This window comes from Schistocerca gregaria, chromosome 5, assembly GCF_023897955.1.
Source record: "Schistocerca gregaria isolate iqSchGreg1 chromosome 5, iqSchGreg1.2, whole genome shotgun sequence".
NCBI lineage: Eukaryota > Metazoa > Arthropoda > Insecta > Orthoptera > Acrididae > Schistocerca > Schistocerca gregaria.
The window spans coordinates 655990949-656063037 of NC_064924.1; the positions used below are offsets into that span (position 1 = coordinate 655990949).

Consider the following 72089-nt stretch of genomic DNA (forward strand, 5'->3'; position numbering starts at 1 on the left):
CCACCATGGTTTCTTTTCCTCAACCAAATCACATTGTAACAAGTGTCTTGCGTAGCAGCCATTTTGATGTTGTTCTACTGCTACTGTTGGAATTGTTCTAAACTTTGCACGCGTGCAGTAGGAACATCAAACTTGACGCACTGAATAGGGCGGATCCTATAATACTAACAGCTGTAAAAATATTAGTGCATTGCTTATTGAACGACCCTCGTAGAGGCCTTTCGATTAGTAACCTCTAATCAAATAAATTCAACAAGAATATATTAATTCCAATCCCAAAGAAATCAGGTGTTGACAGGTGTGAAAATTACCGAACAATCAGTTTAATAAGCCACAGCTGCAAAATACTAACGCGAATTCTTTACAGACGAATGGAAAAACTGGTAGTAGCCGACCTCGGAGAAGATCAGTTTGGATTCCGTAGAAATGTTGGAACACGTGAGGCAGTACTGACCCTACGGCTTATCTTAAAAGAAAGATTAAGGAAAGGCAAACCTACGTTTCTAGCATTTGTTGACTTGGAGAAAGCTTTTGAAAATGTTGATTGGAATACTCTCTTTCAAATTATGAAGGTGGCAGGGCTAAAATACAGGGAGCAAAACCCTATTTACAATTTGTACAGAAAGCAGATGGCAGTTATAAGAGTCGAGTAGCATGAAAGGGAAGCAGCGATTGGGAAGGGCGTGAGACAGGGTTGTAGCCTACCTCCGATGTTATTCAATCTGTATATTGAGCAAGCAATAAAGGAAACAAAAGAAAAATTCGGAGTAGGTATTAAAATCCATGGAGAAGAAATAAAAACTTTTAGGTTCGCCGATGACATTGTAATTCTGTCAGAGACAGCAAAGGACTTGGAAGAGCAGTTGAACGGAATAGACAGTGTCTTGAAAGGAGGGTATAAGATGAACATTAACAAAGGCAAAACGAGGATAATGGAATGCAGTCGAATTAAGTCGGGTGATGTTGAGGGAATTAGATTAGGAAATGAGACACGTAAAGTAGTTTTGGTATTTGGGGAGCAAAATAACGGATGATGGTCGAAGTAGAGAGGATATAAAATGTAGACTGGCAATGGCAAGGAAAGCGTTTCTGAAGAAGAAAAATTTGTTAACATCGAGTATAGATTTAAATGTCAGGAAGTCATTTCTGAAAGTATTTGTATGGAGTGTAGCCATGCAAGGAAGTGAAACGTGGATGATAAATAGTTTAGACAAGAAGAGAATAGAAGCTTTCGAAATGTGGTGCTACAGAAGAATGCTGAAGATTAGATGGGTAGATCACATAACTAATGAGGATGTATTGAATAGAACTGGGGGGGAAGAGGAGCTTTTGGCACAACTAGACTAGAAGAAGAGATCGGTTGGTAGGACATTTTCTGAGACATCGAGGGATCACCAGTTTAGTATTGAAGGGCAGTGTGGAGGGTAAAAATCGTAGAGGGAGACCAAGAGATGAATACACTAAGCAGATTCAGAAGGATGTAGGTTGCAGTAGGTACTGGTAGATGAAGGAGCTTGCACAGGATAGAGTAGCATGGAGAGCTGCATCAAACCAGTCTCAGGACTGAAGACCACAACAACAACAATCAAACCCGTTGAAAAATCTTAAATCTAGTGTGGTTAGCAAAAACTGATGTCAGTAGCCGACGATGGAAATCATTAGGTAGTCTGAGTGTATTGCTAACAACCAAATTGTAGTTAAAAAATACTCCTTTGACAAGAAATTTATTAATAAGGACTGGAAAGACTCCAAGTAAAATATAACCAACTTACCTTTGAAATCGACGGAAGCTGACGCAACGCATTAAAATTTTTTCCAGGTAGTGGAGTTGAACCCGTGTCTCCTGATTACTTTTTTTCTGAATTTTATTTTTATTTTTATTATTGTTATGTTATTATTTTTTTTTGTTTTTGTTTAGTTTTGTTGTGTCATTGATCAGAGGCCTTCTGCGCCCCGCTGGTAATATGTTGAGTCACGTCTTCTCAAAATTGATGCGTTCTGTTCAATTGTTCAGAAATGTTCATTGGTTCAAGCAGGAAACGTTCTTCTCTCTTGGCTTAACACATTCCAGCTGCGAGGCGGGTCGTGGAAAGCACTCCCAAGGAAGTTCGAGAAAAATTGTCTGTATTTTGGGTGACGGACAACGATATAATGACGGTCATTGAGGTATGTCCAAAAATCGAGTACAGAGTCTACAGTTTGTCCAAATAGGTAGTGAATGGCATGTCCGCGAATCCAATTCACAGCATTGGTCTTTGTCCGAGGAAAATATTCACGATCCGGAAATAATAATGAAAGGGGAGTAATCCGATCCGGAATGTCCCGCGTTAGAAAAGCAACAATAAGACGAATCAAGTGCCAAACCTCCTCCGCCGGTCCGCAAACAAACCGATGTTCATCATTGTCTGGGACTCCACACGTGGAACAGAGAGATGATTGGGCGAGGTGGATACGATGAAGGCGAGATTGGTTGATTTGCTTACCACTGACAGTTAGGTACCAGACAGATTGAACATTCGTGTCAAGGTAACGGGCGAAAACCGCGCGCCATACATGACGCCAGTCTACCTGGGGGAACTTTTGTTCAATCGGGTTAGGTGGACGACCTAATTGGAGGACATTGTACACTGCCTTTGTCTTGAGTAAAAGCTGTCTTGGTAAGGTGAGGCGTAGATAACTGAGTTCAAGAAAGAAGTATCGTATATAATGTAACTGGACCGGAACGTCCGAGATCATCACTGGGGCTGACAGTGAGACCGGCGTATATGCCGTCAGGAGGAGACCAGTGAGGCTCGTTGGGCATCGTGTCCATACCGTCATCTGGGAGCTGACAAATAGGGCGAGAGCTCTATCCGGCACGTGAAACAGACCTATCCCACCTCGTTCACGGGGAAGAGTAAGGGTTGCATAGTTAACTTTGAATAACAGCCCAGAGCTGACGAAAGATGCCATCGCTGCCAACATGCGAGGTGCCACAGTAAGCGGGAAAGGTAGAACTTGTGCTACATGAGGAACTCGGGATGCGATATATATATTGACATATCGAGCTCGTTGGAGAATATCTAGGGATCGAAGGCGATGGTCCATAAGACCCGCTCTGATCATTAAAAGGAGGCGTCTGCAGTTGATGGCGGCTGAACGCCGGAGATCAGATGAAAAGTCTATTCCTAAACAGCGAATGGTATCAACGGTGGTGAGAGGTGTAATACACACCACAGGGAGTCCCGTGCCAATGAACATAACTTGTGACTTACGTACGTTTAAAGAACTACCCGACGCCTCACCATAAGTCGCTACCCACGTCAAAACAGCTCGAACCTCGTCGGCATTACGTAAACAGATGACTACATCGTCAGCATAGGCCGTGCAACAGAATCGGTATCGATCTATGGACAACCCTACCAAACGTTGTCTGAGCCCACATAGCAAGGATTCCAAGGAAAAGGCGTACAAAATCGCTGATAGAGGGCAACCTTGACGTACGGATCGACCTATTTTTACCGGAGGAGTGAGTCTGCCATTGTACATAATCCTGGAAGAGGCACCCCGCAGAAGGCGCATCACTACCGTGATAACGGCAACTGGGAAACCCATATGGTGGAGAACGGCCGTAAGGAACGAATGGTCAACCCTATCAAAAGCTTGACTAAAGTCCAAAGACGCAAGTGCCCCAGAGAGGCGTTGTGCCTGGGTAACGGCGATCATATCCCTGTAGCGGCATAAAGCCGTGCGGATATTATTATCCCCTCCCAAAGATGCTTGGTCTGGCGACACAACATATCGGGCAACGGTTTTAAGTCGTGCCGCCAAAAGGCGAGTGAAGATTTTCATATCACTGTTAAGGAGGGTGAGGGGCCGATAATCACTGATATTGTTGCCACCATGCGGTTTATGTACAGGAATAATAATTCCTTCCATGAAAAAGTCCGGCACAGGTACTTCCGGAGACATCAGTTCCCGACATATGGAGGTGAAGGTGGACTCTAACAAATCACGGAAGGTGCGATAAAATTCGAGGGGAAGACCGTCGGGTCCTGGGGAGCGATTGATGGTTCCTGCTCGGATCGCATCGCGGACTTCATCATCAGTCACCTCTGACACCAAGTCAATCGCCGCATCTCCTGGGAGACCACCGAAGTTGAGCTGTGAGACTTCCTCGATCAACTCTGGGGAATGTGGAATTGCGGCGTAGAGCTGCTGGTAGTGGGCGTGAAGCACATTCCCTATTGCAGATTGGGTTACGTAGCGACGCCCATCTTGGTCTGTTAGGATGGGAATAAATTTTCGGCGACGATGTTGGCGTTCTTGGATGATATGATACATAGATGGATGTTCATGAGGCATGCGATCAGCAGTACGAGATCGTACTATCGCTCCTTCCAAATGCCTTCGCATGAGATTGGAGATTTGGGCCTTAGCATGGTTTATCCTTGTATGACGCTCAGGGGAGGCTGGTATCGTGGAGCATTCTCGTAGGATCCTGTAGTAAAAGTCCATAGTGCTCTTTCTCCAGGCGACAACATCTTTGCCATATCGGATCAAAGTTTTTCGAAGAGCAGGTTTTGCACACTGGATCCACCAGGATATGGTAGACGGATACGTGAGACGGCGTCTATTACATGTGATCCAAGTGTCTTCTATTAGAAGTCGACAGTCAGGTGAATTAAGAAGTGCCGTGTTCAGTTTCCATAAACCACGTCCGTGCCATACTGCCTGTCTTGTGAGAACAACGTCACAGAAGTAAGCCTCATGATCTGAGAAAGCAACAGGCCAGATTTCAGCCTGTCGTGTGTTTTGAATTAGGGATCGCGAGATGTAGATGCGATCCAGTCGGCTAGAGGAGTGCGCAGTGTAGTACGTAAAGCCCAAACGATCACCGTGAACATGTCTCCACGTGTCGACAAATTGTAGCCGCGTCACGACTGTTTCCAGAGCTGCGCATGGTGAGTGACGCGGCAATTGATCCTGAGGTCGCTGGGTGCAATTGAAGTCTCCACCCATGACCCAGTCATCGTGTGGTCCCATAAAAAGTGGTGTAACTTCATCTGCAAAGAAGGCATTGCGTTCACGACGGTAGCTGGAGCCCGACGGCGCATAAATGTTGACGATGCGTACACCAAAGAGAGTAAGGGCCATACCTCTGCCGTTGGGGAGGTATAGGACATCTTCGGCAGGAAGACCTTCTCGTAAGATGATGGCAACACCACTACCGGTGTCCGAAGCGGGAGAAAGATGCGCCGTGAAGCCATGTGGTGGTGAAAAATCGGCGACATGCACTTCCTGAAAAAGCGCAATATCAATTTCCGCATCATAAATCATATCGCGGAGCGGCGCTAGTTTGTGGGGCGCACGAATGGTCGCGAGGTTAATCGTTGCGACACGATAATGCTGGTGTTGGAGTCCCACAGGCACAGGTGGGGCTGCTTCTTCAGGAGCGAGAGGTCGTCGATCTTGCCGGTCCGCGGAAGAGGTTGCTATTGTGGAGAGTTTGCGGGCGCGGGCGCAACCGATGGGGGCGCCCCATCATCAGCACCGTCCACCCCAGTCCCTTCGATCTCCACGTCGTCTGCCCAGGAGACTGATACTGCGGTAGGGTACCGACTGTGTACATCATCCATGTGGAGAGGAGACGTATTTTTCGGCTCAGCATATAGACTTTCTTCAACGTCGACTTGTGGGGGCGACGGCGCCAGTAAGGAGGGGTGGTCGTTGCCAGTGGTCGCCTGTGGCGGGTCGTTCGCATCAGACGTTTAGACATCATAGAGCGGTTTATCATCCATCTTCGGTTCTGCATCTCTGGCATCCATCCGGAGAATGGATTCATCAGGGGGTGTACGGCTACGTTTCTTTCTCTTTCGTGTCGACCCTTGTTTTCGAACAGGTCGTTCCGAGTCTGATTGCGGGTGGCCTTCGTCTGACTCCGGACCAGTCTGAAGGAAAGCAGAAGTAGGTACCACTCCCGGATCAACGTCCATCTCAGCAGCATTTTCAGTCACAGTGCTGCGATGATGTGGAAGGTCAGGATCTGGCGTCTGTGGCACCTCAGAAGGAATCTCAGTAGCGGTTGCATCTGCCTGATCAGACGACGTCAACAGAGCAGGAAGACCCTGTGTAGAGGTGCTACCTTCCTGGGCAGCCTTGGCATATGTGACCGGGATCTAAGTGATCACCGCTGGGGACGCTTCCTCGCCGACCGGCGTTTGGATCAGGCGGCGTCGCATGCAGGCGGATCTGACGTGGCCTTCTTGTCCACAACCCGCACATGTTCGGGGTTGGCCGTCGTACATGACAATGGCTCGCACACCGCCAATTGTCAGGTATGATGGTATATGTTTTTTCAGTTCAATTTTTACCTGACGCACACCATTAAGGACATGGTAGGTCGTGAAGGTTTGCCATTTTTCCTCTACGTAACCGATGACGTTACCGTATGGTTGTAACGCAGAGACAACTGCGTCCTTCGGCACTTCAAATGGTAGTTCAAACACCCTAATCGTGCGTTGACCGTACTCTGCGAGTTCAAGTGTTACTGCTCCGACGTGACCATCAGAGTATTTGAACTTAAGTCCATTGGTATGGCGGCGAATAACATCTTCACACACCTCGGTGTTTGTCATTTTAATATGAACGACACTACTCGTGATCGAAAAATGGATTCCGATAACGTGGTTAGGATCTAAACGAACTTCTTCACGTAGGAAGGTTTCAACTTCATGTGCACGAGGTCGCGCATGTTCAGCTGGGAAGGAAACTTTAAGGGTCGCACGGCGGTAAGCGCTCGACATGTTGCTCGCGGTGGACGGACACAAGCCTTAAAGCTACGACGCGGAAGTAAACAAACCTGCAGCGGAGCACGGGGCCGGCGCGCGGGGCCGTCCGCACGCTGCCACGGCTGAGAGCCGACTCTTAAAAAAATGGGTCAAGCGCTGATAACTCAGCGGTGCCTCAACCTTATATGTGTTCCATCCTTGTCTAGGGGAGTGCTAACCGTCTCTCCTTTCATACAACACGTTACTAGGCAGATGTGCTAACCAGTACATCATCGTTGCTTCACGGCCAGCACCCCTGTTCCGATTGCTGTAGTCCATTGCCCCACCTAACACAAAATTCACTTCACATCTTCAACCCATTTAACAATTTTTTCATATTTCCTTGAAGTTAGTACCGCCATTAGACTGTTGTTTATTTACAGTGTTACATTTACAGTTACACAGTCATTATTTCGGTTTCAAAGTGCCATTAACAAGTGTTTTAAGTGTTATAAATTTACTAAGATGGCATACTGTGAGACTAATAGTGGATTTTAATACCATAGAATGCCATCTTAGGCAATCTATAACACTTAAAACACTTGATAATGGCACTTTGAAGCCGGAATCATGATTGTGTAAGTGTAAATGTAACACTGTAAATAAACAACAGTCTAAGGGCAGTACTGTCTTTAAAGAAAGAAGTTCAACCCATTTGCCCCTCCTTGGATCGTCAGTATTAGTGAGGCCCGTCGACACAGGAATAGCACCCAAGCTTTGTATGTAATGCGGAAATCCTGCTTGTACCTCAAGCAAAGGTGATCTACTGATCAGACGGAATTGCATTTTTCTGGGGACATATGAATCTCAATTTTATCTTCGACAAGGATAGAAAGTGAAGCAATGGATTAAACTTTGTGCGATGACCGGGACTTGAAGCTGGGTCTCCTACTTACTAAGCTGATGTGCTAACCAAGAATTTTAATTTATTGCCTCAGCTGCTATCCTTTCCGAAGATAAAGCTGAGACTCATATGTCTACATGAAAACGTAGTTTCATCAGATCAATACAAGCGATATAGCTTAAGATGCAAAGCACCAGTCTTCACGAGTAGGGCTCTTAAAATAAAAATTTTGAGAGGAATATATCTATGAAGTGCAATATTTCCACAACTTCATTCTCATTACGTTTTAGCTGCGTTGTAAAGCGTGACAGAGAGGAGGCTCTACAGCTTTATGGGCGGCGCTGGCACTCGTCGTTGCTTTGCTGGCTCCCTTGAGGCAGCCCTTTGTGATGAGAGAAAATAATGAGAGACAACTCGCTCGCAGCTGGACTACGTATAACAACAGTATGCCCCGAACCTGACGGTAATATACGGGGCCTCTTCCAAGAAGCGCCGAGAGGCATGACGCAGCACTCTTCAGTTGCCGGTACTCCGCGCGGACGATCGCTGGGATCCCGCGGCGCCGGCGGACATTATTTCGTACATCCGTCACACTGCCGGTGCCCGAGCGGACGTCTCAACTATCCATTCATTCGAGTAGAGTCCCGCGCTAGCTGCTCGTCATGACTCCTACAGTGCTGTCCTCGGCAAGTGAAAGTGGCTTGCTCCGATCGGTGGTACGATGTGTCAAACGCGATACACTGTCTGCATGCTAAGTGTCCTCTACAGTTTACGTTTTATGAAAACTCCTGTGAAACTTGCTGGCATAATAAAACTGTGCGCCGAACCGAGACTCGAACTCGGGACCTTTGCCTTTCGCGGGCAATTGCTCTACCGTCTGAGGTACCCAAGCACGACTCACGACTTCAATTCTGCTGTGACCTCCTCGTCGTGCTTGGGTAGCTCAGATGGGAGAGCAATTGCCAGCGAAAGGCAAAGGTGCCGAGTTCGAGTCTCAGTCCGGCACACAGTTTTAATCTACCAGGAAGTTTCATATCAGCGCACACTCCGCTGCAGAGTGAAAATCACATTCTGAAAATTTCTCTGGTCAACTCTGTTTTCTTTTTGGGAATTCCGTACCGCAACCGCTAAAAAAAGGAACGCTTATAGGATCACTTTGTTGCCCGTCTGTTAAGACCCCTTTATCTCAGGGACGGATAGAAGTTTCAAATAGAAGTTTATGCCAAATACTGTGGTCTAAGGTCTCTTGGCGGAATAAAAAGTTTAAACTTCTAAGTGAGCGTAATCCAAACATACGACCGTTTATGTCACACATTATGGTACTCGCAAACTCACTCATCAGAACGGATAGCTGTACCTCAGGGCGCGAATCTCACTCGCAACTGTCCGTTTTTAGAAATATTGTCAAGTCATGCTCATAATAACTTACTAGTACGATGTCAGCAAGAAAAGACCTCTGACGGAAAGAGAGAACTTATTTTTGGATAAAAAAGGAACTTCGTTAAAACTAAGTCTCATTGTAGTCAGTGCACTCAGTCTGAAGTATTTCCACTGAGAAGATTCCATCCACGAAGTCTGATTCTGGAATGACGGAAAAGACCCGTCTACAGCTGCCTATCTACTTTGTAGCAAATTTCCTATATGTGCGTATAGACGGGACTCAAAGGATATCAAATTTGGTGAATGAAGGATATGACAACAATTGGTAACTCATGGACTTCAGATTTGTCAGTTAGAAGGCTTCCTTGTGAGCAGGCAGATTCTTGAGCGTGTTCTGAGATCGAGTAAAATAAATTCACTTGAGGGAGAAGTTTCTGTCTATAACCACTACGGATTTAGAAAGCATCGCTCGTAGCGAAACTCAGCCTGCTCTTTTCTCGTATGGTATCCTGCGAACCAGGGATGAACGGCAACATACAAAATGGATGCTCTTAGGTTTCCGGAAAGCGTTTGACATGTTGCCACACTGCAGGCTATTAACAAAGATCTGAGCATACGGGTTAGGTTTCCAGATACGTGAGTAGCTCAGAGACTTCTTAAGTAATAGAAACCAGTTCGCTGTCCTAAACGGCGAGTGTTGATCAGAAACCGTGAGGATTGTCCCAAGGAATAACGATAGGGCCACTCTTGTCCTCTCTATTAATAAACGATGTGACTGACTGGGTGAGCAGCCGTCAGCGACTGTGTGTTGATGGTTCTATACTGTACGGGAAAGTGTAATCTTTGAGTGACTGTAGGGGGATACAAGATAACTTGAACAGAATTTCTATTTGAATACTTAAAAAGTGCAACAGGTCTACTAAAGATACTGCTTACACCACGCTTGCCCTCCCTCTTCTGAAATAATTTGTGCGGTGTGTATCCGCATTAGGAAGGTGGGACTGACGGATGACATCGATAAAGTTGAAAGAGGGGCAGCTCGTTTTGTATTAACGCGAAATAGGGGAGTGTGCCACGGACATGATACGTGAATTGGGGTGGCAGTGATTAAAACAAAGGAGTTTATTTTTTGTTGCAGTAAGATATTCTTGTGAAGTTACCAACTTTGTCCTCGTATTGTGAAAGTATTTACATATTGAGAAATGATGATCATAATAAAATCAGGCCAATGCTCATTTTTCCGGCGCTCCGTTCGAGAATGGAACGGCAGAGACATACGAGTGGTATTCGGAAAATAAGATCCAATCGGTTGCGAAATGGAAACCACTGTGAAAATCAAATACGTTTTATTTGAAACACTTAGCTACACCTTCCAGCTACTTCTGTACTTGCTGCTCCGACTTAGACATCTGTCGTAGCGTTGAACCACCTTTCCAGTACCCTCGTCATAGAACGTAGCCGCCTGTCCACTTCGGCAATTCCCTACTCTGTGCCAGAATGTTGTCTCCGTAGCCAGCGTTTCATGTGAGCAGAGATGAAACTCGGGACGAGCCAACTATGCACTGCACTGTTGTTGACCAAACACTGCCCATAGAAAGCGCTGCAGGAGCATCTTCATTGCCCCTGAAAAGTACGGATGAGACCTGTCGTGAAGAAGGAAACGCATAAACACATGAGAGTTATGTGGGCTGCATGATGTTAGGCGAAATCTACCACCAGGCCCTCATACTTGGCGGCAGATAGTACTGTTCTGGGCATCTTTACCTGTTCACTGTGCACTCAGAATTGAAAAGAGCGACGTGATGCGATCGAGGTGTATACTAGAGATACTGCCCAACACATCTGTACGAAGAGTCATCGGATTTTCCATGCGGTTTCCACTAGGCGCCCGATCGGATCTTACTTTCCGAATAACCCTCGTAACCTGAAGGTGATTCGATGTAAGTTCTGCCAGGCACTTAACTGTGAACTGTAGAGTAATCTGTAGATGTAGAACGTTGCAAAGCGATATGAAATGGAACCAGCACGTAAGAGACGGTTCCAGGGAATGCGAATAGTCAATTCCGGTGTATTGGGAGTATTTCAGAAAACTTTAGCTCATCTTTAAACGAAACCGCGTTCAGAATACACGTGCAACCCATTCTTGAGTAGTATTACAGTGTTTGGGATACGACCAAGTCGGATTAAAGGACAAAATCGTAACAATCCAGAGGAAAGCTGCTAGGTCTGTAATCAGTATGTTCGATCAACTCGCGAATATTACGCAAATGCTCAACGGACTCTAACAATAATTCCTGGCGGGAAGGCGACGTTGTTTTCGCGAAATACTTCCGAGAAAGTTGTAAGACTGCCATTTTGTAACAGACTGCAGAAAGGTTCTGCTACTATCAATGTACATCTCGCTTAAGGTACTCGAACGTAAGATAAGAGAATTTGGGCCTCGCACGGAGGCATTTAGAAAGGCTTTTATTCCCCTCGGTGAATCTGCGAGTGGAGCAGTGTGGGAAGGGACTAGCAGTGGCATAAGATATCCTCCGATATGCACCCTCTGGCGGCTTGCGCAGGATGTATTTTCACTACTGGCCATTAAAATTGCTACACCAAGAAGAAATGCAGATGGTATGAAGGGCATTCATTGGAAAAATATATTATACTAGAGCTGACAGTGATAACATTTTCATGCAATCTGGGTTCATAGATACTGAGAAATCAGTACTCAGAACAACCACCTATGGCCGTAATAACGGCCTTGATACGTCTGGGCATTGTGTCAAACAGAGCTTGGATGGCGTGTACAGGTACAGCTGCCCATGCAGCTTCAACACGATACCACAGTTCATCAAGAGTAGTGACTGGCGTATTGTGACGAGCCAGTTGCTCGGCCACCATTGACCAGACGTTTTCAATTGGTGAGAGATCTGGAGAAAGTGCTGGCCAGGTCAGCAGTCGAACATTTTCTGTATCAAGAAAGCCCCGTACAGGACCTGCAACATGCGGTCGTGCATTATCCTGCTGAAATGTAGGGTTTTGCAGGGATCGAATGAAGGGTAGACCCAAGGGTCGTATAACACATCTGAAATGTAACATCCACTGTTCAAAGTGCCGTCAGTACGAACAAGAGGTGACCGAGACGTGTAACCAATGACACCCCATACCATCACGCCAGGTGATACGCCAGTATGGCGATGACGAATTCACGTTTACAATGTGCGTTCCCCGCGGTGTCGCCAAACACGGATGCGACCATCATGATGCTGTAAACAGAACCTGGATTCATCCGAAAAAATGACGTTTTGCCATTCGTGCATCCAGGCTCGTCGTTGAGTACACCATCGCAAGCGCTCCTGTCTGTGATAGAGCGTCATGGGTAATCACAGCCATGGTCTCCGAGCTGATAGTCCATTCTGCTGCAAACGTCGTCGAACTGCTTGTGAAGATGGTTGTTTCTTGCAAACGTCCTCATCTGTTAACTCAGGGATCGAGACGTGGCTGCACGATCCGTTACAGCCATGCGGATAAGATGCCTGTCATCTCGAGTGCTAGTGATACGAGGCCGTTGTGATCCAGCACAGCGTTCCGTATTACCTTCCTGAACCCATCGATTCCATATTCTGCTAACAGCCATTGGATCTCGACCAACGCAAGCACCAATGTTGCGAAATGATAAACCGCAATCGCGATAGGCTACAATCCGACCTTTATCAAAGTCGGAAACGTGATGGTACGCATTTCTCCTCCTTACACGAGGCATCACAACGACGTTTCACCAGGCAACGCCGGTCAACTGCTGTTTGTGTATGAGAAATCGGTTGGAAACTTTCCTCATGTCAGCACGTTGTAGGTGTCGCCACTGGGGCCAACCTTGTGTGAGTGCTCTGAAAAGCTAATCATTTGCATACCACAGCATCTTCCTCCTGTCGCTTAAATTTCGCGTCTGTAGACATAAACTTCGTGGTGTAGCAATAATGGCCAGTGGTGTAGATGGCTAGTCATAGTACCCATAGATGCGGTCGGTAGATGCTACCGTTTAGAAAACTGCAATGAAAGTACCACCTGAAGAAACAACCCGCCTGCCAGAATGCCTACTGCCGTGCAGGGTCACGGAACCGAGCCCGCAGAGACATCTACCGATGCCTTCGGTAGTCCACGGCCCCCGCGAATTCCCTCACTAAGTGGCGGAATCCTGTTTAGGTATACAGCAGACCCTGCGGTAATGGCGCAGCGGCACCTGCCCGGGAGCTGTCGCAGTTTCGGGTCACCAGCCACCTGCGGCCCTGTCGCGCCGGATTACACGCTCTAAACCGATTACCCGAAAACCCACGCGCCGCGTCCACAGTCCACACGCTGCTACCTGTACCGACTCGGCGGCCGCGCTGTCCTCGCCGGGGTCGCGTATCCGTCTGTGTCGCGCCGCCCGCCAACTGCCATTTCTCCCGCATTCCTTTCCCCATTACTGGTCAGACGGAAATTACCGAGGCAAACGCGGACTTACTTTTAGGGACTCATTCGCACTTGTGCGCCCATTTTTAAACGCGTTAGTTTATGCGACTCATTTGTCTGACGGTCGGAGTCGTTTGTGATTCCCTCGCGCCGTCTGCGCACAGATTACAGCCGCCGTCGTTTGCCGGGCGCAACAGTGTATAAACTAAACAGGTCCCGCCTCAAAGCCGGATGGCCAGAATCCGTCGTTTGGCGTCAGCTCTGCCAATTAGGGACGTCACGCAATGCTGTAATGCTGTAGCGTCGTCCAGTCGCTTTCTCTCTATAGAAAGCTTTATTTTTTTTTAAATCGGGAAATATCAATGGTTGACATAAATAAGGTGTTATCCGTCATTAATTTCATTTATTTACTTGCTGTACTGAAGATGGCGGGGGTAAAATACAGGGATTGAAAGGCTGTTTACAATTTGTACAGGAATCAGATGGCATTTATAAGAGTCGAGGGGCATGAAAGGGAAGCAGTGGTTGAGAAGGGAGTGAAACAGGATTTTAGCCTATCTCCGATGTTATTCAATCTGTATATTGAGCAATGAATTAACGAAAACAAAAGAAAAATTTGGCATAGAAATTAAAGTCCACCGAGAACAAAAGAAAAAAAATTAAGGTTTGCCGATGACATTGTAATACTGTCAGAGACAGCAAAGGACCTGGAAGAACAGTTGAAGGGAATGGACAGTGTCTTGAAAGGATGGTATAAGATGAACTTCAACAAAAGCAGAACGAGGATAATGGAATGTAGTGGAATTAAATCAGATGATGCTGACAGAATTAGATTAAGAAATGAGACACTTAAAGTAGTAAATCAGTTTTGCTATTCTGGAAGCAAAATAACTGATCATGGTCGAAGCCTTTTCTGAAAGTATTTGTACGGAATGTAGCCATGTATGGAAGTGAAACGTAGACAATAAATAGTATAGACAAGAAGAGAATAGAAGCTTTCTAAATGTGGTGCTACAGAAGAACGCTGAAGATTACATTGGTAGATCACATAACTAATGAGGGGGTATTCAATAGAACTGGAGAGAAGAGAAATTTGTGGCACAACTTGACTAGAAGAAGGGATCGGCTGGTAGGACACGTTCTGAGGCATCAAGGGATCACCAATGTACTATTGGAGGGAAACGTGGAGGGTAAAAATCGTAGAGAGAGACCAAGAGATGATTACACTAAGCAGATTCAGAAGAATGTAAGTTGCAGTAGTTTTCGGAGATGAAGAGCCTTGCACGGTATAGAGCAGCATGGAGGGCTCTATCAAATCAGTCTCTGGACTGAAGACCACAACAACAACAACAACCCGTTAGCCGGATTTGCGTTCGTACATCAGCATCTTTGTTATGACGAGCGATGGCGAGTAACTAAGCTGTTATAAATGCTGCCCTCAAGTCTGCCTGTTCAGGTAAAAATAGCTAATGATGTACCTCAGTAATATGTAAAAACTTTAGCAGTCGCGTTGTTCTAAGCTGTACTATCAGTGCAGTTAATTAATTACATGCAGCCAGTTCTTTTGGGATTTAACGAATACGGTGGCGTTAATACAGTACAGACCTAAAATATTCACTGTTAAATAAGGCCTAAAATTTCTGTGTCTAATTATATTTACGAAGTGGAAACAAGTATTTCTTACTTAATCGCGTGGTTTTCAGCCTGAAGGTAGCGACCTATGCGGCGGAGCATTCTGCTACTGGAAAAGCATTCGCGAGGACAGCGCTTCAGATCCCCGACTGACTATTGATATTTAGGTTTTCCGTGGTTTTACTAAATAGACTGACGTAAATACTGGGTTGGTTACTTTGATTTCCTAGGTTATCCTTGTACCTTCGAGCATGTGCTCCGTCACTAATTACGTCGCTGACGTAGGGACGTTAAAAGCTAGTCTTCAGGGCTGGGCAAACGATACTAGCGTTTGAAAGGGATCGAGATTTCCACATATACCGCAGCGTTCGATACAGTATCGAACTTATTCGAACAATCACGTGACATTTGACTCGGGCAACACGAGTGCAAACGATACGCCAGCAACTACAAACTAGCTGCAACAAAAAGCTAAGGCTCCGCTTAAAATTTGACTATTTCGTGAAACACTGGAGGATTAAACCCCATCACTGCCCAAACTCCTGTTCTGTTTGAACAAATTTAATAGGATTTCTGATACACTACCGACGTGTATGGCTACATAAACATTTATGCTGATGTTTAAGTAAATGTAACAAAGTCGAAAGTATTGTCCTCCAAAAAAACATCACTTCACTGACCCCAGTATAATATTTTATTTTTTATGACAGACGGTAATGATCTACTAAGCAGGTTGCAGATGAGCAATTCAGTCGCTGTTTACATATTAGAATAACGGAAATAACGGATAAAAATGTTACCAGGTTTTAATATGTTTGAAAACATTACAGCAACATTCAAATGAAACAATCAAGGCAATTAAACAAGAATTAAATGCCGAACAAAAGAAATAGACCGCAATAAAGTGTTATTTTTATCGTGAGAATGATTACAGCAGCATGACCCGTCTAGAAGATACTACCATCAGACGTCACTAGATCTCAGGACGAACGAAACCTCGAGAATTGGACAGAATCGTGATTACAATCTTTTATTTACTTATTAGTTGTCGGAGTTACGTATGACCTACACCCTAGAAGATATTTCAGTCCGTGTTTCTAAGTTATTTTTATTATTAAAATCCACCGTGCATTAAGAACGTTAAGACCGGCTAAGACAGGTCGTTTTGATAGTACCAGCAAAAGTCGTCAGTTCGCAGGTCGATTAAAAGATTGAAGAGAACCAGTGATTCCCGCAACTTGACGTAAACAGCTCGAACAGTTCGAGTCGTGTTCAAACACAGCCGCACTGATCTTCACTCCGCATAGGTGTGTATGAAGAGTGCACGTGTAGCGTAGAATCGTGTTTGTGTTGTTAGTGTGATAATGAGAGGAAGGAGATGGCGAACCCCGGTGCCGACACACTACAGGTGGTCAGAATCCAAGGGTCCCTGGTGATGGGATTGAATCTCCACCAAACACAAACTGTACGTCACACCATTTCAAGTTTAAACATGTTCACACTTTATTACTAGCGACTGAAATCGTGTTTAAGATCTCTCCCGGTCGCTTAACTGGAACAGTGGTTGGAGGGTAGGAGTCCTAGGTTCTGGTCCACTATGAAAACTTTAGTCACGTGATTTCAAGTTGAAACACGTTTTTGAATTGTGAGTTATTGTAGTATATTTCAGTTTACAAGCTTTAAGGAGTGTGTTGTCTCCAATAACGTATTTCCTGAAATTTGTATTATCGTGCTATTAATTTGTATCTGGATTTATATCTGTAGGGGGTAATGTTCTCTATTGGTCTCCTGTAGTAACCAATTTATATAGTCGAATGACTGTACTGAAGAGAGAGTAGAGGACCTGCAACACAGTTACTTTGCGCAGATGGCATAAAAATCAGGTGGAACGCAATTCAGGTCGTTCAGATACGTTTGAGCGTGACAGGACATTGAAGATAATGATAAAATCGAACTTTAAACTAACTAGAAAAGAAATAAATAACTTTGCAGAAAACACAAAGCAATGTGGCCAAAGAATAGAACGGACTTGTTATTGAACGAGAGGGAGTTTAGTGTCCAGTAGGATGCTAATAGATACATGGATATCCCAGAAATGCTACGAGTAATGAGGATAATGGGCAAGGTGGCACTGAAGGGCACTGCGTTTGTAGTTTGTGGATAAGTTCGGAATATGAGTGTGAGGGAGATGTGCTACGGCTTGTCCGTGCAGTTGTAATGACCACGTCTCCGAATGCCTTAGTGGTCAGAGCACCTGCCCAATTTTTGTAATTCCTAAGTGTGTCCATCTATAAAAACTGAGTTCCGTTTTCGATCTGAATGCCAAGAAAAGAGTAAAAGATTGGGAGTATATAGCCGCGATGTTGGAGAAGAAAGTTCGTTTTACATGAAAGCAGAGCCACGCGGGTAGCCGCGTGGCCTGGGGCGCCTTGCCATGGTTCGCGCAGCTCACCCCCCCCCCCCCCCCCCCAGAGGTTCGAGTCCTCCCTCGGGTATTGGTGCGTGTGTGTTGTTCTTGGCTTACGTTATTTTAAGTTAGATTAAGTTGTTTGTAAGCCTAGGGACCGATGACCTCAGCAGTTTGGTCCCATAGGAACTTACCACCACCACCATGGACGCATCCAAATATATTTACACCACGTTGCTTAAGCCAAAAGATGCACCGGTCTCAGCAACAGATTTGCAGCGAGATGAAGTGAACACAGCGACCGGCGATCACGTGACCGACAAGAACAAAGACGAATACACAAGAAAAGTGGGCAATCGCAGTTTCTATCCAATCCCGACGCTTAACTTGTAGTAAAAGCAAATTATCACGGCAAGCGTCTGATTGGACACCTAAATCAATGATCTTCGCGCGAGACACTCACGTCTCTAGCTAGCTGCGAGTCCAAAGAACTACGCAAGTCGTTGCAGTATCGATACCAGCGTATCTTCGCGCGTGGCTCTCTGGATGAGACAGGATGGCGTCATGTTAATGTCTCGAAGAAGTTAGTCGAAGCGGATGGCAGAAGCGTTTCAAACTGTATGTGCCATCTGCTGGCTTGATGGTCAATTTTTTTTTCTCATGCTAATGACGATTCTGCCTTTCTCATAGTTGAACCATGGCGATGAGCTACACGTGCATATGTTCTGGACATGCTGTATTTCAACCTCCATCTGCAAAGGACCGGCAACACAGGACACGCACACAGTAGCCATAAAGAACTCACACCACGCTTTTCCTACACTGAAAATGAGCCAAAGGGTGGAATATCAGTCAACATATTCCGCAGACATGGAAGTACTGGCGTACCAGTCTGATGGTGCTCGGTCAGGATGTTTTCCGTCCGAGTATTTCCAGTGCTAGTTTTGTGACTTATGATGAAACGCACTGCCGTAGCCTTTCACATTTTCTGTAACATCCCTCGAAGCTTTAGAGCTGCTATTATACATGTGATCCTTGACTACTAAACGCAGTAGTGGAGCAAATCTAAACTTATTTATAGAAACATGACGCCACGGAAGAGTATCGTTATCTGTAATAAGAAGGCAACTTCCTTGAAAGTTGCTGAACGTCTTGAGAATATTATATCGATGACCATACACGAAGAAAAACCTTCAGTGTAGATCTACTATTACCAGACCTTATCTGCGTGTTTAGAGAGTCGCAGAGACTATTCAGTAAAATCTTGTCAGGTTTCCAGTCGCGTCAAGTGGTTCAAACTATGAGAGCGATCAGTTCAATATTCCCCTCTGCCAGGCAGGTTGATGCAATGACAAGGTGGGACAAAATAGGTGTAGAAAGCTTTTGTCTACTACGACATAATAAAGATTGATGTATTCTTGTTATCATATTTTTGCTATAACAGGCAACCTGACATTTGCTACAGAAGGTTTTCAAATTTGCTTCCTTCTGCAGCAGTATGTAGAGCTTTGAACTGAATTCCGTGATGACTTTACGGAGAATACGGCAAGTAGAAAAAGATAGAGAGAGGCAGAGAGTTGGTATATATACGTGCGTATGATAAACCCTTTCCCTCAGAATTATTTCTCTTCTTGATACATCCTCTGTGTTGTCACAACAACGTGCCACTGATCTCATTTCTACTAAGATTGCAGTAGGCGCGAGACGCCTATTTGTTTCCAACGCCTTGAGTGGAATGTGTATGTTCTAATAAATGTACACCAACCTGTAGTCTTCTATAGCTGTTGTCCCCTGCGCAGAAAACAACACGTAGATCGTGGATCCTTTGTCTTTAGATTGTAAGAAACTCTTAGTGAGGAACTGTATTTTAGAAATAGTTAAATTTGCAATCAGCTTGTTTATACGGGATTCCTCTCACTTTTCGTTAGGCGGAACACGAGAAACTGCACAATTACATTCCGCTCCAGAGTCACAAATACTTTCCATTCTCCAACAAAATAATGAACTGCGTATTTCTGTAATAACTACCACACTATTCTCAGCTACACGTCCATATAACCATATATTACTAACAAAGTGTTAACCTAATACCGACCGCGGTAGACTACATGACTGTCCTCCGACGCTGCCGAACCAGGTCTTATCTTGCAGCCGAACCATTTTGCCCGCCGCCCAAGTCAGGCGCGATCCGAAGATCTCCGAAGTGCTTCGTCTGCCTTCTCGTTTAGCAGTTGTTTATTATTCCGCTGGATATTAATACTTGTCAAATAATGGAATGATAGCACGATGTTAAGAGATGTTTTAATTTGAAATGCAAGTAAATACGCTGTTTGCAGAAAATTATCATTATAGCGCACAACTTCCGAGCGCAGCAGCCAATCGGGGAGAAGGACCACAATTTAGGCGGCCTTTCTCTCGATATCCGTACTGAAAAAAACCATCCGCCATCCCTACCTCACACTACATTACGTCATTTTGCCACTGCTTCCTTCTCAGCTGCTCTAAAGAGCTTCTTGTAGCCGAATGTGATGGCTGCAAATCTGTAATACAAGAAAGTCATTTTCGGCTGCAGGAATCTCTCTGGAAATAGCAGTGCGAGCGTCTGGAGTGCTGTAGGGACATATTTGAAGACTGTACTTTGGATAACCCGATAAGGAATAATCACACGGCTGCGCGGGTTTAGCCGAGCGGTCTCAGGCGCTGCAGTCATGGACTGTGCGGCTGGTCTCGGCGGAGGTTCGAGTCCTCCCTCGGGCATGGCTGTGTGTGTTTGTACTTAGGATAATTTAGGTTAAGTAATGTGTAAGCTTGGGGACTGATGACCTTAGCAGTTTATTTACATAAGATTTCGCACACATTTGAACATTTTGAACATAATCAGACGGTTTGCGATCTTGACTATGAGGGTGCCACTTCACACCATGTCCAGTGAATGCTAAGGGGTCCAGGGCGACGATCTCAGCTTGCACAAATTAATGTTCCAGAATTTGTGTATATTTGTCTTATGTATCAGGTTCATCAATAAAAATGCACTGCTCTGGTTGTGTATCGAGCAGTGAGATTGTGTATGAAGTGGAGCAGCAGCTTCAACGTGTAGGTTCATAGTACTGCTTTCCCAGTGTTAGCTCTTCAGTTCTGAAAGTGAACTGAGGTATCAGTGAGCGAGCTACAACAACATCACTAGGAGAATCATTTGCGCCCTACGATTAAACCACAGCTGTAAAATACTTTGTAATACGTATTTTGCACCACCCTGCATAGGCTCCATTGAAACAAGAACTGCAATATATTTATTTATGTGTTTTTTGTATCTACTTTCAAGTCTCTGCTTACATCTAATAAGACGCTCTTAGTGTGTTAACAATACGTTTAATAATAATGATGATGATGGATATCTGTCGTAATCATATGCAAGATAGTATATGACATGAAAAAAGGTTGACTGAATTTTATGTGCATATCAAAAGAATGGCGGACAGACGATAAACAGATATTGTAATATACAGGAAGCATTAAGAACCTCAAGGGGATCTCCGAAATCAGGAAATACCTAAAGAATGCTGGCACAACAGGCTCAGATATACAAGAGAGACGAACATTCACCCACAAAGTACTCAAGTGAAAAGTGAACCAAGAGGTCAATTAATTTAAGACAGGAACAACTTGATCAGAAGAAATGAAGCGAATACATAGTGAGAGGGTAAAAGTAGTGTGACGCCAGAGAAAATCTTACATCACGTAAACGCTTCGTGTGGTCCTCAAGTAGTCTATTCGTCTATAATAATAATAACAATAATAGTACATGGATGGTTCTCCTACATGGACAACCGATGTTTACACAGTTTGGCACAGTATCTCAGGTATCCAAATTTAATTATCTAGGAGAAATTATCCAAGACTCTGGATTAAATCGTACAACAAACAAAGTAGGAATTATTAAATTACTAAAAGCTTGTAGAATTACATGGAAAAGGTACAGTAGAAAAACAGTATTTCGCAGTGTTAAATTAAAACATTACATTATGGTAGCCGAAACAGGAGCGTTACGTGGATCCGATACTACAATCATTGGAGGCAGAACACTAATTAAACTCATAGACAAAGAAGAAAGGAAGAGAATGCGCAAAGGTTTTGGTCCGTTTTGTGCTACTATAATCTGGACGAGACGGAAGGCCAATGAGTTATGTCAAAATTTGGAAGAAATCTCTGATATTTATAGGAAATAATTGCAATATTATGGCCAAATTCTCAGAATGAACGATAACAGACTGACCAAAAGGATTTGCTGGATTTCCATCCCAATGAAAGTTGAAGATAACTGGATACTCGAAATTCAAAAAAATCTTCAGCAAAATTCTACAGGATAGAGCTGCATTCATAACGTTGATAAGCATCACTTTAAAGCTAAACCAAGTGTTACATCTAAGAGAACATAGGTAAACAACAGTGAAAAGGTGAAGACGATCTGGTAGAAGAAAAAAGCAGACATATCGGCGAAATAAGTCCAGTCGTGCTTCATAGTAGGGCATAACGATGTAAAAAATTTAATGACAACAAAAATTATAATATAATGAATGTTTGTCAGTCTAGTTGAACACTCAGTGAAGTAATTTATCCCTACGATTATACTGACAGGTGACACACGTCTACACCAGTATGAAAGGTATAAAATCTGGAGAAGTTTGCTACCTACCGGTTGAAAAACTTAGTGTTTCGCCGCAGGACAAGTTTTTATGTGGCGTACGGTAGTAGCCTACAAACTATACTAAATCCAGCCGTGAGTCCTGTAGTTACACTGGCAAGTCTATGAAACTACTTCATCTGACACTGTTCGTTCAGTGGAGCAGGTATTGTTCCCAGTAGGAGGCAAATCTCCCGAGATGGTATTGTACCCACTCACACGGCTGCGAATACCTAAGATTAATATGATGAGCCGGCGTAACGCCCTGTTCGCTCGCTGGCTGCTAGTCTATGCTGGTGATGTTTATCAAGCTGCCACGTGATTTACGTCGCGCTCGGCAGACGCGTTTCCCAGACAGCTCGGCACAACTTGCGACGCGACCGGTTCGTAATGAACTGAGGCCAATATTGCTTTTGTAATGTTCACGACAGCAGCTACACGTCGCCTAACTCAAATGCAGTTGCTAGACTTGAAAACAGGGTAAAAGGTCGAAACATAATTAAATAAACAACAAAACAGTCAAATGGCGGTGTATTCACTTAAAAATTATTATTTCAACTTGATTTGGTACATTTATCCTTTACTGTTGGGCAACATTGGCTGGGGGAGTAAGAACCACCTAACTAACGTACTTCGGGAGATTTGACGAAATAAACAACGGGAAGCGTGAAAAACTGTGGCATTATGCGTGACATTTAGTCTAGGTGCTGCATTACTTCGCCGGCCGCGGTGGTCTAGCGATTCTAGGCGCTCAGTCCGGAACTGCGCGACTGCTACGGTCGCAGGTTCGAATCCTGCCTCGGGTATGGATGTGTGTGATGTCCTTAGGTTAGTTAGGTTTAAGTAGTTCTAAGTTCTAGGGGACTGATGACCACAGATAGTGCTCAGAGCCATTTGAACCATTTGTGTGCATTCGCAATACGTTTTGCAGACAGTATCCACTTGTGCCCCTATATGCACCAACAAAAGTATGTTATGGTATAACAGACAGTTCAGGAGGTGTGACGTCATTAACACCGGGATGCCTGAGAAATCACTGCATCGTGCATGAAGTTTTAATATAGTTATTCTGGACTACTAAGACACTCGTACAGTCGAGTCGCTTTTGATAGCTTTCAACTACGAAGCGCAAACGGCTTTGGGCGAAAAGAGTAACCGTCTATAGAGTTCGAAGAGGCGTTGCTATACAGACGTTTACAAAGTCGCGTTGTAGACACGTTAAGCAGTTGCGCCCAGCGTACAGAAACTGTCCGGGATCATGGCTCTGAATCTCGATACTATACTTACACGTTTGTGCATTATGCAAATTGCTTTGCGCGACTGTTTCATAATGTCATTGGTGTTTCTAGGAGTACATGGAAAAACATTGTTTTTGAAACTTGTCTACAAAACCAGCTAATTTTTTCTTTAAATTTGTAAGAGAAAACTGGCAAAATAAAAACTCGGGTAGTGCCGGATTTGTCGGCTAGTTTCTTTTACAACAGTGCATGTTCATTTACTGCTCTTGCAACCTAAACGTGAACAACTGTTTAGCTGGGTTTTTTAATTTCTTCATCAACCTGCCTGTAGTTGCTGAAATCATTTATGTACCATGATACTGCACTGGCTTTCGAAGTAGAAGTATCAGTTATAAACTGTGGTTCCAGAAGGTATTATAATAGTTTGGACGGCAAAGAGAGACGCTTGCATTTTTTGATTACGTGAATGCATCAAACTTGAACTATTTCCGCAGTTTTTTTTATGTTTGAGATTGCAAGACCGACTGTGACCCAGCAGACGAGTGCGGGCTTTCGGCAGAGCCACCCCGTTACTGTCATCTGACGGGGTGCGCTCATCAGCACTAGGAAAGCAGGCTCTGTCCCGTCGTAGTTATAACCTTACCTTTCCGCTGGTTCTAAATGGCGTCACGTAAGACGCACCACTCAGACTTGCAAAGAAGATATATGAGTGCGAGTTGAGAAAAAATCAACAGTTGTAGTCCCTTCCCCCCACCCCACCCAACCCTGTCTCCTCCAGTGAAGTGGAAGCTACGTTCTTCTCGCACATTCCCAACTTACTATCTCATGCAGCTTTTGTCTTAGTTTTCCGCTTCGAAAAAAAGAAAAAAAAAGACCATAAACCCAAAACAAAACAGCTTTGCAAATCGATATGTACCGAAACACTGTATCTGAAGGAAAGAAGTAGAAAATATGGCGCAAACCTACTGGAACCTGGCACGACACTGGATGTCAAAGGCGCAGGCCGCTGTGACCGAGCGGTTCTAGGCGCTTCAGTCTGGAAGCGCTCGACCGCTACGGTCGCAGGTTCGATTCTTGCCTCGGGCATGAATGTGTGTGCTGTCCTTAGGTTAGTTAGTTTTAAGTAGTTCTAAGTTCTAGGGTGGACTGATAAGGTAAGGAATGAGGAGGTTCTACGCAGATTCGGAGAGGAAAGGAATATGTGGAAAACACTGATAAGGAGAAGGGACAGGATGATAGGACACTTGCTAAGACATGAGGGAATGACTTCCATGGTACTAGAGGGAGCTGTAGAGGGCAAAAACTGTAGAGGACGACTGAGATTGGAATACGTCAAGCAAATAATTGAGGACGTAGGTTGCAAGTGCTACTCTGAGATGAAGAGTTTAGCACAGGAAAGGAATTCGTGGCGGGCCGCATCAAACCAGTCAGTAGACTGATGACCAAAAAAAAAAAAGTTCTAGGGGACTGATGACCTCAGAAGTTTAGTTCTCAGAGCCATTTCAACTATTTAAGACACTGGACTCGCATTTGGAAGGATCTGAGGTCAAATCACAGTGTGGACATTCAGATTTAGGTTTTCGGTCGTTTCTCAAAATCGTTTAAGGCAAATACCGGCGTGATTCTTTTGAAGTGAATACAACATTTCCTTTCCGTAGCCTTTCCCATTTCTGGATTGTGCTCCACTGCGGAGTATTAGTTCATAATTTTCCGTTATTCTTACTCTAGAGCAGCTTCGGTATTCACTGTTGAGGTATCATTCGTACTAGCTTCACGATCCGCAGTCCACGGAGATTGCTAGGAGCTAGGTTCAAGACCTATAAATGTCTGTCGATGGCCTCGCTCAGCTGCTTGTACAGTTTAGGTTCAGATGACGTGGGTGTAGAAGTGGGGGTCATACAAGCGCTCTAATGTCCCTGAGTGTTTTAAAAGCAGTTCTGACACTTTTAATGCTTTTTTAGGTAGCAAAACGACTGAGTTCATAAGAGTCCAGTTTTGAAAATAACATAGTGTACAGGTCTCGCAGCAAGCGGGACGTTTTCAGCGATTAAATGGACGCACATGAGGCGATCAGACGGTAAGTCCTTGTGTCATTCCCCAATGAAAGACTGTGGGGAAACGTATCGCTAGTCTGATGTCATATTATGACCACCTACCTAACGACCAGTGTATCCAACTTTGGCACGGACAGTTCCGCGACGGGTCGTCACATCGAAGCAATGACGCCTTAGCAGGTCGCTAGAGGGAGCTGGCACCACATCTGCACACACAAGTCACTTAATTGCCGGAAATTCCGCGGAGGACGACGATGAGGTCTGACGCCACGTTCAGTCACATCCCAGATCTGTGCGATCGGGCTCAGGTCTGGCGAATGGCGCGGCCAGCACATCAGTTGGAACTCGCCACTGTGTTCCTCGAATCACTCCATCACACTCCTGGCCTGGTGACATGGGGCATTATCTTACTGTAAAATGCCACTGCCGTCGGGAAACATGATCGCCATGAAAGGGTGTACGTGGTTCAAATGTTTCTGAGTGCTATGGGACTTAACATCTGAGGTCATCAGTCCCCTAGAACTTAGAACTACTTAAATCTAACTAACCTAAGGACATCACACACAACCATGTCCAAGGCAGGATTCGAACCTGCGACTGTAGCGGTCGCGCTGTTCCAGACTGAAACACCTAGAACCGCTCGGCCACAAAGGCCAGCGGTGTACGTGGTCTGAAACCAGTGTACGATACTACTTGGCCGTTATGGTACCTTGCACAAGCTCTACTGCACGCATGAATGCCTAAGTGCATGTTCCCCAGTGCACAACTGAGCTGCTGCAGCTTGTCTCTGCCCCGCAGTACAGAAGTAAAGGAGATATTCCCCTGACGACAGGATTCGCGCGCTCCCATTGGCATGATGATGAAGGTATCTGGATTCATCGGATCGTGGAACGCTGTGCCATTGTGCCAAGATCCACTACCGATGGTCGCGTGCCCATTTCAGTGGTAGTTTCCGATGTCGTGATGTTAACATTCGCACATACGTGGGTCGTCGGCTACGGAGGTCCATCGTTAGGAGTGTTCGGTACACTGTGTGTAGACACATATGAGTTATCAGCTACGGAGGCCCATCGTTAGGAGTATTCGGTGCATTGTGTGTTCAGACACAGTTGTACTCTGCCCAGCATTAAAGTCCGATGTTAGTTTCGCCACAGTTCGCCGTCCGTCCTGTTTTGCCAATCTGCCCAGCCTACCACGGCCGTCATCTGTAATGAGGGATTGCTGCCCAACCCCACGGCGTCTGGAGACAGTTTCACCTTGGTTTCACAACGTGTTCAAGACACTCACAACAAAACTCCTCGAACACCCGACAAATCGTCCAGTTTTCGAAATTATCATGCCGAGCCTCCTCGCCAACAATCTGCCCTAGGTCAGACTTGATAGATCAGGCGCCTTTCCCATTCTGGACACGGACAGCACGCTCAGTGATATTACATACGGCGTGCCCGTGTCTGACTGGCAGTCATTCCTCGCCAGCTGGCGCTGCTGTCTCCTGGGCTGGTTTATATCGATGGAAGATCGGAGGACATAATGTTCCGACTGATCAGTGTATAATTCCCGTCTACTTTCTCTATAAGTTCTCAACAGTCTTTCGATCCTTGTATTTTTCCTCCGCTACCTGCAGAATTTCTAAGAGAGTATTTCAGTCAACATTGTCAAAAACATCCTCAAAGTCTACTAATGCTATAAACGTAGGTTTGCCTTTCTGTAACATATCTTCTAAGATACGTCGTAGGGTCAGTATTGCCTAGCGAGTTCCTATATTTCTCCAAAATCCAAACTGATCTTGCCCCAAGGTCTGCTTCTACCAGTTTTTCGATTCTTCTATAAAGAATTCTTGTTAGTACACTACTGGCCATTAAAATTCCTGCACCAAGAAGGAAATACAGATGATAAACGGCTATTCATTGGACAAATATATTATACTCGAACTGACATCTGATTACATTTTCATGAAATTTGGGTGCATAGATCCTGAGAAATCAGTACCCAGAACAACCACCTCTGGCCATAATAACGGTCTTGATACGCCTGGGCATTGAGTCAAACGGAGCTTGGATGGCGTGTACAGGTACAGCTACCCATGCAGGTTCAACACGATACCACAGTTCATCAAAAGGAGTGACTGACGTATTGTGACGAGCCAGATGGTCGGCCACCATTGGCCAGACGTTTTCAATTGGTGAGAGATCTGGAGAATGTGCTGGCCAGGGCACCAGTCGAATATTTTCTGTATCCAGAAAGGCCCGTACAGGACCTGCAACATGCGATCGTGCATTATCCTGCTGAAAAGTAGGGTTTCGCAGGGATCGAATGAAGGGTAGAGCAACGGGTAGTAACACATCTGAAATGTAACGTCCACTGTTCAAAGTGCCGTCAATGCGAACAAGACATGACCGAAACGTGTAAGCAATGGCACACCGGCTGATACGCCAGTATGGCGATGACGAATACACGCTTCCAGTGTGCGTTTACCGCGACGTCGCCAAACACGGATGCAACCGTCATGCTGCAGTAAACAGAACCTGGATTCATCCGAAAAAATGTCGTTTTGCCATTCGTGCACCCAGGTTCGTCGTTGAGTACACCATCACAGGCGCTCCTGTCTGTGATGCAGCGTCAAGGGTAACCGCAGCCATGGTCTCCGAGCTGATAGTCCATGCTGCTGAAAAAGTCATCGAACTGTTCGTGCAGATGGTTGTTGTCTTGCAAACGTCCCCAGGAATCGAGACGTGGCTGCACGATCCTTTATAGCCATGCGGATAAGACTCCTGTAATCTCGGCTGCTAGTGATACGAGGCCGTTGGGATTCAGCACGGCGTTCCGTATTACCCTCCTGAACCCACCGCTTCCATATTCTGCTAACAGTCATTGGATCTCGACCAACGCGAGCAGCAATGTCGCGATACGATAAACCGCAATCGCGATAGGGTACAATCCGACCTTTATCAAAGTCGGAAACGTGATTGTACGCATTTCTCCTCCTTACACGAGGCACCACAATAACGTTTCACCAGGCAACGCCGGTCAACTGCTGTTTGTGTATGAGAAATCGGTTGGAAACTTTCCTCATGTCAGCACGTTGTAGATGTCGCCACTGGCGCCAACCTTGTGTGAATGCCCTGAAAAGCTAATCATCTGCATATCACAGCATCTTCTTCCTGTTGGTTAAATTTCACGTCTGTAGCACTTCATCTTCGTGGTGTAGCAATTGTAATGGCCAGTAGTGTGTTTTGTAACCATGGCTTATAAAACTCATAGTATATTCTTTGGAACTAAAATAATTAAATTCTTAATTAATTGAACAAAACATAAAGATATGAAAAAATTGCAACACTGATCGATATGCTGAAGCGCGTGGCTTCACCAGATCGGAAGAAGCAGTATCGTCAGCGTTATGTCACTGATAAAAGAACGTAAGTGAGTGAGTGGTATTAGTGTACTGTATCGTGTTACGGTAACATAGCTGTACTCCTCTTATCACGACTTTAATCAGTTCCGCTGGGAACGATTTATTCTCGGCCGGGACGCAAATTACTTCGGGCCGGCAGCAAGTCGTTCGAGAGACGTCATCCTGTGTTGTTTACGACTCCCACAAATGCGGCGCTGTTGCGGACCGCACAGTGCCGGCATGATTCAGGGCGGCGGAGCGCGCATTTATTTATGGAGTTGTTTGTCGCGGCCGCCGCTGTCGGTGAGTGTTAGCATGGCGGCCGTAAGCTGACCGGACCAGGCCGGCCCTGTGCAGCATTCCATCCACCTGTCGCGGGTTCGATTCCCGCCGAAGGCCGCCGGGTGCTCTGCATCGCGTGATCTGCACGCCGCGGTTGGCTCGGCAGTCGACACCCGACGGCGTGGAAAGACTGAAACGCTGACGGCGCATAGCAGACGCCCGGTCGTGACGCATGCGCATTACACACGCGAAGCTATTTTTGCGCCTGTCTTGTGTTCTTGCACGATTATAGTTATTCAGAGCTTCTGCGAGACCGCTACCGCTGGGCACTTATACACTCATGATCAGACTCGTTATCAGAAAAAAAACAGAACATCTTAAACTACTACAGACAGGACGTTTATCGTCACACGACATGTACACTAGTATGTTCCGTAGAAATGATTAGCTTTCTCAGTCACCTCGATCCATCATGTGTTATGTTACAATGAAATGAATACCCCTAGCTGCAAACAGAACCCAGGATCTCCTGCTTACATGGCACACGCTTTATCCATCTGAGCCAGCGAGGACACAGAGAATGGTGCGTCTGCAGGCACTTATCTCAGATACGCCTCCCGTGAGACCCACATTCTCAACTTATTGTGCCCTACTATATTCATAGTGTCCATGCCCATTATACTCATTACTCGCGGCTTGTTGCCGATTCACCTAAGACTTCGGGCACTGTTGATGGTCAAATGGCCGGTGAGCCTTGACTGTACGGGGTGTTACAAAAAGGTACGGCCAAACTTTCAGGACACGTTCCTCACACACAAATAAAGAAAAGATGTTATTTGGACATGTGTCCGGAAACGCTTAATTTCCATGTTAGAGCTCATTTTAGTTTCGTCAGTATGTACTGTACTTCCTCGATTCACCGCCAGTTGGCCCAATTGAAGGAGGGTAATGTTGACTTCGGTGCTTGTGTTGACATGCGACTCATTGCTCTAAAGTGCTAGCATCAAGCACATCAGTACGTAGCATCAACAGGTTAGTGTTCATCACGAACGTGGTTTTGCAGTCAGTGCAATGTTTATCAATACGGAGTTGGCAGATGCCCATTTGATGTATGGATTAGCACGGGGCAATAGCCGTGGCGCGGTACGTTTGTATCGAGACAGATTTCCAGAACGAAAGTGTCCCGACAGGAAGACGTTCGAAGCAATTGGTCGGCGTCTTATGGAGCACGGAACATTCCAGCCTATGACTCGCGACTGGGGAAGACCTAGAACGACGAGGACACCTGCAATGGACGAGGCAATTCTTCGTGCAGTTGACGACAACCCTAATGTCAGCGTCAGAGAAGTTGCTGCTGTAGAAGGTAACGTTGACCACGTCACTGTATGGAGAGTGCTACGCGAGAACCAGTTGTTTCCGTACCATGTACAGCGTGTGCAGGTACTATCAGCAGCTGATTGGCCTCCACAGGTACACTTCTGCGAATGGTTCATCCAACAATGTGTCAATCCTCATTTCAGTGCAAATGTTCTCTTTACGGATGAGGCTTCATTCCAACGTGATCAAATTGTAAATTTTCACAATCAACATGTCTAGGCTGACGAGAATCCGCACGCAATTGTGCAATCACGTCATCAACTCAACACAGGTTTTCTGTGAACGTTTGGGCAGGCATTGTCGGTGATGTCTTGATTGGGCCCCATGTTCTTCCACCTACGCTCAATGGAGCACGTTATCATGATTTCATACGGGATACTCTACCTGTGCTTCTAGAAGATATGACTTTACAAGTACGACACAACATGTTGTTCATGCACGATGGAGCTCCTTCACATTTCAGTCGTATGCTTCTCAACAACAGATTCGGTGACCGATGGATTGGTATAGGCGGACCAATTCCATGGCCTCCACGGTCTACTGATTTCAACCGTCTTGAATTTCATTTATGGGGACATTTGAAAGCTCTTGTCTACGCAACCCCTGTACCAAATGTAGAGACTCTTCGTGCCCGTATTGTGGACGGCTGTGATACAATACGCCATTCTCCAGCGCTGCATCAGCTCATCAGGGATTCCATCCGACGGAGGGTGGATGCATGTATCCTCGCTGACGGAGAACATTTTGAACATGCCCTGTTGCGTAACAGGCACAGCGTCCACCGTGGGCTATGGTATCTTGTTCCATACATGATGGCATCGACGCGTAAGAGGAATGAATGGCGTCCTGTGGTATAGTCATCCATGTTACATTCACATGGTTCCAAAGTTCATCTGTGGTGGTTGGCATTGGGTCACATTACTGCACCCGTCGTTTCTGTCGTTTCACCATATCCCACCTATATTCGATTGGCGACAACTGTAGTGAACTGGCGGGCCAGGGCAAAAGCCTGGCATCCTGTGACACCGAGAAGGCACGTCTTTGTGCAGCAACATGTGGTAGTGTATTGTCTTGCTGAAAAATAGCTTCTGGGGTGTTCGGCACAAAGGGAGTGTCATTCAAGGAGGTCACACTGGTCATAGTGCCTTGGACATGCACTGTCTGTGATTTGTGATTGTACCCAGTAGTACCCCACACGATAAGGCCTCGAGCTGCCGCTGTGTGTCTTGTGCGAATGCAGTCATGCTATGCCGCTCCTCCTGTCTGTGACGAACCGAAATGCGGCCATCATTGTTGAAGAAACAGAATCTGGGTTCGTCCGAAAACATTGTTTGATGCCTGTTCTTGTCCCCAACGACGTTGTTCCATGCATCATTGCCTTCTGGCCCGTTTCTGGAGTTTCTTCAAAGTTAGGCGGAGGAGTGGACGATGCGCACGTAATAAACGGCGACGCACCGTCAACCCGGATAGTGTCCGATGTGTTACACAGTTCCACCAGAGCTGAGGAGAACGCAGATCTATCCCGAAATACTATTCGGATGAGGTGTCGATCTTTTTGGGGGAGGGGTTGACGGGAAGTGGAGGGGGGGTTGTCTAGGTGTCGTATTCTACATACTCCCATGAACCATTCTGCACACAACCCGCCACACTGCCAAAACACTTCGTCCCACATGAGCAGCAGGGTGGATGCATCAGATTTTCTGATGCCAATAATGCCCCTTCGCACGTACGTCTGTGAGGCATCCTTCACGTCTGCTCAAGTTACACTGATCCACTATCCTCCGTTTATAGTGAGAACGAGAGTCGCAGGTACATCTTACCGGCAGGTGGTGTTGCCCCGCTATATCGATGTTAACCTTGAACTCGCTAGCCGACATGGTTCAACGCTACTAATTTCTGCAGAACATTCTAGTGTACATGTCCTGTGAATATGAACGTCCTTTTCGTACAAAGTGTTCTGTTTCTTTTGAACATGAGTGTACATTAGTGTAAAAACGTGGCGAAGAGCAAGAAACCACCACCAACGTTCCTTACCAACAACTAGATGGGAGCGAACTCCACAGGTGAATTTTAGAAACCTGCTCATTGTTTCTACACAAGGATTTCTCTTTTTCTTTACGGTTCATTAAGTTGGTGAGTCTCTGGTCGCTACAGCAGTTGAAGACAGTTACTGGTTGGACAGTAGCTGCTTACTAAATAGATTTCAAAAACTGAACCTCAGATGTCTCTGAAACGGAAAGTTCACATACAGTGTGTAGCATCTGTATTGACTTTCTGCAGTGAGATCTGTACTTCTGACGAAAAACCATTACAAAAATAATGATTTCTCATAAAACAATGGAGAGATGAAAGAGATTACAAACATAGAGAGAGAAGAATTCAGACTAATAGATGAGGGAATAGATTGCAGTGGAAGATGTAATTACGAGTGTAATGAACAAGAGAGAGGTGTGAGAGACATTTAGCTAATGATTGATATTTTAAGGATTTTTACTGGATGTCAGCAGATGAAAATGAACGAGGAGGCGTCCTAATACTAGGTGAAGACCGTAATACATGGAAAAGTCTAAATGGGGTCTTCTTTCAGCAGTGGTTATCAAATGGCTAATCTATATCTACATCTACATCGACACGATTACTTTGCAATTCACAATGAAGTGCCTGGCAGAGGGTTCATCGAATCATCTTTAACCTACTTTTCTACCGTTTCACTCTCGAACAACACGCGGGCAAAAAATCACTTAAATCTATCGGTATGAGCTCTCATTTATATTATTTTATGTTGATGATCATTTCTCCTTACGTAGGTGGGCGCCAAAAAGTATTTTCACACTTTGGGGAGAAAGCTTTTGACTGATATTTCATGAGAAGGTCCTGCCCCAGCGAAAAACGCCTTTGTTTTTATGACTGCCACTCCAATTCGTATATCATATCCGTGGCACTCTCTTCCTTATTTCGCGATAATACAAAACGAGCTCCGTCAATCGTATCTGATGCGGATGCCACTCCACACAGCAATACTCCAGAAGAGGTCGGACAAGCGTAGTGTCTCTTCAAGAGGCTTGTTACATTTTCTAAGTATTCTGCCAATAAATCGCAGTCTTTAGTTTGCTTTTCCCACAGCTGTATGATCGTTCCAATTTAAGTTATTCGTAATTCTAATCGCTAAGTATTTAGTTGAGTTTACAATCTTTAGATTTGTGTGGTTTATAGTGTAATGGAAATTTAGCGGATTCCCTTAGTCTTCATGTGGATGACTTCACACGTTTTACTAGAGTCAGGTGCCACTTTTATCGTCATTTTGTCTAATGATAGTGAAGCTAACATTGATTTCCTAATTACGTATTTTCCTCCTTGTACCGTCATACACAGGGCACAGCAGTTACAGAAGCAAAACAATTAAGCAATAATCAGCTTGTCTAACACATATTGCCATGTGAGTTACACTTTTCTAGAGTTCTCCCCATAAACCCAAGTCGACCATTCGCACTCCCTACTAGGGACTTTAGGTGCTCGTTTCGTTTCATATCGATTTGCAACGCTACGCCTAGGTATTGAATCGACGTGGCTGTGTCAACCAGCACATCATTAATACTGTGTTCGAACACTACAGGACTGTTTTAGTACCCATGTGCACCATCTTACATTGATGTACATTTACAGCAAGGTGCCATTGTAAGTAGCCTGTTTATGCGTTTATATATTGGCAGCGCGATAGATTGCATGAATAACTCTGACAGCACTGTGCGCACTCTATAAGAGACCCTGTGGCTGGTCGCACTAGCTGTTGGAGGTGAATCGCCAGCAGTGATGGAAGTTAGATGTGAGTAGTCAGTAGTGGTGGAGGTTAGAGGTTAATAATTAGCAGTGTTGGAGGTTTACAGTATTAGCGCTAGCGGACGGTCAGATGTATATCCGTCATTGAGATTTATTACTGATGATTATATAATTTTTGAACTTGTTGTCACATTCTTGAGGTAAATGCATTGTTTGCCCTGCAACGAAATCTTTCCTTTGCTAACCATATGCCTATCAGTAGTTGGAGCCTTCGGTAGTTAGAATCTTTTATTTAGCTGGTAGTATTGGTGCTTGTGGCATTGCTGTAGTTCGTGTAATGAAGATTTTTGTGAAGTGAGTGACTTATGAAATGCTTAGGTTATTGTCAGGATTTCCACTAATTCTTCCACTATTCTTTTGTATTAATTATTTCAAGTCAGGTTATCAATTTTAAAGCAGTCAGATCGCGTTATCTTGGAATATTGTGAGTAATTAATGAATACGAAAAGTATGAGTTCTGTTTGTCAGGGTAAATTCCGTAGGACACTGTTGAAATGGTAAGAGAAAGTAGGCTTATTACGTTCAGTTTCATCAGCAGGTTAAACAGGTTCACTTGCATTCAATTTCACCCAGCAGTTTAAGTAAAGTATTGTACAAAGAAGTTTCACCATTCGTCACAGTTATGATTCTCCTCGTCAGTTGTTATCATGACAGGTGACCAGTGCTAAATAGAAACACATATTACAGGTTTGGCAGTGAAGTCGGTAATGAGCTGGCTGCATAGTCTTTATCTGTAATGACTGAAATAATTAGTAGTCGTTCGTAAAAAAATAATATATATTGTACTTACCTGGCAACGGCCTTGCCGCAGTGGATACACCGGTTCCCGTGAGATCACCGAAGTTAAGCGCTGTCGGGCGTGGTTGCCACTTGGATGGGTGACCATCCAGGCCACCATGCGCTGTTGCCATTTTTCGGGGTGCACTCAGCCTCGTGATATGAGGAGCTACTCGACCGAATAGTAGCGGCTTCGGTCAGGAATACCATCTTACGACCGGGAGAGCGGTGTGCTGACCCCATGCCCCTCCTATCCGCATCCTCCACCAAGGATGACACGGCGGTCGGATGGTCCCGATAGGCCACTAGTGGCCTGAAGACGGAGTGCTTTTTTATTGTACTTAACTTCTTCATACGCTGCATACATATAATTACAAACAGGTGCCTAGAGAGGCATTACTTATGCCACACTTGACTAAGCGCCTTGCTAGAGGTTGCTTCCTATCAGCTGAAGGCTATGCTACATTCCTAGTTGACGTCCCGAGCAAGAGTGGACGAGAGTTCGCTAGATACTTGTCACAAGCCGTAGAGCGGCGCTAACCGCGACTCGCAGGTCCAGCGATATCTATTACGGACCGCGGTCGATATCTGCAACCCCTAACAAGTGTGGTATCGAACATTGATACCGCAGTCACACCACATATGAATTCTAAATCATCCCCTATCCTGCGACAGTCACTCAATACGACACTTCCCCGTACGATGTAGCGTCATCGGCAAACAGTCGCAGACTGCTGCTCACACTGTCCGTCGTTTATGTTCGTAGAGACCAAGAGCGGTCTTGACGGCACTCTTGACGGTACCCTTCTATCTGGTGAACACTCGCCGTCGACTACAACGTACTTGGTTCTGTTACTTAACGAGTCTTCGAGCCGCTATGAGCTATTCTTTATGCTCGGACCCTCGTCAACAGTCTGCAGTGCGTCACTGTGTCAAACGCTTTGCGGAGATCTAGGAACAGGGAATCTGCCTGTACGCAGGATATCGTCCGAGAAAAGGGCAATCTGAGTTTCGCCCGAGCGGTGCTTGATAAATCCGCGTTGATTTGTCAAAAGAAGTTATAACGTCTCTTCGTCTTGATGTTTTGGCTTGATTTGTACTTGGCCTCGGCTAAAACTCGGCGACAGTCGGTAGAGTGTTGGGATCGTTATCAAGTTACGAAGACGACGTTACATAAAATAACAGTGTTCAACCGAAATGTCGACGTGCGTGAGATATTTACTTCACCAAGAATCGTAACTAATCGTTCGTAGTCGATGTTTAACTGATTAATGATGAAATATTAATGATAAAACTAATACAGTCACATCCACAACAAATTCCTTACAAGCTGGTCGCAATTTCAAGTATCTAAGAAATCGTAACAGTGGGCTTGTTATTTGAGTCAAAGATTCTACACAAGCGCCGAGCGCTACAGTCATCTATTATTGCTGTACGCAATTGTTACTCGGGAGTTTCATGTCAACAATTTGATAGCATTTTAAATAACAAATGCACGACTTGGCACCAGAGGGTGTTTTATTGCACAATCTCAGTTACTTCCTAACCGAGCCTTGAGAAGAAAACTTTCCCAGGTGTTGGGGGGATTTAAATTATATGCTTCGGACCTATCACTGAAGTTCCATAAACCACTGGCTATTATGAATGAAAATTGTCTATCAGTGTTCGTTGCCTAAATCACTGTCTAAGTAATGTTTAGTTCAATTATCTAGTTAAAAGTTCACTTTATTCTAGTAGGTAAAATTCCTGTGTTCGAATTCTAATGCTGTGATATTTGAAGTCAGAAGATCGTATTACTGCGTCATAATAGATCGCAATTATTCAATCTCAAAAACAATCCAAGCGCGCCTCATGTACGAGCATTCAAATATATGACCTGCTTCGGATAACTCTCATAACATAGTGACAATACATTGAATTATACTTAGTCATTACTCACGATTCCCAAAGAGTACTCACACGAATTATTCTTTGGGATTGTTGGTTCTACTTTGCGAATGTTAATTTATGCTAATTTTGCTATTTATTATGATTTTTATTTAAATTTACTGAAATTTAATGTTTCTTTCGTAGATTGCTAAATTGTCAAGTCTTAGATTAATTACTTGTTATTGTCCTAATAATAGTGATAAATGGAACTTCGTTCGCTTATTCACTTTTCTGGGAATTTAGGACTTGGGGGGGGGGGGGGGGAATCTTTGGGGTATTGGGACCTAATTTTTTATTTTTATTTCTCGTCCGAGGAAGTGGCATTACAAAGTTACGTTATACTTGTTGCACAAGGCGGCGATCGTCTCTTGTGGGGTCAGGAATGGTCGAACTGAATCTGGGCGATGAAGATGCTGGCCCTCACTTTCCCATGCACTTCAGCATCGGGCCACTGTCACATCTAAACACAACACAAATCTGGATATTGCACGATTTGATCAGTCGACCAAATAGAAACCCACAAAGAAGCCTCTTTCAAATTTTGACAGGTGCTGATAACGCTGACTCAAACGAGTACGTGCATACCGCGTTCTTCAGTGAACACTCAACATCTGACGCTGTTCACGCCACGTCACACACGCTACCATGACTGGTAACAACACTAATCACGAAGAATGCTAATGCACCCCGATAGTCGTTCTGTCTCAGGGAATTACACCTCTAATCGTTTACATACCCGCCGATTGTTTCTCGTTCTGTCCGATTGTCATCCGACCATCTGTTCTGGATTTTAACTTTTTTTTTCAGGCAATGTATTTCAATATTTACACCGAAACTTTTAGCAAATATCCAGGAACAGCGCTATAAAAGGAAAAAATCTGCTGACACGACACATTTTCACACCCATTCACAGGTAAGCATCACATAACAACGCTGAAATTAGAATACTTTTGCGATACGTTTCAATCGAACCACAAAGAAAAGCTACGAAACAGTATTTGACATTTTAATTGATCTCAAATGTCATTAAAGTGCACTTAGTTTATTTGAAAAACTTGGAGTCATTTAATTGTTTTATCAAACAGAAAAACTCTGCGTTTTAGACACGAAAAATGACTTTAGTACAGTGCACATAATTCTGAAAAAAGTTTAGGAAATGAGCATTACAACTAACACAGTTGTCTACACCTTCAACTTTGAAGGAGGTCATGAGAGAAGCAGCAACAGCTCAGACTGGACACGGTTGGAAAAATACGGCCGTGCTTCTGAAAGGCACCGTCCCACATTCGCCTGGATCAATTTGCAGATACTATAGAAAACCTACATGTCGATGGCCAAACGGGAAGCCCAGTGTCTTGAGCACTGCTGCAGTTTGGTTGATCTCTGTGTCGAAACACAGTGATTTGCAACAGTGTAAATAATAATAACAAAGAGAAGCGCGCCTCTGTTAGTCCAAATTTAATCTGAGTAGACGCATCTCAAGCCATTCTGGTAGCACGTAATTTGCTACAAACATTCGGGCTCATAACGCCACCGGACGAAAGTACAGCTAAACTGTTTTCCGTGAATCCGCAAGATGTTAGGAGAAAGTGTCTAGAGAATGTAAGTGCAAATGTATTCTCTGTTTCGTTAAGGCAAGCTCCGACCAAATGTTTAATAGCCAAGATCGCACTGAATACTATGTACTCCTGATGACCGGTTTGGAGATGTTACATGTTGAATTGCGTAACAGTGCACATTTATGCATATGCTTACGTTTACATGACGAGGTCAATAAATCTTGGATTCACATTCTTTGAAATACGCAGTTCAAATGACTAACAATAGGGAGCCGATTAAACATATAACAGGCATCAATGGAATGTTATGTGTGTGTACACTTCCAGTTGCCCAAGGTGCTTTTTAGCTGCATTTTTTTATTCGTGACAAACATAGTTTTATGTTTAACAAAACTGTGTGGAATGTGCTGCATACTATTTACTGTACTGTCAACATTGCGTGTGTGACACAGCCACTAACGGAACAGAACGTATAACAACTTTTTTTCAAGATCAGAAAAGGATAGTCTTAACTGTTGAAACCAACCGGTCATTAGGAATAAATAGTACTGAATGTGGTCTTGGCTATTAAACGTTTCTTCCAAGAAACTACATGTCGCTCCTTCCAACCCCTAATTATGAGAAATTTCAGTGAATACAAGCGGTTTTTTTCGCTATCTAGGAGTAGGGAAGTCGTCCCTGGTAACAAATGCTGTCGCAGTTTTCTCTGCTACTACGACAGATCTGTCCTCACATGAACAAACAACAGTGTAAGAATTTCTGTTGATCTGATCAATTTTTCGGTGTTTCCCTGCTGGCGTGTGACAGCTCATGATATTCTCTCGTCACTTCGCCTCCTCTGTGTTTGTCTTTGGATAAGTCTTATCGAATTTTTAATCGAGAGTTACTTCTTATGATTTGGCTGTACTGCGACTCCCACTGTCTTTATCATCCGTTAACGTGTGCACATTGAATATGATTTGTAGCACGTCCCTCGGCATGACATACTATTCTGTCATTAGCTTCTGTAGCTTGTTATACAATTTTCATCTTTATTTTGTATTAGATTACACATTTTCTTAGTATAGATAAACAACGTGTCATATTGATGGATGACGTTTTATGGACGAACTACAAATTCCACATAAGATAGATAATAGTTGTGTTACAATAGTGAGGTAAGTAACACTGCAGAGAACGAATAACAAAGAGTGATGGCTCTACGCAACAGACGACTTCTTTATGTATAATGTAATGATGGTAGTGATGGATGCACAATACTTAGCGATGTAGAATTCATCAGTTGCGAGGAGCTCCAGTATCGTAGGAAGTTTGCTTCCGCTGTTTTTTTTTTTTTTAGAGGCCAGACGCTGGCGTGCAAATCCCTGCTGGTGCGAACGGGAAGTGCCGAATAGAGAAGCATCCAACGGTGGAGAGTAATTACTACGGTACGCTGCAACACAAAGCGTAATCCATTACTGATGGAGCAGTCGACACAGCGGCAGTGGCTTCCCAAATAAGGAGGCGATTGCAAACATTGTTCGCAGAAAATTGATTCTTTTTTCAGCGCCGTCACATAGCCCTTGACAGATCAGTGTTAAAGCTCGAGCAAATGCAGCAAAAAAGTGCGTGGTGCTACGAACGCGTTTTGATTGTGTGCTGAATCACCGTTCGTTGCCGAAAGTGTGATGTGGTGCGGTGGCGGAGTGGGTAATTGTGCTTCCGTCGGTTTTGTGGTAGCTGTTCATGACATTAAAAGCAGAGTGTATCACACGCTGGTAACCTAAATGACGGCACTATTGTGTCATTTTAAAAAGCACCACGTTGGGAGGAGTTAAGGTTCGCACCACGGTTCAAGAAATAGGATTTTTCAACAGTCGATTTTTACGAATGCCAAGGATGTAGCAATATAATAACATGTGCTTTCCAAATTCACTACTTTCGAGTCGGCAGTTCCGGACCGTTGCAGTGGGCAATCACGTAACGCGATTTTCTAAGCGTCCCTACGGGAATGCCTCAGGTGTTTCTTTTCGCCTGAGGGAATTTAGTTCTCAGACAGCAATGATTATGTAGACGAGAAGGTAAACCTTGACAAAATATACGTCAAACAACAAGTTTTGTTATAATTATTATGCGTACAATCAAGTGTAATGATGGGCGATTTATGGTAGACTGCACTAACGCAAGAAACGATTTGGTGATAAATTTTTTGTTTTCTAGATATTTTATCGGAAGATCAGAAATTAAAATCTCTCGACACACCAGTCAGGTTTTGAGAAACCCTCCTGTAGGCGATATGCGGCGCGCGAGACGAAGTTCGCGACATACTTCTCCGCAGGTTTACTCAAAAACGTTTATTGTAGGATCGGAATTAATTCTCTGCACAGTTAAATATGTAATTCCAGTCTACGTAAGGTTCGGTAGTCACGCTTTGAGCCGTGAGCCAGAGTTAAGTAGCCACGCTTTGACCCGTCAGGCAGAGTTAAACTTCCACTACTGCAAAGTTAATGATTGAAAGCCAAGTGGCAATCCGATCACTTTCACAAAGATTTCGTGATCCGACAGCTGCAATGGAATCTGTTCACCGCAGTTCATACACCGCTTTGAACTATTCCCTACCAACTCCTGCCTATAGTCTGCACACAACAAAACAGAAATCCAATTCAAAGCCAGTAAAGGAAAAAATGACTCACAAACACTTCGATGGAAACTAATAAAATTGATTGGCCTCTAGAAATAGGTCGCGAAGTCTGCCTCGTTCACCAAACACAACCGTCCGGCTAGCTACTATAGGTCTCCACCTTTTAAGCGTCTCCATACTCGTCGAACGGCAACGCTTGCCTAGGAAGTAGGAGTAGTTAAACCTGCAATCCCCACCCCGCCCACGAGAACCCACTTTCGGAATGAGTGAGCGTAAGAAAAAACAATCTTGATCATGAAGCACCACCTCCAGAATTCAGAAACAGATAATGAAAACACCAGCTCCACTACGAAGGACTCACGACTTCTACAGCCCACTAGAGCCATCAGCTGACTCCTCTGCTTCACGTGCTGTCCAGAAAGTTTTACGTAATTATTTCCTGCCAATCAGAATCGGTAGCTGAATGTAGATCTTTTCATTGGTTCAAATGGTTCAAAAGGCTCTGAGCGCTATGGGACTCAACTTCTGAGGTCATTAGTCCCCTAGAACTTAGAACTAGTTAAACCTAACTAACCTAAGGACATCACGCACATCCACGCCCGAGGCAGGATTCGAACCTGCGACCACTACGGTTCCAGACTGAAGCGCGTAGAACCGCTCGGCCACTTCGGGCGGCCCTTTTCATTGGTCATTTTCTGCTCCCTCTATTGGAACTTCTGTAAGGTGCTGCTTCCTGGCTGGACTTTCGGCAGTTTATCTGCACCTGGTCTCGGAAAATATTGGCCATCAATGGAAATCGCAGGAAGCCAGCCGTGTAGGCTCCCACTACAACCCATTTAGGAAGGCTGGGGAAAGAACAAGCCATCAGCTCCATACCACTGCATACTGACGCAGGCTGACTCAATAGCTACACAACGAGCACACACACCTGTGGCCAGGAAGTAGTATGGTTCAAAACAAAGAAATAGTTCTAACATTCTGGGTGGTGTCTGTTCGTTCTATATCGTGTCTCCCTACCACTTTCGCGCCAATAAGTAGTATGGTACAAAACAAAGAAACAGTTCTAACATTCTGGGTGGTGTCTGTTTGTTGTATATCGTGTCTCCCTACCACTTTCGCGGAACGACGCTCTGAGCGTGTTTTTTTAGGGAATTGACTAGTTTGAACCTGGGACCTGTTGCTGGTAAGGAGACGCCAGAACACACATGACATGTAGAATTCAGAAGAGTTCAGTGAGACTAGCGATGATATAACCAAATACTTAATGATCTCAGCGTCAGCTCCACTGCACTCCCTGTAAAAGAATCTTAATACTAACTAAATTTAGTGGAAGGGGTTCAAGGCTTTCCTATTTTTAGTTAGTTGGTGAAATAACGTCGAAAAAGCAGTTACGTTTACAATTGGAAATTTTATTCTGCTCACAAAACATTGTTTATAAATTGCACTATTGATAAAAGGAAGTGTTTTAATGCAGGATGGTAAAAACCAACTGCGTTCAACAAAAATGTGAAGGATGACCTATGCCATATCACATCTATAATCTAGGTTTAAATTAAGTTTCACAAAAGAGAAAACTATCAAAATGGTTTACAGTGACCCTCAATTATCTTTAATTACTTATCTAACTTGTCGTAAATTACAGTGGCTGGTGTGGCTTCTCAATAACTATATAAAAGAAAAATCATAGCGTTTCAGATCTTAACTTCAAGTGGCAAATGTGAACACCATAAGCTTTAATTGTCGATCGACACTAGTATTACGCAAAAAGGGAGTGTAACAGATGAGACTTCTGCAGTTCTGAGTGAAGCTTTATGCGCTGTTATGCGGCATCGCGTGCGTTCATTACCTTGTCGGTGTTCGTCAGGGGGCGGCGTCCGGCGCAGCAACCATCCAGCTCGCCGTCTCGGAACTAACTAACTTCTCCTTACAACCATTTACCGAAGTTGGTTTTAAAAAAAAACTATCTGGCTGTGTTTTCATCTGACCAATCAGGGTCTCAATGTTAACCTTAAGCTCCTCCTACAAAAATTCTGTCTATTCAATGAGAAACGTTATACTTTTCGTGGTGGGACAATGTATTTAAAGTTTGCAACGTAACAGAGACGCGAAAAAGTCTCACGCTAAAACTTGTAGCTGGTGTGGACCTTTTAGCATTATCGTAAGATCTATACTGTCCTTCTGGAGGGCTCTATCTTTTAACATGGGCGGGGGCGGGGGGGGTCCTCACTAACATAGACGCGAAAAAGTCTCACGCTAAAACTTGCGGTTGGTGTGGCCCTTTTTGTGTTATCGTAAGATCTATACTGCTTTTCTGGAGGGCTCTAGCTTTTAACATGGGCTGGGGGGTGGTCCTTGGCGTAACAGAGACGCAAAAAAGTCTCACGCTAAAACTTGCAACTGGCGTTGTCCTAGTGGTTAGCTGGCGACGTGGGTGTCCAGTCCGTCCCTTATCGTAGGGCCTACTAGCTTAACACTGTTCTGCTCTCGTTTCTCCCCTCTGAACTGTGTCTGTTTCACGGTGGGAAGGTATGACATGCATTTAGGCATTCTTGTGTTAGTCTGTGGTATTCCATTTGCTCACTCGTTACTCGTATTACTTTGTTTAATTTAATGTCACGATTTATTCGGAGCTATGTGACATACTAAAAATGGTTCAAATGGCTCTGAGCACTATGGGACTCAACTGCTGTGGTCATCAGTCCCCTAGAACTTAGAACTACTTAAACCTAACTAACCTAAGGACATCACAGACATCCATGCCCGAGGCAGGATTCGAACCTGCGACCGTAGCAGTCGCACGGATCCGGACTGCGCGCCTAGACCCGGGAGACCACCGCGGCCGGCTATGTGACATACTACTGGATTTGCTTACCATGTCAGTGTTTTCATGGAAGGTGTTGCATTTGCCTGACACCTTACACAGTTGGTCTCAAGATGAAAGTTCATTGACACTGTGCTGAGTGAATATGTCTTTGAAGAGCACGCTGCTGATTTCCCTGTTCTTCCTGCCACTTTGCAAGCGTCATTTACTACGCGCGTTTTCCGGTATGTAGGGACAGAGCAGTGCTCACGCGACTGAAGAGCCTCAGAAGGCTGTGAGAGAAGCGAAAATTGCGGCGGGGCGCGCCGCCCGCCTTACGGTCTGAGAGGCTAATGCGGTCCTCCGGGGCTCGGGGCCGGTCCGAGGAATCCGGTCGCCGCATTACGTGTGACGGCGCCGCCGCGTATCGGCCGGGCCTGTGTTTGCGCGCATCCGGACAACCGGTTTGTGTCGGAGTCGCTTCCCTCGTCGCCCGCCTGCCAGGATGCCTCGGAGCTGCAAGGACGTTATCCAGTTAGGCGTAACGGATGGGCTCCGTGCGGGGCCTCTCGTAAGAAAGCAGTATTTACAGCCGGAGGAATGCCGGCCTCTGGCCCCGACGACGGAAGGTACGGGGTGCCAGGCAACAGTAAACCTCCCGAAAATGTGGGTATTAAGGTGCTCATCGCGTAGGGTAGTTCATTATGACTCAGACTTTGCACGGTAATGTACCTGTCGTCCACGAAAGTTTCGTTTGAAACCTGTGCTGGCAATAACCAGTGGTATCATCTAAAATGTCGTTAAGACAATGCTGGTATCTGATTCACAACTTACCTTGCCGTAGAGCCATGGTATGAGACAATAGTTTTCGTAAATACCTGTGTTAATTTTACCATCGAATAAAAGTAATGGTGGAAGTGTGAGTCGGAGAAACGAACCCTGGACGAGGTACGGCTCCCGATTTCCATACTGGGAAAAGTGGAAAGCTTCTCCGATCGCAACTAAGGAGCCAGCACTCCCTGAGAATGTTTACAAATTGTATTTCCTTTTTGGTGTCTTCCAGATATCGCGGTGGCACAGCAAGGTTGACAGTGCGAATCGATTTCACAGATGTTAGTGAGGACTCGCTGCAGTCCACAACGACGTATGGGAGGCGCTCCAGAAGACCACGCCTTCGTTTAAGCACCGAGCGAGGTGGCGCAGTGGTTAGCACACTGGACTCGCATTCGGGAGGACGACGGTTCAATCCCGCGTCCGGCCATCCTGATTTAGGTTTTCCGTGATTTCCCTAAATCGCTCCAGGTAAATGGCGGTGTAGGCGACTTGCCTACAACGAATAATTGCATAGCCGTCCGGTATAATGAGTTAACGAAAAAACATTTATTCGTGAAAACTCACAATGACAAGAAACTAAAAAAAAAAAAAACAACAGAGAAGTAGCAAAAACTAGGAGATTATATAGTCTTACAGCAAAGATAAAAAAGCAACACATAACAAAAAAAAAACTCTCGCGTTCTTTGCACCAAACATGAAAAATATCACTGCCACACCGGGATGGTTCCTTTGAAAGGGCACGGCCGGGATTAGTTTTGACAGATACGTGAAAACGGACCTAACGAAAGTTGTTCGCTTATCATCCTTGAACGTGACTTTTTATTTAATTAACGATTACGGGCTCATTAAAAGCTATTATCTCATGATTAGGATCAGTCCCTCATTCCTCCTAGATAGTGATCATTCATTGACATTTACGTCATAAGAAAAAAGGATTATTAATAAAAGTGATGTTAAATGACAATTACGTGTTATTCCGTTAGTGTGGAACCGACGTAATATCTCTGAAATGACATTGACATATGATTCGTGTTAAATACTGAACTGAGATAGGAAGTAAATTGAAATTAGTGAACATTTAATACTGAGACTATAGAAGCAGAAGCGCTTAAGGTTTCTCTTCTCTAAAATGGCAAAATAGGTACGAAATTTAACTCAATAGTCGACATTATGTATTGCAAATACATTAGCATTTCATACTTATTTTGACGACGAGCTGTTAAACAAAGGAACGTTGAGCCTCTGTACGAGTAATAAAATTAAATCTAAAAACATAATTAATAACGGCGAACTCCGCTTTAACAAACGGTATTGCGTGTCGTCATCGGGCAATAACTGCTCTACCCTGGAGACTTATGTGGTGAAATTAGAAGTCGGGCATATAAAACAAACTTAAAAATCCATTCAAGCTACAGTGGAGTCGGCACAACACGACGTGGGCATTTATAAGCTACAGCAGTAAACATAATCGTCTGGGACCATTGAGTAGTTAAAGATTCAGATAAACTTGTAGTGTTGAACATTTTACCTAAAGAGAACAGTTTGTTAATTAGTGCAAGTGATGTTTTTCTTGTCCATGACATTTGTAAATTGCCCAGTATTGTTACGGCAAAGAAGTGAGTCTAAGTTAAGTAAATATTTTATTTGTTAATATAATAAAGTGAACTAATATTTCATGTGTTCTCGTTTGATAAGACTTCTCCCGCAGCAATGAAAGAACAGACAGTTGTGGACGGATGCAAGTTGTTTCGCCAGGTCACAACATCCTTTCCTCTTCATAATCAACCACTAAATCACACTGAAAGCTAGGTAACATAGCTAGCTGCCGACATCACATTTTCCGACAATTTATCACGACAAACCGTACTAAAAATGCCGCGTTCTGGAGAGATTTTTAATGGGCATATGTTAGCTTCGCTATATTCACAATGTGCTTCGTGTTTTCAGTTACGAACTTGAGACGTTTACTGTTTTTCGTGCGTGTTCAATCTATGGCGTTTATGAGTTAATGCGGTGAAACAATGAATTTCCGTGACGTTAAAGATCCTGTGCTGTGACTGACTCACAGAAGCAAGCCGAGCATCCACCAAATGATTTAAGTATCTGGAAAACTAGCATGCCGCATTTGTCGGTTTTCGTATTTATACTCGCGCATATGTAGTTTAATCAGCGCACCACTTTAAAGATCTTCCAAAACGCGTAATTTTTAGAAGTTTATAAAATACATGACTTACAAATGCTCATTTTATTTATATTTTATGGAAGAATTTTGTATATTTTATTATAAAATATTATAAAGCAAAATATAAATAAATTGAGCATTTGTGTCTCATGCATTTTCTGAGGTCTTAACAGGCTAATAACTGTCTTAACAAAATGTTTAACGTTTCACTAAGTTTTTTTGTGCTAAAGTGTCGCTAAACGTGGTACCGTACATTTCTCCGTTGAAATTAAGTATACACCCCTGCCTGGATTTTCAGTGTTTTCATTCTAAATTGATACTTAGTTCATGTTTGCGTGCAACACGTTCCTTCACTTTCATCCTTAGCTGACCTTCCAAATTTTTCCCTACATCTACATCTACATCTACACGATTACTCTGCAATTCACATTTAAGTGCTTGGCAGAGGATTCATCGAAACACAATCATACAATCTCTCTACCATTCCACTCCCGCACAGCGCGCGGGAAAAACGAACACATAAACCTTTCTGATCGAGCTCTGTTTTCTCATTTTATTTTTATGATCATTCCTACCTTAGTAGATTGGGCTCAACAATATATTTTCGCATTTGGAAGAGAAATTTGGTGACAAATTTCGTAAATAGATCTCGCCGCGACGAAAAACGTCTTTGCTTGAATGACTTCCATCCCAACTCGCGTATCATAACTGCCACACTCTCTCCCCTATTACACGATAATACAAAACGAGCTGCCCTTTTTTGCATCCTTTCGATGTCCTCCGTCAATCCCACCTGGTAAGGACCCCACACCGCGCAGCAATATTCTAACAGAGGACGAACGAGTGTAGTGTAAGCTGTCTCTTTAGTGGGCTTGTTGCATCTTCTAAGTGTCCTGCCAATGAAACGCAACCTTTGGCTCGCCTTCCCCACAATATTATCTATGTGGTCTTTCCAACTGAAGTTGCTCGTAATTTTTACACCCAGGTACTTAGTTGAAATGACAGCCTTGAGAATTGTATTATTTATCGAGTAATCGAATTCCAACGGATTTCTTTTGGAACTCATGTGGATCATCTCACACTTCTCGTTCTTTAGCGTCAACTGCCACCTGACACACCACACAGCAATCTTTTCTAAATCGCTTTGCAACTGATACTGGTCTTCGGATGACCTTACTAGACGGTAAATTACAGCATCATCTGCGAACAATCTAAGAGAACTGCTCAGATTGTCACCCAGGTCATTTATATAGATCAGGAACAGCAGAGGTCCCAGGACGCTTCCCTGGGGAAAACCTGATATCACCTCAGATTTACTCGATGATTTGCCGTCTATTACTACGAACTGCGACCTTCGGTACAGGGAATCACGAATCCAGTCGCACAACTGAGACGATACCCCATAGGCCCGCCACTTGATTAGAAGTCGCTTGTGAGGAACGGTGTCAAAAGCTTTCCGGAAATCCAGAAATAAGGAATCAACTTGAGATCCCCTGTCGATAGCTGCCATTACTTCGTGCGAATAAAGAGCTAGCTGCGTTGCACAAGAGCGATGTTTTCTGAAACCATGCTGATTACGTATCAATAGATCATTCCCTTCGAGGTTATTCATAATGTTTGAACACAGTATATGCTCCAAACCCTACTGCAAACCGAAGTCAATGATATAGGTCTGTAGTTAGATGGATTACTCCTACTACCCTTCTTAAACACTTGTGCGACCTGCGCAATTTTCCAATCTGTAGGTACAGATCTAACGGTGAGCGAGCGGTTGTATATGAGTGCTAAGTAGGGAGCTATTGTATCTGCGTAATCTGAAAGGAACCTAATCGGTATACAATCTGGACCTGAAGACTTGCCCGTATCAAGCGATTTGAGTTGCTTCGCAACCCCTAAGGTATCTACTTATAAGAAACTCATGCTAGCAGCTGTTCGTGTTTCAAATTGTGGAATATTCCATTCGTCTTCCCTGGTGAAGGAATTTCGGAAAACTGCGTTCAGTAACTCCGCTTTAGCGGCACAGTCGTCGATAACAGTACCATCGGATTTTCTACCAAATTTCTTTAAATTGCACACTGCATTCATATTGTTTTCCTTTCGGACTGTACTTATTTGCAAGAAAATAATCGTTTGGAACTCTCAGACAATTCACTCACAAAAACACACACTTTATCCTTCATAAGCAGTCAGCAAGCAAGGATATTCTTAGCAACTAAAGGTAAGGGGATATCTTCCACGCATTTATTTCCGCTAAAAATTTCAGAAACTATCGCTAGGTGGTGTCACTTGTGTTACCGTATTGTAGTGCACTCTAGCGAGACATTCACAAACTTAGCATGGATTTCCTAGAGCGGACAGAACTTCCAATGCCAGAAGCAAAACAGTATCTTCAGTATTATAAAAGAATTAATATTAAACGTCGATCGCAGATGTATTACAGTGTATTAGAGATACACAGAGGTAGGGACATCCCTAGGCAGAACGAACAGAGTCTTCGAGGCGGCCGTAAGAGCTGTACTCTGTAAAGTTACGATCCCAGACCACGGCTATGGATGTAACTGGCATTTCGAGGCGCAGCGTGAAGACTAGCTGCTACTAACTCGAAAAACGTCACTCGATGTCGTCAATTGCAACTGACTATAATTATTTAATATTCGAAAGGCCCCCTAATAATCCATGGTTGAGAAATATATTTGATGTATGTTTTGTGCAGCTCCGCCACAGAACCTGTAACTAGGAGCTGTGTCTGTTACAGTCAGTCCTGTCACCTCCATTAAATTCCATTGCTGCCACAATATGTGACATGTAACGTATCATTTCCTGCCCGCGCTCATCAGCCTAACTTGTTCGCTACTGTAGACGCCACCTTTGATTTCTGGTAATTGGGGGCAAGTGGCTTTTGTTGTAGCCTAATCCTCTTAAGGGGGCTGTGATCCGGGCGTATCACGAGGACTTAAATGCTTGTGACTTTCCATGACAGCAGGTATTGTCCGACACCCGTTAGAAAGAAACTTCACGAAGTTTTAGCATGACGCAGCACCTCATAGAAAGCGCTAACAGTGGGAGCAAGAAACGCTAAACGGGACTGCATGAATTCTGTGCGCGAGTCTGACTGGCTGAAAAGGCTAAATATTTCAATGCCATCGGTGTTTGCAAAAGGCACTGAAAAGGCTGTGTGCAGAATGATTCAGCTGTCGCTACCGGTGTCGATTTTTACACCAGAAAAGTTTTTTCAGGCCTTCAAGAAGTATGTGCGAGATTTTCGTATTTTCTCACTCGCTACGCGCCGGCTATTAGTGCTATAGAGGAAATGAACAGGAACTTTTTTGTTGAAATTTTAATGTAGTTAAATTTGGTACTGGGATACATTTTTGCCGTGGTTTTCGAGCCACCCCAGAAAAACGTACAGGTGTGATCTTCAAACGCACCTCCACCCTCACACTCATACCTCACCTGTCAGTATTTCTAGTATGTTGTTCGTCGCACTTCCAGATATCACTGTACAAACACTTCCGACTACAAGACTGTCCCTGATATTTTACCTCTCTTGCTCTCTGTTTATTGGGCTATTACGCCAACAGCGCAGTCAGTTATTTCGTTAGGGTTATTTATTTAAACGTGACCGTGAGGGTAATGAGAGGAAAACGACTTTTGTGAAAGTTATGCTGAAACTATTAACTTTGACAATTCGAGCCAGACTGAACCCTTACAAACACAGTAGTTTTGTAATCAGAAGGGCTGACGAATACAATGAAGTAATTGTTTATTTTATGCTGTTATAATTCACGAACGCCAATTTTAAGATTTGTAAGTGCTTGACTAAGCCAGTGGCGTAATAAAGCCAGTTAATGAATATCAAAAAAGCTCCAGTGAGGGAAATAAATAGTGCAGTCGCAAATTTTTGTACAGTGGTTGGAGGGAGTACCATGAGCAACATACTAAATATTCTGGCCGGTGAGGGCTGATTGTGGGAGTAGGGTGCGTTTGAAGGTCACTTTTGTACGTTTTTCTTGAATAACTCAAACACTGTGGCCTCTATTGTAAACGTGTCCTGGTACTAAATTTAACTACATTAAATTTCCTACAAAAAATATAATGTACTTTTTTCTGTGGGACTAATAGTCCACACGTAGCGAGCGAGAGAATATGAAAATCTGCCGGCCGCGGTGGTCTCGCGGTTCTAGGCGCGCAGTCCGGAACCGTGCGACTTCTACGGTCGCAGGTTCGAATCCTGCCTCGGTCATGGATGTCTGTGATGTCCTTAGGTTACTTAGGTTTAAGTAGTTCTAAGTTCTAGAGGACTGATGACCACAGCAGTTGAGTCCCATAGTGCTCAGAGCCATTTGAACCATTTGAATAAGAAAATCTCGCGTTGGTTTTTGAAGGACAGGTATAAAGTTGCTGATTGCATAAAATGACAGCGGTAGGGCAGCTCAATCACCTTGTGTATAAAGGTAACTGATCACTTCAGTTCACTCAACTTCCTGTCGGATGTACACTTTGGTTTTCAAAGTGATTCAACGAGTCGAAATGCTATACACTTTCTTCTCTGTGAGGCATTGGACGGATTAAACAAAAAGTTACTAACAGCAGACATCATCTTTGATTTAACTAAGACATTCCATTGTGTTGATCACAAAATATTACTGCAAAAGTTGAGCCATAATGAAATAATGGTAGTAGCTCACAATTGATTGGTCATATACTTTAAGAACAGACAGTTGGTCATTCTTCACAGTAATAAGAACTATATGATGTTGCGCCTGATTGGGGCACGATTACAATGGGGATGCCTGAGGCGTTAGTGTTAGGACCATTACTATTTTTTATATACGTAAATGACATGCCCTCTAATATGACAGGTGGTCCAAAAATATTTCTGTTCCTTCATGACATTAGCGAGGTAGTAAAGGCTGTTGTGTGTAATATTGGCAGCGTATCAAGTGTAGTTTAAGCCATATGTTCCTGGCTTGCAGAAAATTAACTGATAATCACAGTCACTCAGTTGTTACAGTTTATAACTCGTAACTGAAACTGACGTTTTGACTGCACGGAAAGGGCATATGATTTGCGAGTCTGAAAAATCGAAATTCCTGGCTGTTCAGATAGATGGTAAGCTGTCATGGAAGTCCCATGTTTAAGATGTTTCTCAAACACTAAATTCTGCTCAATTTACCACTAGAACACTATCTGAAATAAGTGATAGTTGAACATGAAAATTAATATACTTTCTCTATAGTCATTTGCTTATGACATGCGGCATTACATTCTGTGATAAATTTCCCATTCAGAAAGGAAACTTTTGTCTCATAAAGGAGCAGTTAGAGCAATGTGTGATGTAACTTCGCCAAATATTCGTCGACCCCTGTTCAGGAGTCTGGGAATTCCGACATTGGCTTCTCAAGGTTTATTTTCTTTACTGTCGTTTGTTGTTGACAGTATGAGGTTATTCCCATGAATTAGCACTTTTCGCTTAGTTAACACTAGGCAGAAATCAAATCTGCATTTGGATCGCACCTCCTTGGCTCTTCTGCGGAAAGGTATGTATTAATAAGCTGCAACCGTATTCAATAAGCTACCACAAGAATTTAAAAAAAAATCCTAGCAGTAATCCTCGCGCTTTCAACTATACACTGATTTCCTTATGTCATTTATTCTTTTCTCTCGGGGAGCTCCTGGAAAACAATTAAGGTAATTCCTGTGTAAAATTGTTGATTTGTCTAACACGTTCTCAGAAGCTTGTCATCTGTGTCAGAATCGCTTACGTATTATTTTATCTATTATTAACGTTTTTGATTTTAATCGGAGATAGTGAATTCATTCCATGACCATGGAGATATGTTCCTCAACTTGTTCCTCAAAATAAAATATAAAAATTTAAATAATTTAATGATTTCGTGGAACGATTTGGATCTCCCGAAATCAACGAATCGGCCGATTGCCCTCACAGGGCTAGGATGGCAGGACGTGAGCTCTGTAGGGCGGAGTCCGGACTTTGTGATCCTTAGTGATCAACAAAGCCACTTTTTAAATGCGGAAAGACTAAAAGAATGAACAATGTCTTTTATTCCGTGGGCGTGGTTTTCTGTGTAGTCCCTTTTCCTTTTTATAGGCGACTTTTGCCGTTTAGTGGAGGTGAAGATAGTTGGTAGGAAGAGGCATGGTGTACGAGAACGTGGAGCCATTGGCTAGCCGGAGGAAGCCTTTTACTGTGTGAAGCGGACTGGGTGATGCTTAATTGAGCAAGTTCCATTCGTTTCTTTAGAAATTTGAGGTTGGAGTTTCTGCGTGTCTTCTGACCTCCTGACATCTTCTTGTTAGTGGTGTACATACCGCAGGAAAGCAATGGCCGGATTTCGAAATCTTCATGAGACTAGTTAGCTACAGATCTTTCGATTGTGAGCTTTGGATTAGTGAGGAATTTAACCCTGTCTCGAAGGTGATAGCGAGCCTGGAATCTTTATTTAGAGCGACAGTGTAGCTTTTCAAAGAGCTAATCCCGGCTGGCCAATAAAAGTAAATCTGTGGAACAAAACGGGGTCTAACAGGTCTCAGCGGCTCAGCGGCGAGACTGCGTGTATTTCTCGGCACACAGCACGACACCGCGAGAGCTCCCGAGGAGAGTCCAAAGGTACGTTTCTTCACCTGAATGTCGTGCGTCAGGGCATCAGTCACGCGGAAAACATTTGTGCGCTGCCCCACAGGAGAATGGTATGCATCACGGCGAGCAGCGTCCCGCTTCCATTCTTTTGATCTGTGGCTTCCGGGAAGCAGGAAGACCCAGAGCGATGTCGCCTCACGGCTGAACTTCCCGTCGTTTTTCTTTAAATGTGAGCCACAACAGAAGCCGTCTGCAGTAGCTGACGCAAGTGTCCAATGAATGTACCTAAGATGCAGCTTCAAGTTTATCAGCCCATTTCACTTGAGAGTTAATTCTGCCGTATCTCTGATATAGTGCAGCGTTATCTTAACGTTAACACGACGTAGTAACACAGTACACCCCTGTGAAATCACTATAAAACTGTACTTGTAGTTGTGAGACAGTAGAATTATGCTCGTTCCCTCTGCTGTCTCATTCTGATTGGATGTGTAGCTCGACGTCACACAGTGTTCACCGTAGCGTCAGGAAATATTTAGGAACTTAACGTATTTCCTCCTTTTCAATAGTACACTCCTCTGTAAAGTAACATGACGTGTTAAGTAATCGTTGGAAATGAATGAAAGAGCGGAAGCAAGTTGCAGGGGTCCGACGTGTACAGAAAGTTGGATGCCACGAAGCGGGAGGCCAGCTTGACTAAGCACCAAATAGGGCTGACTCCGCAACACGAGGCAGTAGAAATAACGGGGAAAGGCGGTGTGGGTCAATCGGCGAGCAGTTACGGTGAACTGTGGTGGCATTCTTCGTTACAATATGGCCGGAGACATTTGGATTACTTCAGAAGTAATTATCGGGAAAGTAAGAAATGTGACGATTGTGTCCAGAAGTTTCGTATCGGTTACAGCACTGTTTCACGTGTATGGTATGCGTTACGTACCACAGGAACTGCTGCCCGAAACAGAGGAGGTTGTCAACCACGGCGAGCTACAGCAGCAGGTCGCAACAAGCATTGAAACCATAGTTAACAGTACTCAAGGCACTCAATCTGACGTTCCACGGTGGCACGGCGACTTGACTGACGGATACTTTTCAACTTCAAAATGGTTCAAACGGCTCTGAGCACCATGGAACTTCGCATCTAAGGGCGTCAGTCCTCTAGAACTTAGAACTACGTAAACCTAACCAACCTAAGGACATCACACACATCCATGCCCGACGCAGGATTCGAACCTGCGACCGTACGAAACTACACTCCTGGAAATGGAAAAAAGAACACATTGACACCGGTGTGTCAGACCCACCATACTTGCTCCGGACACTGCGAGAGGGCTGTACAAGCAATGATCACACGCACGGCCCAGCGGACACACCAGGAACCGCGGTGTTGGCCGTCGAATGGCGCTAGTTGCGCAGTATTTGTGCACCGCCGCCGTCAGTGTCAGCCAGTTTGCCGTGGCATACGGAGCTCCATCGCAGTCTTTAAAACTGGTAGCATGCCGCGACAGCGTGGACGTGAACCGTATGTGCAGTTGACGGACTTTGAGCGAGGGCGTATAGTGGGCATGCGGGAGGCCGGGTGGACGTACCGCCGAATTTCTCAACACGTGTGGCGTGAGGTCTCCACAGTACATCGATGTTGTCGCCAGTGGTCGGCGGAAGGCGCACGTGCCCGTCGACCTGGGACCGGACCGCAGCGACGCACGGATGCACGCCAAGACCGTAGGATCCTACGCAGTGCCGTAGGGGACCGCACCGCCACTTCCCAGCAAATTAGGGACACTGTTGCTCCTGGGGTATCGGCGAGGACCATTCGCAACCGTCTCCATGAAGCTGGGCTACGGTCCCACACACCGTTAGGCCGTCTTCCGCTCACGCCCCAACATCGTGCAGCCCGCCTCCAGTGGTGTCGCGACAGGCGTGAATGGAGGGACGAATGGAGACGTGTCGTCTTCAGCTATGAGAGTCGCTTCTGCCTTGGTGCCAATGATGGTCGTATGCGTGTTTGGCGCCGTGCAGGTGAGCGCCACAATCAGGACTGCATACGACCGAGGCACACAGGGCCAACACCCGGCATCATGGTGTGGGGAGCGATCTCCTACACTGGCCGTACACCTCTGGTGATCGTCGAGGGGACACTGAATAGTGCACGGTACCTCCAAACCGTCATAGAACCCATCGTTCTACCATTCCTAGACCGGCAAGGGAACTTCCTGTTCCAAGAGGACAATGCACGTCCGCATGTATCCCGTGCCACCCAACGTGCTCTAGAAGGTGTAAGTCAACTATCCTGGCCAGCAAGATCTCCGGATCTGTCCCCCATTGAGCATGTTTGGGACTGGATGAAGCGTCGTCTCACGCAGTCTGCACGTCCAGCACGAACGCTGGTCCAACTGAGGCGCCAGGTGGAAATGGCATGGCAAGCCGTTCCACAGGACTACATCCAGCATCTCTACGATCGTCTCCATGGGAGAATAGCAGCCTGCATTGCTGCAAAAGGTGGATATACACTGTACTAGTGCCGACATTGTGCATGCTCTGTTGCCTGTGTCTATGTGCCTGTGGTTCTGTCAGTGTAATCATGTGATGTATCTGACCCCAGGAATGTGTCAATAAAGTTTCCCCTGCCTGGGACAATGAATTCACGGTGTTCTTATTTCAATTTCCAGGAGTGTACAAATAAAGGTTACTTCTATACATAACTGGAATATGAAGCAAACTAACTCTGAGTGGCGCTCACAGTGTAAACATACGTGCACTCTGATTGTTGGAATCGAAGTTATAGTTGGATGCGTAATAGTATCAAACTGGTAACTCTTAAATCGCAGATACAAGATGAAGACTATTAAAAATATAAAACAGATTGAGGGAAAGCGTTTCCAAACTGAAAATTAGTAAAACATTACTACCGGTGTAGGTAAACAAGACGTGCACTAGAAACTGCGCAGACGACGCCCTCCTGAAGACGTGATCCGGAGTAGAGGGACAGTAGCTGGCGGTCACAAGTGAGAGCGCGCAACACCCAGCGTGAAACAGCTGCTGACCCAGACTACGACGAGCTGAGTGTGTCCGCCTGCTTAGCTTAGTGGACGTCGGGAGAGGCCTTCTACACCCAACAGCGATCCCCTTCCAAGAGGTTCCCTCACTGAAAGCACTGGGGCTGCAGTTATTCAACATAGTCCGCCTAACTGCGACGGCCACATACCGCCGGCTACTGCAAAGGACACGGTCGCTGCTCTGTGATAGCAGATTCCGCAATATGGATACGATACTCCGGACGCGTTACGTCAACACTTACCTAGGGTCAGAACTTAATTATTTTGCGCAAATTTTACCGCTAACAGCCGCCATGGCCCGCACTTCCCAGGCGGCGTACGGACAATTTGTGAGTGCAGGTCATATATTCGAAGTTTGCTACGCTACTTTAACGAGGCCTCCACTGGCAGGTGCGGCGGCGCGGTTCTTTCCGTCCCTTTACGACGGACCTGCACCTACCTGTGAACATTGTCTCAGCAGATCATCAGTAGGAAAGCCGAGTGAAACCTACTGTACTTCGACGTGAACCAGGCTGCAATACAAGTCTACGTTTCGGGAGAAACACGAAATGAAAAGTTGGAAATTTTGTCCTCAATTGATATATTCTGAAACTTAGGTGAACAAGTATCACTGCCAAGCCCATGCTAGTCTTAACACAGTCACTCACAATCTCTTTCACTCACGTTAGCAAGTTTATGGTGTTGCATTTCCCGAAAACGTAATAGCTACAAAAATACTGATGTTTTTGATTGAGAATGCTCGCCAAATGTTAAGTCTGTCGGTACCAAATGCCGTCATAGTTTTTAGCCACCGACCTGCTCAATACGCCACGCGGAATTTATGTCTTTTCTCGTCACAAAATTCACCGAAAAATTCCGAAATTTCTACACACACATCGGAATAATTATGCCGTCACTTTCCAACACTTTTCATGTATGAAACACTGCTAGATCCGGCAACTTATCATTTCCATCGGAACTACTACTGCATACGTCCGATCTGTTTCATGGCTAGGCTTCGACTCCTCTTTCTAGAACACTCCAAGTCTTCTCTACCAGCAGAGAAAAGCGCGAGAAGAATATTGCTTTACCATTGGTCAGTTCACTCAACAGCTAATAGCAAAACAACACTCTCCCGCGTCAGTTCGCGCTTTTCCTCAATAACCAATCGCAAAATAGTAAACTAACGACTGCAGTTTTTACCGAAGTAATTATCTAATATGTTGAAGTTTTGTTTATGCATAAAGTTATTTACTATTGTTATTTATACCTGAATTAACTTCCCCTTTACTATAAACTTACTTTACAAATCTGTTTTACAAAAATCCCCTTTGTTCATATCCATACTTCTTCAAAATGTTCCCACACTAAATCCTACCACATAATTCGTTAAACAATTATCTTCATATTAACATTAATCCACACTCACGCATCATTCATACTGCTAAAACACATTTACAACATTTTACATACATAAAAAGACATATAACACTTGATGAAAATACTAGAACAGTTTATGAAAAACACTCTATTTGGTTAGTGCACTCTAGTGGGCACAATCGAAACTAAAATCACAGTCCCCCCTATCCAACACTGCCCTCTATCGGCTGATACATAAACTACGTGCGCGTCCAGTCTCGCGCCACCGTCTGTCACTATCCAGCTCTGAGACGCATCTCCCACTTGACCGCCTCCAAGGCAGTATCGTTATACGGCGCTACGCCTCACAGGGGGCCTGGGGTTGACTCACGTCCACAGCGGCGCGCGGGCGCTCTACCTACGGACGATGCGGCTCGCACGGACAGCGACCAACAACAGTTTGACGGGGACGCTGCTACAGATCGTCGCATCGCGAGATCTTCGTTCACTGGTCGCCGTGGGCCACATAGCTCCGTCTCTTGCCCGCATCCGCGATTTTCTGGTCCAACTAACAAGGGGAGGCCACGACGTTTGGAACGCGGATTTACTGCAAATTTCGTACACTCGTAGTACTCAATGAGGACAACAAAATGTGTAAGCAGTAGCGCATACTTCTCAAGCGTTACTGAGAAAATCGCGAGATAATTTCGGTCGTCAGATATATACGTCTGCGCGGCCATTTTAACCATGAAACGGCTGCAGGCAAGTGGTACCGGCACGGTAGCTCAGCGTGTTGGGTCAGAGCGTTAGCCATGCTTCATAATAAAAAAAACTGAGCGAACGCATCATCGAACAAACTGAACGGGTGTCATCGAACGTCCGCCCCGAACAAATTCCAAAAACAATGTAGAACAGAATTTTTTTTTTACAATTGTTTGGCGTTCAAGCCGATGGATCGCTGCATCGAGTTCCGTCCGTCAGTTTATTTTTATTTTCAACACAGTCATTTTCTTTATTATTTATGTTACAATTGATATAATTGGTAAAATACGTGTAATCGGATGAACTTTTGTTAAATTTACAATGTTATTTGGCAGTCTACTAATTTTTACTATCACAAATAATGTAATATTCATAACTACCCGTATGCTTGCCCGTGATTTGAGAAATCCCTTATACCTGGAAGGAGCCCGAAACGACTCGTTACCTCCAAGTTTTGACCGGCACAGACGGCTTTGAAAGATGTACAATTAATCGTCGCTTTCGACATTACGAGTACAAGTTGCAGGATGGTACTTTCCGTAAAAGCATGGAAAGCATAAAGTTAAACGGCACCAGCTGCATTGAATAAATGCTGTGTTGCCGCATACGCAAGGTCTTTGGACGTTATCCGTGGAAAAACAAACCCCGTTAACATTTTCAAAAACCTCTCTTCCAGACGATCGTTTGGAAGCAAACCATGCATAACGCAGCGTTTCCTTAAATATCGGCACTGATAATTGGTCATGCAGTAACGAGTGTATTTTAATAGCGTCTTCCGAGAAGCAATTTCTCGTTCTCTTTCGATTAAATACGAACAGTTTTGAAGACACGGACAAACGTACATTTTCAGTATCACTTTATGCGTTTGGTCGTTTACTAGTCTATAGTTACGAATATTATAGTATTTGTGATAATAAAAATTAGTAGACTGCCAAATAACACTGTAAATTTAATAAAAGTTCATTCGATTACTTGTATTTTTTCCATTATATCAATTGTAATATAAATAGTAAAGAATATGAGTTGTTGTTGTTGTTGTCTTCAGTCCTGAGACTGGTTTGATGCAGCTCTCCATGCTACTCTATCCTGTGCAAGCTGCTTCATCTCCCAGTACCTACTGCAACCTACATCCTTCTGAATCTGCTTAGTGTACTCATCTCTCGGTCTCCCTCTACGATTTTTACCCTCCACACTGCCCTCCAACGCTAAATTGGTGATCCCTTGATGCCTCAAAACATGTCCTACCAACCGATCCCTTCTCGTAGTCAAGTTGTGCCACAAACGTCTCTTCTCCCTAATCCTATTCAATACCTCCTCATTAGCTACGTGATCTATCCACCTTATCTTCAGTATTCTTCTGTAGCACCACATTTCGAAAGCTTCTATTCTCTTCTTGTCCAAACTAGTTATCGTCCATGTTTCACTTCCATACGTAGCTACACTCCAAACAAATACTTTCAGAAATGACTTCCTGATACATAAATCTATATTCGATGTTAACAAATTTCTCTTCTTCAGAAACGCTTTCCTTCCCATTGCCAGTCTACATTTTATATCCTCTCTACTTCGACCATCATCAGTTATTTTACTTCCTAAATAGCAAAACTCCTTTACTACTTGAAGTGTCTCATTTCCTAATCTAATTTCCTCAGCATCACCCAATTTAATTTGACTACATTCCATTATCCTCGTTTTGCTTTTGTTGATGTTCATCTTATATCCTCCTTTCAAGACACTATCCATTCCGTTCAACTGCTCTTCCAAGTCCTTTGCCGTCTCTGGCAGAATTACAATGTCATCGGCGAACCTCAAAGTTTTTACTTCGTCTCCATGAATTTTAATACCTACTCCAAATTTTTCTTTTGTTTCAATATGAGTGTGTTGAAAATAAGAAAAAAATCCTGACGAACGGGACTCGATGCAGAGATCCAGCGATCCAGCGGCTTGAACACCAACCACTTAAAAAACATTTTGCTCTATATTGTTTGTTGAATTTGTTCAGGGCGGACGTCCGATGACACCCATTCCGTTTGTTAATTCATTCTCAGTTTTTTTTTAAAAAAATTATAAAGCACAGATATCGCTCAGACGCTGAGCTTCCGTGCGGGCACCACTCCGCTGCAGCCGCTTCATGGTTAAAATGGCCACTCACACATATATATATCTGACGCCCGAAATTATCTTGCGATTTTTCCAGTAACTCTTGAGTAGTACGCGCTACTCCGTACACATTTTGTTGTTCTCGAGGAGTACTACGAGTGTACGAAGGTTACAGTAAATCCGCGTTCCAAACGTCGCAGCCTCCGCTTGTGAGTTGCATGACCGAGGCTCTGCCGGCGACGTGACGCCGAGCACGAGACATTACCACCGCATCTATCAGGCACGACAACCCCGCAACAACGTCGAACAACAACATCCAACCATCCGCTGGACCGGAGCGCGGCGAGCAGTCCACACCCCGTACCTGTCCACGTACCCTCGTTCCCTGTGGTATATGGTGCTGAACTGCAAATTAGCCACACGCCAGCGCCTCCATGCCACCCATCTCACCGACGTCCCTCTGCGCCCGCACTGTGCCGTCGTCGATTCGGATGCGCACCGCCTGGCAAGTGCTGTGACAGGCAGATGCTGGGGTCTTGTACAACGTATGCTGGCGCTCCTGTTGCGACGACAGCCAGAGTCTGTCACGCCAGACGAACTCCTACACCCAGATACCACTTACTTTCCCACTACAAGAACGAACGCCGTCAACTGGCTGAAGGACATGGTGCTGTACTACATTTTGCAAGCCCCTCCCGAAAGCGCTCTGGACTTGTGGGTCCACCCGACAACGACTCATGAAGCGTTCCGCCACCATGCAATCTACCGCACACGACTATCAAGCTATTTAGGCCCATTATTCGAGGATCCTCCTGCCCATCGGGGAGTTTCGGGTACTAGAAGGCACACTTAAATATGATTCACGGCACACGATTGATCCTCAGAGCAAACGGTTTAGAGGGAGTCCCCCTTACATTCATTACGCGAAGACGATTAAAATTGCTACAGTCGGCCGGTGTGGCCGAGCCGTTCTAGGCGCTTCAGTCTGGAACCGCGCGACCGCTACGGTTGCAGGTTCGAATCCTGCCTCAGGCTTGGGTGTGTGTGTTGTTCTTAGGTTAGGTTTAAGTAGTTCTAAGTTCTAGGAGACTGATGACCTCAGAACGTAAGTCCCATAGTGCTCAGAGCCATTTGATTTTTTTGAAAATAGCTACACCACGAAGAAATGGAGATGATAAACGGGTATTCATTGGACAAATATATTATACTAGAACTGACATGTGATTACATTTTCACGCAATGTGGGTGCATAGATCCTGAGAAATCAGTACCCAGAACAAGCACCTCTGGCCGTAATAACGGCCTTGATACGCCTGGGCATTGAGTCAAACAGAGCGTGTACAGGTACAGCTGCCCGTGCAGCTTCAACACGATACCACAATTCATCAAGAGTAGTGACTCTCTTACTGTGACGAGCTAGTTGCCCGGCCACCATTGACAAGACGTTTTCAGTTGGTGAGAGATCTGGAGAATGTGCTGGCCAGGGCAGCAGTCGAAAATTTTCTGTATCCAGAAAAGCCCGTACAGGACCTGCAACATGCGGTCCTGCAATATCCTGCTGAAATGTAGAGTTTCGCAGGGATCGAATGAAGGGTAGAGCCACGGGTCGTAACACATCTGAAATGTAACGTGCACTGTTCAGAGAGCCGTCAGTGCCAACAAGAGGTGACCGAGACGTGTAACCAATGGCACCCCATACTATCACGTCGAGTGACACGCCAGTCGGGCGATGACAATTACAAGCGCGATGTTGCCAAACATGGATTAGATCATCGTGGTGCTGTAATCAGAACCTGGATACATCTGAAAAGATTACGTTTTGCCATTGGTGCACTCAGGTTCGTCGTCGAGTACACCATCGCAGGCGCTCCTGTCTGTGATGGAACGTCAAGGGTAACCACAGCCATGTTCTCCGAGCTGATAGTCCATGCTGCTTCAAAAGTCGTCGAACTATTGATGCAGATGGTTGTTGTCTTGCAACTGTCGCCATCTGTTGACTCAGAGATCGAGACGTGGCTGCACGATCCGTTACAGCCATGCGGATGAGATGCCTGTCATCTCGAGTGCTAGTGATACGAGGCCGTTGGGATCCAACACTGCGTTCCGTATTACCCACCTGAACCTACCGAATGCATATTCTGCTAACAGTCATTGGATCTCGACCAACGCGAGTAGCAATGTTGCGGTACGGTAAACCGCAATCGCGATAGGCTACAATCCGACGTTTATCAAAGTCGGAAACGCGATGGTACGCATTTCTCCTTCTTACACGAGGCATCACAACAACGTTTCACCAGGCAACGCCGGTCAACTGCTGTTTGTGTATGAGAAATCGGTTGGAAACTTTCCTCTTGTCATCACGTTGTAGGCGTTGCCACCGGCGCCAACCTTGTGTGAATGCTCTGAAAAGCTAATCATTTGCATATCACAGCATCTTCTTCCTGTTGCTTAAGTTTCGTGTCTGTAGCACGTCATCTTCGTGGTCTAGTAATTTTAATGTCCAGTAGTGTATATGTAAACTGAATTAATACATGGGAAATATATATAGATGTATACTTGTAAATAAGTGAAATTGACCCAATAAAATTCTTTAGATCCTATAGAACCGCTTTCCTTTTCTTGGCGTTGGGAGGGCGGGAACGTGACATTGAGGCCTGGCCTCGGTAGACGACCTCTGCCCTCTTGGCGCCGACCCTTCTCCCACACTTAAGAGAGTGTGTGCCGTGTAATAAAAAAAGAAGTGGTTACATGCTCGCCTCCCATGCAGCGGGCCCGGGTTCCATTGCCAGCCGGGTTGGAGATTTTCTCCGCCCGCTGACTGGGTGCTGTGTTGTCCCCATCATCATTTCATCCTCATTAACGGCCCGCGAGCCGCCTAATGTGACGTCGACTCCAGTGAGAGTCGCAATCCGCGGTCGAACTTCTCCGGATGGGGACTCCCGACCAACAATGCCATAGGGACATTTCATTTCATTTAGGTGAGTGCGGGCCGGTAGAATAAGCCACCCAAAGGCAAAAAGCAGGCAGTAGAAACATCATAACGGATCAGAAAATACATTCAAAAACACTTCGTTACGGAAGTCGCTTTGTTCATTTAACAACTGAAAATATATTTTTCTAAATTAGCAAAAGCTGCAAGTTTCCCGAGTATATCCAGACGGTATAAGTCGAAATCAACAATGATTCCACTTGAACCTACTTTCCTAGTCGGTGTTAGTATATTTCAGTAGGAATGGTGTTCTGGCAGTCTGCGGGATTTATAGTACTTAAAACACTGTATTGAGAAAAAAAGCATAATAAAGTAGCTTCACTGATTAAATGAAGCAGTGGTGGTTGTAAGGTTGAATATTTTCTCGCAGGAAATACTCTTCGGCTCGATAAACATAATTATACTCATTTGCATAACCAGATATTCGAAAAGTAGCCTCGTCTGCCCAAATGACCTCGCAGAAATTACTTTTGGTTTTGTTGCATAGCCAGAACCGCGTCTTCAAATACCATTTCTTCGCCGTAATCATCTTCTTTCGGCTCCTGAAACAGGTTATGAAAAACAAAACAAAATGAAGGCAGTAGGTTCCCGTCGCGGGTTGAAGCGCTGTCTACGCATTTTACTCAGAAAAGCCTCTCTGTCTTCTGCGGCTGTTCTTCAGGTAATTCACACAGGAACGTCCCCGCTTTTCGTCGTCGTTAGAATGCAGAACTCACAGCGTTGCGGGTGGTCTTTCCCGAAAACGACCGCGGTAATTTCTGTTTACGGACTGAGCGGCCCATTTAGCAGGTGCTTCAACTTAGACTCCTGTGCTCGCAAAATTCACTGTTTACACCGCGTCGTCACGTGGGGAGAACAGTCGTCAGTTCACAACAAATGTAAAAATATCTTGTAGCAAAGTAAAAGGATAATCATAAATAAAAACTTCCTGCTTCCACGACAGACGTCGCTAATGCATGACAGTGCGAAAGCGCTGAGCGCAGAAGGAGCCGGTTCAAATTCTGTTAGTGGTATAAAATACTCATCATCAGTGGACGCAGAGTCTCCTGTGAGGAAGGGCAGGCAACACTGCTGACGCTATCCCACCGTCGGCTGGGAAACATTGTGCTCGCTAATATGCTATGCAAATTGAGTAAGAGACGTGCCGGATGCTTATTTCCCCATCTTTTTTCCCTTTAATTTGCGCAGCCGTCCTTAGCAATTTACACCAAAACTGGAGCGCCCAAACGCGCCTTACAGTCATTCATTCAACACAGATACTTGATGCGTTGGGGAAAGAAAACCCAATTCTAATACTCACACGGTTCACAATGTTATCCACAGTATCAGTTTACGTGTTCCTCGTCCGAAAGTCCTCCTAACATTCTCTAACGTTTCGGCGGGCAGTGTGCACACCATAGATGACAACAAGATTCGCTTGTACGCTCCACAATATCTGAGGGTGACACCGATTTCTCATAAACAAACAGCAGTTGACCGGCGTTGCCTGGTGAAACGTTGTTGTGATGCCTCGTGTAACGAGGACAAATGCCTACCATCACGTTTCCGACTTTGATAAAGGTCGGATTGTAGCCTATGGCGATTGCGATTTATCGTATCGCGACATTGCTGCTCGCGTTGGTCGAGATCCAATGACTGTTAGCAAAATATGGACTCGGTAGGTTCAGGAGGGTAATACGGAACGCCGTGCTGTATCCCAACGGCCTCGTTGCACTAGCAGTCGAGATGACAGGCATATTATCGGCATGGCTGTAACAGATCATGCAGCCATGTCTCGATCCCCGAGTCAACAGATGGGGACGTTTGCAAGACAACAACCATCTGCACGAACAGCTCGACGTTTGCAGCAGCATGGACTATCAGCTCGGAGACCATGGCTGCGGTTACCCTTGATGCTGCATCACGGACAGGAGCTCCTGCGATGGTGAACTCGACGACGAACCTGTGTGCACGAATGGCAAAACGTCACTTTTCGGATGATTCCAGGTTCTTTTTACAGCAGCATGATGGTCGCATCCGTGTTTGGCGACATCGCCGAGACGCACATTGCAAGCGTGTTTTCGTGATCGCCATACTGGCGTGTCACCCGGCGTGATGGTATGGGGTGCCATTGGTTACACGTCTCGGTCATCTCTTGTTCTCATTGATGCCTTTTGAACAGTGAACGTTACATTTCAGATGTTGTAAGTAGCCTGTTTAAGTTTTTTTATTGGTAACGCCGCCGCCACGTAGCGCTCTGTATGAAAATCACTGGCTGTACCGTGTGCAGTCGGTGGCTGGTTGGCATTGTTGTAATACTCGCCATTGTAGTGTTGGGCAGCGGCAGCTGGATGCTAACAGCGCGTAGCGTTGCGCAGTTGGAGGTGAGCCGCCAGCAGTGGTGGACGTGGGGAGAGAGATGGCGGAGTTCGGAAATTTGTAAGAATTGGTGTCATGAACTGATATATATATATATATTATGACTACTAAGGTAAATACATTGTTTGTTCTCTATTAAAATCTTTCATTTGCTAACTATGCCTATCAGTAGTTAGTGCCTTCAGTAGTTTGAATTTTTTATTTAGCTGGCAGTAGTGGCGCTCGCTGTATTGCAGTAGCTTGAGTAACGAAGATTTTTGTGAGGTAAGTGATTTGTGAAACGTATAGGTTAATGCTAGTCAGGGCCATTCTTTCGTAGGGATTTTTGGAAGTCAGATTGTGTTGCGCTAAAGATATTGTGTGTCAGTTTAAGCACAGTCCTGTATAATGTTTCTAAGGGGACGTTTCAATGTGTTACGACCCGTTGCTCTATCCTTCATTCGATCCCTGCGAAACCCTACATTTCAGCAAGATAATACACGACCGCATGTTGCAGGTCCTGTACGGGCTTTTCTGGATACAGAAAATGTTCAGCTGCTGCCCTGGCCTGCACATTCTCCAGATCTCTCACCAATTGAAAACGTCTGGCCAATGGTGGCCGAGCATCTGGCTCGTCACAATACGCCAGTCACTACTCTTGATGAACTGTGGTATGGTGTTGAAGCTGCATGGGCAGCTGTACCTGTACACGCCATCCAAGCTCTGTTTGACTCAATGCCCCGGCGTATCAAGGCCGTTATTGCGGCCAGAGATGGTTGTTCTGGGTACTGATTTCTCAGAATGTATGCACCCAAATTGCGTGAAAATGTAATCACGTGTCAATTCTTGTCCAGTGAATACCCGTTTATCATCTGCACTTCTTCTTGGTGTAGTGTATTTACAGTAGTGTATTTACAGTAATCTACTTAAAACAATGATATGTGCTAATAGAGGTTTCACTTGTCAGCTGGAATTGGTTTGTATTTTATTTCTCTTTTTTCATTGAAGCTTGTGTAGCTTTTTCTACGATGAGTCACTTGCTGAACTTCACGGTGAAGTGACCAACAGTAGTCCCCGATCATGTTGGTGTTCCAGCGGCCATGGTAGCGTTTTCGCATCTCTTTAATGTCTCCTTGCTCCTCACTAACATCTCTCATTTTGTCTGGGAAGTAATCAAGGTGACTGTTCAAAAAGTAAACTTCCAGGCTCATTAAACATCCTAAAGTTTTAAACTTTATTGACATTGTATCTATAACAGAAACATATTCTAGGTCATTTTCATGTCCTAAGAACTTTGTAACGACTTGCTTGAATGATACCCATGCTTCTTTCTTAATTAAGGACTTTGTGGATTCAAAGTTAACATCATACATCAATTTTCTAATGTCAGGTCGGACAAAGACTCCTCCTTTTAGTTTATCCTCTGAAAGGTGTGGAAACTTTTGGCAGATATACTTAAAACACGGTCTATCTTTAGGCAAAGCCTTTACAAACTATTTCATTTGGCCTAACTTTATATGTAGAGGTGGAAGGAGTACGTATTTTGGATCTGCAAGGTTTTTGCGCATAAAGTTCTTCTCGCCAGGTTTTGAAGACTCCCTCACAGGTCAGTTCTTTCTCCGCCAGTGTTGATCCCTAGCCCTACTGTCCCATTCACACAACAAACATGGAAATTTGGTAAAGCAACCTTGCTGACCAAGGAGAATGCATGTTACTTTTAGATCGCCACACATCGTCCAACTATGAGCAAAATACCGTATTTTATTTAGCACTATTTCAAGGTTTTCATGGCTTTCTTTCATATGTACAGAATGTCCAATAGGTATAGATGCATACATGTTACCATTGTATAATAAAACAGCCTTTAAACTAGTTTTGGTGAATCAATAAACAGTCTCCAGTCTTCCTTTTTGTATTCAATACGAAACTCATTCATCAGACCGGGAATGTCTGAGCAGTACACTAAATCACCTTCTTATTGAAAAATTTGGAAAATTGCCGTTCTCTCTTCCTGAACATGTGTATGCTGGTTCCAACTGCCAATAAGTTCTTTTTTTTTAAATCTAGAGCCAAGCAATTCAGCTTTTTCTTTCGTTAAGCCGAAATCCCTAACCAAATCGCTAAACTCGGTCTGAGTAAACAATTTGGGCTCTGGACTTTATGTATTACTATGGAATTCATCACTATCTGGTTCATCTAAATCAGATTGTACATGAGAAAATACTTCTGTTGGAATAGAATTTAAATCATCTGGTGGTTCAGGAACCGGAAAATCTACGCCATGCACTTCTGGTCGGATGGCGGACGGAAGATTAGGGTAGCCTTGTTACCTTCCAGTTTTTCGATTTATGACCAGTAATATAAACACTACAAAAGTAGCAATCATCGGTATGATTTCTTGGCTCCCTCCATATCATAGAAACAGCAAATCTAAAGGCTTTTTTCTCCTTTTTGGACCAGCAGCTTCTTAGCTCTTCAATACACACCTAACATACCTTATGCGACACCCAAGATTTATTTTGATCACTAAGTTTGGATCTAAAGTATGATAAATAAACGTTTTTCTCATTGTCTGTAATGTTTCTTTGGTGTTTTTCAATGAAAAATTCACCACAGATATAACAAAAACTGTCAGCAGACTTTTTACAACCGTGATTCGACATTGTACTGAGCAGATGTACAGGAAATGGGAAAGTGAGGTTAGGCAGACAGTAAACAAAACAGCATCTGTTAACACAAAAATAGAATCGACCTTTCTTTGCCAGCAAATGTTTTTCAGCAGTGCTACCAACGTCATCTACATTTATAGCACCTCCTTTTTAGATTATTTTAACTATATAAAAGCTGTTAAATTACTTAAAAATCGGTTAATTTAATAAATTTAACTGTAGAACGTTAAGAAATGGTGGGTGATACAGATTAAGTATCATATTTGGAATACATAAGAATAAGGTATTTTCAGCAGAAAAGTATTTCCGTCGTTGGCCTTTGTTATTATAATAAAGCGCAACGGCGCCTTTGACAGTGCGTATCCTAGATAGGATCGCATAATGAAGCGGTATGTGATTTTCTCTAGCGGAGCTTTTTGAAAGACTCCATCTCTGTGCCTCGCCTTCCAGAAACTTTGGGTGAGCAGCGACATCGCAGAACAACAGTAATGAAGGCAAGTAACTCCAGATAAATTACCCAATGGATTTTTCGCCTAGGGCAGTGACTCCGACCCTGAGGATAATTTACCCCTGAGGAGGAAAAACAAAAGCTTTCAATTAAATATCTGTCATGAAACTAAATTATTTTTTGATGATCATTAACATTATTACTATTTCATAATACTGTAATACTGATTACGTAAGTTACCAATAATTATATTTTTTCAGTTGCTGGCATTAACGCATAACGAAATGTGGTGGAGGTTAAACCTTACGAAATGAATGTATGAACAGCATTTTCCTCACAGTCGACGTAGCACACACATACTTCGCTTCATGTATCTATGACAGTAAAACGACATGTTCTTAAATATCTCGGGAAAACATCTTTTAAGAGTTACATATAGTTCTTACAACGGAACAGAAATTGCTTAATTATTCAGTTCTTCACATCACAACAGATGAACGATCTAATTGACAGTACAGTTTAACAGTAAGTATGTAACGGCTACTACCTCCCTGCACCACCTAAACATTATTATTATTATTATTACTAATGGCAGTTATAATAAACAAAGAACTGACAGCCACAAGTCTTCCAGTTTCTTCCAGTTCAAAAGTAAGGAGACCAGGAATCAAATGATACACGAACGATGAGCACAGTACACACACATAAGCTTGGTTGATTTCAGATGAGGGTGCAGGGCGTGGGTGAAGTTAGAGTCGCTAGCGAGAGTAGTGATTCAGAGGAAGCATGTTTCGTAACACGTGTCAGTGTGGGTAGTTAGGTTTCTTTTCTGAGAAGAAGTTGTTAGCGATCGGAGAGTTGCTTGCTTCATCGTTCTATAAGACGACGTCAGAAATAAGCAGTAAGAATTACCTCATTGATCCACTAATTAAATAGCCACAGAAAGTTAGTATCACTTATCTTTGTATCATTTATCTTTCGTTATTTTGAATATAAAATTGTTCGCAGAAATTCTTTTCAATTCTAAAATTTATTTACTGCGATCACTGGCCACCGGCCGTGCCATCGCCATGTACACGGTCGAATCCTAGAACCGCTAGGCCACTCCGGACGGCTGAGGCTTTTCACATGTGGCCATGTATGATTGGAAAGTGTACATCACAGTGATCGGCACTGCAAAACCGCGCGTCTGTAGAGGAGACGATACGTTGTCACGATCTCGTATGCTCCACATGAAACAGAAAAGAAACTAATTGGTTTGAACAGAGTTGACTAACGTAAATACTCCTCTCTTCCCTCCGAACGGGTCACGGAAAGCCCAATGGTACCGACCGACCGCCGTGTCAGCATCAGCGAATATACGTCACGGGATGCGCATTGGGAGGGGATGTGGTCAGCACACCGCTCTTCCAGCCGTTGTCAGTTTTCGTGACCGGAGCCGCTACTTCTCAGTCAAGTAGTTTATCAATTGTCGTCGCTAGGGGTGAGTGTACCCCGGCATGCCAACAGCGCTCCACTGATTCTGACAGTGACCCATCCAAGTGCTAGACGAGTCCTACAGCGCTTAACGTCGGTGATCTGACGGGAACCGGTGTTATCACTGCGACAATACTGTTGGTAGTGTAAATAAGTGGAAATATAAATTTATAGACGTTCACCTGACGACACTCAGGCACTCAGGTGACACGGTTATCGCCACTATCTGCAATGACAAACTGCGTATTGGCTTCTGTCTCGGGTTCTTCGGCCGACGTTCATCTGATGATTTTACTGACGTTTAGCCAGCACGAGTGGCTGGAATTGTCAACGCTTCACCCGTTGCCGGCAAAGGAGGGTGAAGCTTTGACAATGCCAGCCACTCGTCATGGCGAAACGTCAGTAAAATCATCAGACGAACGTCGGCCGAAGAACCCGAGACAGAAGCCAATAGGCAGTTTGTGTCCACGAAAGCCTTAACAATCCTCTAGTATCTGCAATAGTGCATGCAGGTCGGTATACCGCCTACGAAAATGTAACAGTGATACGTGGACTACTTCTGCGTTAGATGGAAGGTACGTGCACTAGTTCTGCGTTAGATGGAAGGTGGCGAGTTCACAGAATCTCTGCGTAAATTTACAGAGCACACATACGTAAAAGATTGTTCAATCTTTCTAGTGGCTCAATCGCATAGCTCACGATGGAATAATAAGAATGATTGGAGAGCGTTCTCACTACACTGACAAACGGGTCCACCTTCGCAACTGAGTAGTATGTTCAGGAACCGGGCTCGATGTGTGGTACTACCAAGTACTTTTGTAAGTAGGCTGTTTAGGTTTTTATATTGGTAACACCACGTAGCGCTCTGTATGAAAATCACTGACTGTGCTGTGCGCAGTGTGTGGCTGGTTGGCATTGTTGAAATATTCTCTATTGCAGTGTTTGGTAGTTGGCTGTTAACAGCGCGTAGCGTTGCGCAGTTGGAGGTGAGCCGCCTGCAGTGGTGGATGTGGGGAGAGAGATGGCGGAGTTCTGAGAGCAGATGATCTGGACGTGTGTCCATCAGAGACAGTAAATTTGTAAGATTGGATGTCATGAACTGATATATTATGACTTTTGAACACTAGTAAGGTAAATACATTGTTTGTTCTCTATCAAAATCTTTCGTTTGCTATGCCTATCAGTAGTTAGTGACTTCAGTAGTTAGAATCTTTTATTTATCTGGCAGTATTGGCTCTCGCTGTAT

The 72089-nt window shown here is 44.5% G+C and overlaps 1 non-coding gene and 1 pseudogene across 1 annotated transcript; one reads left to right on the plus strand and one right to left on the minus strand.

The window, feature by feature from the left end:
- Positions 1-6907: 6907 nt before the first annotated feature.
- LOC126274956 (U6atac minor spliceosomal RNA) lies at positions 6908-7010 on the minus strand. Its single transcript, XR_007550496.1, has one exon. It is a non-coding gene; the product is annotated as a U6atac minor spliceosomal RNA (small nuclear RNA).
- Positions 7011-35164: 28154 nt separating this feature from the next.
- On the plus strand, positions 35165-35282 carry LOC126274383 (5S ribosomal RNA; annotated as a pseudogene).
- The last annotated feature ends 36807 nt before the right edge of the window (positions 35283-72089 follow it).